At 48.2% G+C, this 72089-nt stretch overlaps 2 protein-coding genes and 1 pseudogene across 2 annotated transcripts; 1 reads left to right on the top strand and 2 right to left on the bottom strand.

Annotated features, from left to right (window-relative positions):
- Positions 1-28259: 28259 nt before the first annotated feature.
- Positions 28260-30817, bottom strand: LOC146754720 (uncharacterized). The gene has a single exon (XM_085527451.1). The coding sequence runs from the start codon at positions 29179-29181 to the stop codon at positions 28261-28263; it is 921 nt and encodes a 306-aa protein (XP_085383577.1). The 5' UTR covers positions 29182-30817; the 3' UTR covers position 28260.
- A 4454-nt stretch (positions 30818-35271) lies between these two features.
- LOC146754719 (uncharacterized) lies at positions 35272-38063 on the top strand. The gene has a single exon (XM_085527686.1). The coding sequence runs from the start codon at positions 37142-37144 to the stop codon at positions 38060-38062; it is 921 nt and encodes a 306-aa protein (XP_085383812.1). The 5' UTR covers positions 35272-37141; the 3' UTR covers position 38063.
- Positions 38064-70003: 31940 nt separating this feature from the next.
- LOC146754718 (olfactory receptor 14J1-like) lies at positions 70004-70624 on the bottom strand (annotated as a pseudogene).
- Positions 70625-72089: the final 1465 nt, after the last annotated feature.

The following is a 72089-nucleotide window of genomic DNA, read 5'->3' as shown; positions in this document are numbered from 1 at the left end:
GCGTGCTTGATCTCCCTATTCCTCATGCTGTAGATAATAGGGTTCAGTGCTGGAGGAACCACTGAGTACAGAAGTGCCACTGTCAGATCCAGGAGTGGTGAGGAAATGGAGGGGGGCTTCAGGTAGACAAAAGCGCCAGTGCTGACAAATAGAGAGATCATGGCCAGGTGAGTGAGGCACGTGGAGAAGGCTTTGTGCTGTCCCTCCTGAGAGGGCATCATCAGCACGACAAGGAAGATCTGCACATAGGACACAACTATGAAAACATAGCAGCCAAAGGCTAAACTGGTACTAAAAATGAGAAACAGAACTTCCTTAAGGTAGGAGGCTGAGCAGGAGAGCTTGAGGATCTGGGGGACTTCACAGAAAAACTGGTTCACATGGCAGAGAGGCAGTGAACACGTACTGGCAGTGTGCAGCAGGGAACTGAGAACCCCAGCACCCCAGACAGCTGCTGCCATGGTGGCACAAGCTCTGCGATCCATCAAGGTCCCGTAGTGCAGGGGCTTGCAGATGGCAACGTAGCGGTCATAGGACATGATGGTGAGAAGGGAATACTCTGCTGAGAGGAAGAAGAGAAAGAAAAAGACCTGTGCAGCACATCCTGCGTAGGAGATGGCCCTTCTGTCCCAGAGGGCGTTTGTTGTCGAACGGCGGGAGAAAAGCAGACGACCACACCTGTCATTGACATATGATCAGCTATTCTCCTTTATTGCTTGGCTGCGTGTACATTTATAATACAGATAATTAGCTCATACATATTGCAAAAGTGGAGCTCATCATTGGTTCCCAATTCCATACCATCCCCAATTATCTTTGCAGCTTCTTGTTAACATCCTGAAAGTTACTCCCTTGCTGAGCTCACAAAACCATGGCTAGTTTCTCACCATCCCAAGGCATCTTGTTGTTCTCACTGTCCTTGCAGGTGGCATGGCTGCTTGATTAACTGCACCGTGTTTACAACCCCTCTCAGCTAACTATCTGTAAAAAACACACTCTACAGACTCCAAAATCCTAGGGGTCGGCCTCGGGTCTCTCCCGAAGCTCTTTGCCACAAACTCCAGGTGGGACCTTTCTCTCCAGCAGCAGTGTAGAGGATGTTCTTCACATCCTGTCCCGTCCGTACTGGCCCCAAGGCTACGGCACGGGCTATCTCTTGTTTTATCTGCTCAAAAGCCTGCTGCTGCTCAGGACCCCATGAGAAATTATTCTTCTTCCGTGTTACCTGATAGAGGGGGCTCACTATGTGGCTGTAGTTTGGGACATGCATTCTCCAAAAGCCCACTACTCCCAGAAAAGATTGGGTCTCTGTTTTATTTGTGGGTGGAGACATAGCAGTGATTTTGTCAATCACATCTGCTGGGATGTGACGACGTCCATCTTGCCATTTTATACCTAAGAACTGGATTTCCTGGGCAGGCCCCTTCACCTTGCTGCGCTTAATGGCAAAACCAGCTTGCAAAAGAATTTGGATTATTTGTTTTCCTTTCTTGAAAACCTCTGCTGCTGTATGGCCCCACACTACAGTATCATCAATATACTGCAAGTGCTCAGGAGCATTACCCTGTTCCAAGACGGCTTGGATCAACCCATGGCAAATGGTTGGGCTGTGCTTCCACCCATGAGGTAAATGTTTCCAGGTATTCTGAATACCTCTCCAGGTAAAAGCAAACTGTGGACAACATTTTGCAGCCAATGGGATGGAAAAGAAGGCATTAGCAATGTCAATGGTGGCATACCACCTAGCTTCTTTTGACTCCAATTCATACTGGAGTTCTAGCATTTCTGGTACAGCAGCACTTAATGGAGGTGTGACTTCATTCAGGCCACGGTAATCCACGGTCAGCCTCCATTCCCCACTGCTTTTACGCACTGGCCATATGGGGCTGTTAAAAGGCGAGTGAGTTTTGCTAATCACTCCCTGATTCTCTAATTGGCGAATTAGCTTGTGAATGGGGAGTAATGAGTCCCTATTGGTGCGGTACTGCCATCTGTGAACCACTTTGGTGGCAATTGGTACCTCTTGGTCTTTTACCTGGAGTAACCCCACAGCAGAAGGATTATCTGACAAACCAGGTAAAGCTGACAGCTGCTTAACACCGTTTGTGTTAACAGCAGCTATCCCAAAGGCCCATCGATACCCCTTGGGATCCTGAAAATATCCCATCCTAAGGTAATCGATTCCCAGTATACATGGAGCCACTGGACCAGTCACAATAGGGTGTTTTGCCAATTTTTACCAGTGAGGCTTATTTCGGCCTCCAACATAGTCAATTCTTGGGAACCCCCAGTCACTCCATGGATATATATTGGTTGTGTCCCTTGGTGACTTGAGGGCATTAGGGTGCATTGTGCACCAGTGTCCACCAAGGCTTTATATTTCTGTGGTTGAGATGTGCCAGGCCACTTAATCCACACAGTCCAGTATACTCTATTGTCCCTTTCCCTCCCCTGGCTGGGGGCAGGGCCCCTCTATTGTTTACCTCGGTGGCTTGCAGCAACTGGAACTTTCCCCTTCTTGGAAGAGTTCACCTTGGTGGTTGTTTCACACTGTAATTCTTTTACTCGTGCCTGAAGTGCAGAAGTGGATGAATTACACCACTTCCTCATGTCCTCCCCATGACTACAGAGGAAAAACAACAAGGCAAGACGTGTAGTCTTATCGTTGTCATTTGCTTGAATACGAGGACGTCTCTTTTTTATGGTTGAGATTTTCGATAATACGGGTTGAGAGGAACTGATGTTGTTTAGCTTTCTCAATAGGCGATCGTGGAAATCCTGGTTTCCATCATCTGGTACCACCATGGATTCATCTACATCAGGCACGTTAGCCAATTTGTCAATAATATCACTTTGTGTTCCCTCCATTTTGTTTAATCTTTCCACTATTTTGACAATGGCTGAAGTATACAGATTAACTTCTTTAGCGCTGATAAATAATTCAAGTTCCTGAAGCCTGCTAATTAGTTCATTCACAAGGGGTTTCCTTTCCCCTTTGCCATATAATAATGCAAGTGCACTGGCATGCTTTTCTGGAGCTGCCTTTGTAAAGTCACGCCACATTTGTCGTGGAACACAGACTGTTTCCGGATCATGTAATTGGTTTGGATCGTTACGATTCAAGTGGGGGCTGTACAGCATTTCCACCAGAGCACTCTCTCTCAAAAATTGGATACCTTTCTCTATATCAGTCCATTTCTTTTTCTCAGGCTCCAAGTCCCTTTAAAGGGGAATCTATCTCTTACCGCTATCAACATCCGCTTCCAGAGGGTGTAGGACTGATTTTGGCATGTGCCAATACCTCTGTTCACACGTGAGTCCTTGGAAATGCTACCCAGTTGAAGAGCTTCACGGCCATCGAGCCACACACTGTTGGCACCATTGTCCCAGCAGTGAAGTAACCAAGTGACCATATGTTCTTTTGACTGACGTGTGAAATCCTTTCTTAGATCTCGAATTTTACTCATTTTAAAAGATCGATCAATAATGGTTGTAATACTTTGCTCGCCTTTTGCTCTATCAAGAGTCCCAAGTGTTGATGGTGGCAACTGTGTTGATGAGGCTGCCCCATCTAGAAGTTTGGATTCAAGAAATTCTCGTAAAGAAAATCAAGCTTTTGGCTCCTCTTCTTCTTCTGACTCTGACTCTTGTATTATTTCCTCCAGGTAACCCTCCTTTTTTTTCCTCTCTCCTAACTTCCTCTGCTCATCTAACTTCTTCTTATGCTCCTCTAACATCATCTGCTCCTCAAACTTCCTCTGGTCTTCTTACTTCCCTTGCTCTTCTGACTCCCCCTGCTCTCCTGAGTCTCCCTGCTCTTCTAACTCCCTCCGCTCTTCTAACTCCTTCTGCATTTTCTCTAACTGAGTCGAAACACGTTTTGTCTTTCGCCCTCTTACAGGGGCAACCAATATTGTATCTGGTGTCCCCGATGGTTGGTCCAATTGGACTACATGTGCCCCCGGTGGCTGGTCAGATTGGACTACATGTGCCCCCGGTGGCTGGTCAAATTGGACTACATGCGCCCCCGGTGGCTGGCCAAATTGGACTACATGTGCCCCCGGTGGCTGGTCAAATTGGACTACATGTGCCCCTGGTAGTTGGTTAAATACATTCAGTTCACCCCGGAGGGCACATAGCTGGTTTCGGAGAGTGTTCCGCTCGAACTGGACGGCACCGAACTCAGTCTGGAGGCTGTCGTACTTCCACTGGAGGGTATCGCGCTCGGATCGGAGGGTTTTACACTCGAACTGGAGGGTGTTATTCTTAGACTGGAGGGTGTTATGCTCAGTCTGGAGAGTGTTGTGTTTTTACCGGAGGGCATTGTGCTCTGACTGGAGAGTGTCATACTTGGACTTGAAGGTGTCACTCTCGGATTGGAAGGCGTTGTGCTTAGGCTGGAGGGTGTCACGCTCAGACTGGAGGGCGTCGTACTTGGACTGGAGAGTGTTGTACCCAGACCGGAGGGTGCTATGCTCGGACCGGAGGGCATTATGCTCAGTCTGGAGAGTGTTGTGCTCAGTCCAGAGTGCATTGTGCTCAGTCTGGAGAGTGTTGTGCTCAGTCCGGAGGGCATTGTGCTCAGTCTGGAGAGTGTTGTGCTCGGTCCGGAGGGCATTGTGCTCAGTCTGAAGAGTGTTGTGCTTGGACCGGAGGGCGTTATGCTCAGTCTGAAGAGTGTTATGCTCGGACTGGAGGGTGCCGCACTTGGGTTGCGAGGCATCGTGCTTGGGCTGGAAAGTGCCGTGCTTAGTCTGGAGGGCGTCGTACTTGGACTGGAGAGTGTTGTACCCGGACCGGAGGGCATTGTGCTCAGTCTGGAGAGTGTTGTGCTCGGTCTGGAGGGCATTACGCTCAGTCTGGAGACTATTGTGCTCAGTCTGGAGAGTGTTGTTCTCAGACCGGAGGGTGCTCTGCTCGGACTGAAGAGTATTGTGCTCTGACCGGAGGGCGTTATGCTCGGACTGAAGGGTGTCTAGTTTGGATTGCATACTCACATTCTCGGCCCTGAGACTCTCTCTCTCAACCTCAAAATCTTCCCTCTCAGGAATGGTATTGAATAAGGCCCGATAAGCATTAGCTAGGCCCCAAGTCATTTGTGCCTCCTTAGATCTGCCTGAGCCACAACATTCCTGTCTCAAATATGCGGTCAAACTCTCTGGATTCTATAATTGTTCAGGAGTAAAGCTCCATGACACTAAAGATGTCTGTCTTCTAAAAGTCTCTCCAAAGTCTCTCCACACTCCCTGCCACTCAGTATTCTCTGGTTCTGGGGAAGACTTCCTCCTCAGGTTATAAATCCAGATACTGAGTGAGATTATTACAATAACCGGCAATAAGTTCAGGGAGATTAACACAATTGACAGTGTGGTCCACTGGGCCAACTGGTCATTTGAAGACTGCTTAAAGGATGCAAAAAAAAAAGGAAGAGCACGCTCAAAAACCACCCTTTCTGTAATATCAGTTGCATCAGTTGCTCCCTCTGGAGCTGCATGCAGATACCAAGTAAGCGTTGCTAACCTTGCTTTCAATCCATTATACATTCCTATAACTTCATAGGAAAAAATGGCTAGCTTAAACATGGTCCAATATGTTTGGAGCATCATAAAAGAGGAACTGATGACATGCAGTCCATTGTAAAACAAGTTTACTGGAGAAAACATTTTTTTTTCTTTTTTTTTTCTTCAATAGAGAGGAAAAAAAGTAAGAAAGCAAGTGTTTACAGAATATCCCGGAGTATTGGCAGTCCGCCTGGACTTTCAAGGTCAAGCTCGCAGGTGCAGAATCGCAAACCTAAGATAGATCCTTAACAGAAAAAAAATCTTGTAGCTCTGTTAAAAGCTAAAAGAGCAACAGAAGAAAACACAGAAAAACAGCAACTCAATCTGCCCGCATCCTCCACCATAATCTGTCATGGTTTAAACTAAAAATCACCTGCGTCCGTGACAGGGGCAGTTGGCCCCACAGGGGCCCTAGGCCGAAAGGAAAAAGTTAATTAGGAAAAGAAAACAGCGGCAACGATCTAAGGAGGCACACTTATTTCCTAAATTACTATATCGAAATACAGGATAACACAATATAATGCAGTATAATTGAAAATTGAGCTAACGAATCAAGCAAAATAGGAGAGAGAATTAGTCCCGAAACCGAGAGGCCTACTTTAAATCTAGGCGAAACGGTGAAGGCTCCCACAAACTCCCCTGAATGCCAGAACTCGAAAGACGTCAGTCTAGCCTGCGACCGAGTTAATATAGTGTCCAGGTCCCGTGACCCATCTCTCTCTGACCGCGTTGCTCTCGGATTAGATGTAGTCTTCTTCTGTAAGTTGCAGATTCAGTAAAATTATTCATGCTTTATATGATGTTATGACGTGGAATACTGATAGCAAAATTACAAAATTATTAAACCATGCCAGGCCTGTATGTGGTTGTGGGGCCTATATGAAGTCTATGGGGCCAATATCAGGTTATGGGGCCTGTATGTGGTCTATGGGGCCAATATCGGGTTGTGGGGCCTGTATGGGGACTATGGGTCCTATATGAAGTTGTGGAGCCTGTATGGGGTTGTAGGGCCTTTATGGGGTCTATGGGGCCCATATGGGGTTGTGGGGCCTGTATGGGGTCTATGGGGATTATATGGGGTTGTGGGGCCTGTATGGGATCTATGGGGCCCATATGGGGTTGTGGGGCCTGTATGAGGTCTATGGAGCCTGTATGGGGTCAATGGGGCCCGTATGGGGTTGTGGGTCCCATCTGTAATTGTGGGGCCTGTATGGGGTCCATGGGGCCCATATGGGGTTGTGGAGCCTGTATAGGGACTATGGGCCCATATGGGGTTGTGGGGCCTGTAAGGGATTTATGGGGCCCATATGGGGTTGTGGGGCCTGTATGGGATCTATGGGGCCCATATGGGGTTGTGGGGCCTGTATGGGGTCCATGGGGCCCATATGGGGTTGTGAGGCCTGTATGGGATCTATGCGGCCCATATGGGGTTGTGGGGCCTGTATGGGGTCTATATGGCCTGTATGGGGTTGTGAGGCACATATGGGGTTGTGGGGCCAGTATGGGGCTTATGAAGCCCAAATGGGTTTGTGGGGCCTGTATGGTGTCTGTGGGGCTTATATGGGGTTGTGGAGCCAGTATGGGGTCTTTATGGCCCATATGGGGTTGTGGGGCCTGTATGTGGTTTTGGGGCCCATGTGGGGTCTATGGGTCCTGTATGGGGTTGTGGGGCCTGTATGTGGTTGTGGGGCCTATATGAAGTCTATGGGTCCTTTATGAAGTCTATAGGGCCTATATGGGGTTTTGGTGCCTGTATGGGGTCTATGGGGCCCATGTGGGGTCTATGGGTCCTGTATGGGGTTGTGGGTCCTGTATGGAGTTGTGGGGCCTGTATGTGGTTGTGGGGCCTGTATGAAGTCTATGGGTCCTTTATGTAGTCTATAGGGCCTATATGGGGTTTTGGTGCCTGTATGGGGTCTGTGGGGCCTATATGTTGTTTTGGGGCTTGTTTGGGGTCTATGGGGTTTGTATGGCGTTAATGGGGCACATATGGGGTCTATGGGGCTCATATGGGTTTTTGGGCCTGTATGGGGTTTTGGGGCATGTATGTGGTTGTGGGGCCTATATGAAGTCTATGGGGCTTATATGAAGTCAATGGGTCCTGTATGGCGTTGTGGGGCCTGTATGGGGTCTATGGGGCCCATATGGGGTTGTGGGGCCTGTGAGGGGACTATGGGTCCTATGTGAAGTTGTGGAGCCTTTATGGTGTTGTGGGGCTTGTATGGGGTTTGTGAGGCCAATATGGGGTTGTGGGATTTGTTTGGGTTCCATGGGGCCCATATGGGGTGTTGCGGCCTGTATGGGGTCTATGGGGCCCATATGGGGTTGTGAAGCCTGTATGGGGTTGTGGGGCCTGTATGGGGTCTACGAGGCCTATTCTGGGTTGTGGTTCCTATATGGGTTCTTTGGGCCTCTATGGGGTCTATGGGGCTTATATGGGGTTGTGGGGCCTGTATTCAGATGTGGGGCTGTCATGGTTTAATAATTTTGTAATTTTGCTATCAGTATTCCACATCATAACATCATATAAAGCATGAATAATTTACTGAATCTGCAACTTATAGAAGAAGACTACATCTCCCAGAGAACAACACGATAGGTCACGGGACCTGGACTCTATATTAACTCGGTCGCAGAATAGACTGACGTCTTTCAAGTTCTGGCGTTCAGGGGAGTGTGTGGGAGCCTTCACCGTCTCGCTTAGATTTCACAGTAGGCCTCTCGGTTACGGGACTCATTCTCTCTCCTATTTTGCTTGATTCGTTAGCTCAATTTTCAATTATATTGTATTATATTGTGTTATCCTGTATTTCGATATAGTAATTTAGGAAATAAGTGTGCCTCCTTAGATCGTTGCCGCTGTTTTCTTTTCCTAATTAACTTTTTCCTTTCGGCTTAGGGCCCCTGCGGGGCCCACGGCCCCCTGCCACGGACGCAGGTGGATTTTTCGTTCAAACCGTGACAGAGGCCTGTGTGGGGTTGCGGGGCCTGTATGGGGTGTTGGGGCCTGTATGTGGTCGATGGGGCCCATATGGGGTTGTAGAGCCTATATGGGGATGTGGGTCCTCTCTGGGGTTTTGTGGCCTGTATGGGGTTGTGGGGCCTGTATGGGGTCTATGGGGCCCATATGCGGTGTTGGGGCCAGAATGGTGTGTTGGGGCCTGTATGTGGTCTATGGGGCCCATATGGGGTTGTGGAGCCTATATGGGGATGTGAGTCCTCTATGGGGTTTCATGCCCTGTATTGGGTTGCGGGACCTGTATAGTATCTATGGGGCCCATATGGGGTTTAGGTTCCTGTATGGGTTTGTTGGGCCTGTGTGGGGTTTTTGGGGTTTATATGGGTTTGTGGGGCCGGTATGGGGTTATGTGGCCTGTATGGGGTCTATTGGGACTGTATGGGGTTGTGGGATCTGTATGGGGACTATGGGGCCGATATGGAGTTGTGGGGCCTGTATATGGTCTATGTGGCCCATACTAGGTTGGGGGCCTGTATGGGGTTGTGGGGCCTGTATGGGGTCTACGAAGCCTATTCTGGGTTGTGGTTCCTATATGGGTTTGTGGGGCCTCTATGGGGTCTTTGCGGCCCATATGGGGTGCTGGGGCCTATATGTGTTCTATGGGACTCATATGGGGTTTTGGTTCCTGTATGGGTTTTTTGGGCCTGTATGTGGATTTTGGGGCCTACATTGGTTTATGGGGCCTGTATGGGGTTGTGGGGCCTGTATGTTGTCTATAGGGCCCATATGGGGTCTATGGGGCCTGTATGGGTTCTATGGGGCCTGTATGGGGTTGTGGGGCCTATACGAAGTCTATGAGGCCTAAATGAAGATATGGGGCTGATATGGGGTTGTGGGGCCTGTATGGGGTCTATGGGGCTGTCACGGTTTTAAACTAAAAATCCACCTGTGTCCGTGATAGGGGACACGTGACAGGCAACTGTGTTGATGAGGCTGCCCCATCTAGAAGTTTGGATTTGAGAAATTCTTGTAAAGAAAATCTAACTTTTGGCTCCTCTTCTTCTTCTGACTCTGACTCTTGTATTATTTCCTTCAGGTAACCCTCCTTCTTTTTTCTCTCTCCTAACTTCCTCTGCTCCTCTAACTTCTTCTGCTCCTCTAACATCTTCTTATACTGCTCTAACATCCTCTGCTCCTCCAACTTCCTCTGGTCTTCTGAGTCCCCCTGCTCTCCTGAGTCCTGCTCTCCCAACTCCCTCTGCTCTTCCAATTCCTTCTGCATTTTCTCTGAGTTGAAACTCGTTTTGTTTTTCGCCCTCTTACAGGGGCAACCAACGTTGTATCTGGTGCCCCCAGTGGTTGGTTAAGTTGGAGTACATACGGTTCAGACTTGAGGGTGTTGCATTCTGCCCTGAGGACGTTATAACTAGACTGGAGGGCGTCGTGCTCAGACTGGAGAGCGTCGTGCTTGCACTGGTCATTTGTGCCTCCTGAGATCTGCCTGAGCCACAACATTCCTGCCTCAAATATGCAATCAAACTCTCGGGATTCTTCAAGTGTTCAGTAGTAAAGCTCCATGACACTGAAGATGTCTGTCCTTTGAGAATCTCTCCAAAGCCTCTCCACACTCCCTGCCACTCAGTATTCTCTGGTTGTAGGGAAGACTTCCTCCAGATGTTATAAATCCAGATACTGAGTGAGATTATTACAATAATCAACAGTAAGATCAGGGAGATTAAGAGTATGGCCCACTGATCATTCAAAAACTGCATAAAGGATGCATAGAAAGAAGGAGGAGCACGCTCAAAAATTACCATTTCTGTATAATTAGTTGCATTAGATGCTCCCTCTGGAGCTGTACGCAGATATGAAGTAAGCATTGCTAACCATGCTTTCAATCGATAATACGTTCCTATAGCTCCATAGGAAAAAGTGGCTAGCTTAAACATGTTCCAATGTGTTTGGAGCATATCAAAAAAGGAGCATATGGCACGTAGTCCCTTGTAAAACAAATTTACTAGGGAAAACATTTTTTTTCCTTTTTTTTTCTTCAATAGAGAGAAAAAAAGTAAAAGAAAACAAAGCTCAGCAGTGTTTATAAAATATACCAGAGTATTGGCAGTCCGCCTGGACTTTCAAGGTCAAACTCGCAGGTGCAGAATCGCAAACCTAAGATAGCTTTTTAACAGGAAAAAAAACTTGTAGCTCTGTTAAAAGCTAAAAGAGCAACAGAAGAAAACACAGAAAAACAGCAACTCAAAATGCCTGCATTCTCCACCAAAATCTGTCACGGTTTTAAACTAAAAATCCACCTGCGTCCGTGACAGGGGCCGTGGGCCCCAGAGGGGCCCTAGGCCGAAAGGAAAAAAAAAAAAAAAAATTAATTAGGAAAAGAAAACAGCGGCAACGATCTAAGGAGGCACACTTATTTCCTAAATTACTATATCGAAATACAGGATAACACAATATAATACAATATAATTGAAAATTGAGCTAACGAATCAAGCAAAATAGGAGAGAGAATGAGTCCCGTAACCGAGAGGCCTACTGTGAAATCTAGGCGAAACGGTGAAGGCTCCCACACACTCCCCTGAACGCCAGAGCTCGAAAGATGTCAGTCTATTCTGCGACCGAGTTAATATAGAGTCCAGGTCCCGTGACCTATCGTGTTGCTCTCTGGGAGATGTAGTCTTCTTCTATAAGTTGCAGATTCAATAAAATTATTCATGCTTTATATGATGTTATGATGTGGAATACTGATAGCAAAATTACAAAATTATTAAACCATGACAGGGGCCCATATGGGGTTGTGCGGCCTGTATGGGGTCTATGGGGTTTGTATGGGGTAGTGGGGCCTGTATGGGGTTTGGGGGCCTGTATGTGGTTGTGGGGCCTATATGAAGTCTATGGGGCCTACATGTGGTTCTGGGGCCTGTATGGGGTCTACGGGGCCAATATCTGGTTGTGGGGACTGTAATGGGACTATGGGTCCTGTATTAAGTTGTGGAGCCCATATGGGCTTGTGGGGTTTGTATGGGGACTATGAGGACCATATGTGTTTGTGGGGCCTGTATGGGGTCGATGGGGCCCATATGGCTTTGTGGGGCCTGTATGGCGTCTATTGGGACTGTATTGGGTTGTGGGATCTGTATGGGGTCTATTGGGACTGTATTGGGTTGTGGGATCTGTATGGGGTCTATGGGGCCCATATGCGGTTTTGGGGCGCATATAGGGTTCTGGAGCCTATATGGGGTTGTGGGACCTGTATGGGGTCTGTGCGGCCTATATGGGGTCTATAGGGCCTGTATGGGGTTGTGGGGCCTGTATGGGGTCTATGGGGCCTATATGGGGTTGTGGGGCCTGTATGGGGTTGTAGGGTTGATATGGGGTCTATGGGGTTGATATGGGGTTGTGGGGTCTGTATGGGGTCAATGGGGCCTATATGGGGTCTATGGGGCCAATATGGTGTCTATGGGGCCGATATGGGGTTGTGGGGCCTGTATGGGGTCAGTGGGGCCTATATGGGGTCTATGGGGCCGATATGGTGTCTATGGGGCCGATATGGGGTTGTGGGGTTTATATGGGGTCTATGGGGCCGGTATGGGGTTGTGGGGCCTGTATGGGGTCAATGGGGCCTATATGAGGTTTTGGCGCTTGTATGGGGTCTATGGGGCCCAAATGGGGTCTATGTGGCCCATATGGGGTTGTAGAGTCTGAATGGGGTATATGGGGCTTATATGTTGTTGTGAGGCCTGTGTAGGGTTGTGGCGCCTGTGTGGGGTTGTGAGGCATGTATGGGGTCTTTGGGGCTTGTATGGGATTGACGGGCTTGTATGGGGTCTATGGGGCCTGTATGGTGGTATGGGACCTGTATGGGGTTGTAGGGCCTGTATGGAGTCTATGGGGCCCATAGGGGGTCCTTGGGTCCTATATGCGGTTGTGGAGCCTGTATGGGGTCTATGGGGCACATATGGGGTTGTGGGGCCTTTATGGGGCATATGGGGACTGTATAAGGTCTCTGTGGCCTTTATGGAATTCTGGGGCATGTATAGGGTCTATGGGGCCCGTATGGGGTTATGGAGCCTGTATGGGTTATATGGGGCCCATAAGGGGTTGTGGGGCCGATTTGGGTTGTGTGGACTGTATGGGGTCTATGAGGCCCATATGGGGTTGTGGGGCCTGTATGGGGTCTATGGGATCCATATGGGGTTCTAGGGTCTGTATGTGGTTGTGGGGCCTGTATGGTGTCTATGGGGCCTATATGTGGTCTATGGAACCTGTATGGGGTTGTAGGGCCTGTATGGGGTCTATGGGGGACATATGGGGTTGTGTGGCCTGTATGTGGTTGTGGGGCCTATATGAGGTCTATGGGGCCTATATGGGGTTGTAGGGCCTGTATTCTGTCTATGGGGCCCATATGAGGTGCTGGGGACTGTATAGGGTCTATGGGGCCCTTATGGAGTTGTGGGGCCTTTATGGGGTCTATGGGGCCTATATGGGGTTGTGGAGCCTGTATGGTTTCTAAGGGGCCCATATGGGGTTGTACGGCCTGTGTTGGGCTATGGGGCCATTATGGTGTTCGGGGCCCATAAGGGGTTGTAGGGCCTGTATGGGTTCTAAGGGGACCATATGGGGTCTATGACACCTGTATGGGGTCTGTGGGTCCTGTGTGGGGTCAATGACAACTATAAGGGATTTTGGGGCCTACGTGACATTGTGGTTCCTGTACGGAGTCTATGAGGCCTATATGGGGTCGATGGGGCCTATATGTGGTTGTGGAGCCTGTATGGGGTTTTGGGGACTGTATGGGGTTTTGGGGACTGTATGGGGTCTATGGAGCCCCTATGGTGTTGTGGGACCTGTATGGGGTCTATAGGGCCGGTATGGAGTCGATGGGGCCTATATGTGGTTGTGGAGCCTGTATGGGGTTTTGGGGACTGTATGGGGTCTATAGGGCCCATATGGGGTTGTGGGGCCTGAATGGGGTCTATGGGGCCCATATTGGGTCTATGGGTATCGTATGGGTTCTATGGGACCTATATGGCGTCTATGGCGCCTATATGGGGTTGTGGGGCCTGTATGGGCTTGTGGGGCCTGTATGGGATTTTGCGGCCCATATGGTGTCAATGGGACTCATACGGGTTTCTGCGGCCTATATGGGGTTGTGGGGCCTGTATGGGGTCTGTGGGGCCCTTATGGGGTCCATGGGGCTTATATGGAGACTGTGGGGCCCAAATGGGTTTGTAGGGCCTGTATGGGGTTTATGGGGCCCATATGTGGTTGTGTTGTCTGTATGGGGTCTATGGGGCCCATATGTGGTTGTGTTGTCTGTATGGGGTCTATGGGGCCTGTATGGGGTCTATGGGTCCCGTATGGGGTTGTTGGGCCTGTATGACATCTATGGGTCCCATATGGGGTTGTGGGGCCTGTATGACATCTATGGGGCCCATATGGGTTTGTGGGGCCTGTATGGGGTCTTTGGGCATATATGGGGTTGTGGGGTCAGTATGGGGTGTATGGGGCCCATATGTGGTTGTGGGGTCTGTATGGGGTCTATGGGGCCCATATGTGGTTGTGCGGTCAGTATGGGGTTGTGGGTCATGTACAGGATCTATTGGGTCCCTATGGGGTTGCGGGGCCTATAAGTTTTTGTGGGACCTGTATGTTGTCTATGAGGTCTATATGGAGTTTGGGGGCTTGTATGGGGTTGTGGGGTCTGTATGGAGTCTATGGGGACCATAGGTGGTTTTGGCGTCTGTATGGGGTCTATGGGGCCCATATGGGGTTGTGGGGCCTGTATGGCATCTATGAGGCCCATATGGGGTCTATGGGGTTGTGGGGCCTGTATCGGGTCTATGGGCCTGAATGGCGCTGTGGGGCCTGTATGGGGTCTATATGGCCCATATAAGGTTTGGGGCATTTATGGGGTCTATGGGGCCCATATGGGTTTGTGGGGCCTGTATGGGGTCTATGGGACCCATATGGTGTTCTGGGGTCTGTATGGGGTTGTGTGGCCTGTGTGGGGTCTGTGGGACCTATATGGGTTTGTGGGGCCTGCATGGGGTCTATGGAGCCCATATAAGGTTGTAGTGCCTTCATGGGGTCTATGGTGCGGTTATGGGATTATGGGGCCTGTATGGGGTCTATGTTGCCTGTATGGGGGGGCTTGGGGATTGTATAAAGTCTATGGGGCCCATATGGGTTTGTGGGGCCTGTATGGGGTCTATATGGCCCATATAAGGTTTGGGGCATTTATGGGGTCTATGGGGCCCATATGGGTTTGTGGGGCCTGTATGGGGTCTATGGGACCCATATGGTGTTCTGGGGTCTGTATGGGGTCGTGTGGCCTGTGTGGGGTCTGTGGGACCTATGTGGGTTTGTGGGGCCTGCATGGGGTCTATGGAGCCCATATAAGGTTGTAGTGCCTTTATGGGTTCTATGGTGCGGTTATGGGGTTATGGAGCCTGTATGGGGTCTATGTTGCCTGTATGGGGGCTTGGGGATTGTATAAGGTCTATGGGGCCCATATGGGGTTGTGGGGCCTGTATGGGGTCTGTGGGACCTATGTGGGTTTGTGGGGCCGGCATGGGGTCTATGGAGCCCATATGGGGTTGTGGGGCCTGTATGGTGTCTGTGGGACCTATGTGGGTTTGTGGGGCCTGCATGGGGTCTATGGAGTGTAGTGCCTTTATGGGGTCTACGGGGCTCATATATGGTCTATGGGGCCTATATAGTGTTGTGGGGACTGTATGGGGTCTATGGTGCCCATATGGGGCTGCGGGGCCTGTATGGGGTCTATAGGGCCCATATGGGGTTTGGGGTATTTATGGGGTATATGAGGCCCATATGGGGTTGTGGGACCTGTATGAGGTCTATGGGGTTCATATGGGGTTGTGGGGCCTTTATTGTGTCTTTGGGGCCCGTATGGGGTTGTGGGGCCTGTATGGGGTTGTCGAGCCTGAATGGGGTCTATGGGGCCCATATGGGGTTGTGGGTCCTGTATGGGGTCTATGGGACCCATATGGGGTTATGGGGCCATTATTGGGGTTTGCAGGACCCATATGGTGTTGTGCTGCCTATATGGGGTCTATGGGGCTCATATGGTGTCTATGGGGCTCATATGGGATTTTGGGGTATGTATATGGGGTCTATGGGGCCCATATGGGGTTGTCGGAATTATATGGGGTTGTGGGGCCTGTGTGGAATCTATGGAACCCATATGGGGTTGTGGGGTCGGTTTGGGGTCTATGGGGCCCATATGGGGTTGTGGGGCCTGTATGGGGCCTATGGGGCCTGTATGGGGTCTATAGGGTTGATATGGGGTAGTGGGGCCTTGTATTGGTGGTAACTATACAGGTTTTAACAAAAATGGCAACTACAAGGATGGTAGTAGAAGTACAGAAGGTATAAGGAAAAAAGGGGAACTCACCAGTAATGACGCTAGGAGCTGAGGCGATCTTCACAAGCAAGCAATCTCCAAGAGATGCTGCCTCAGTGAGGGTCAGACCTTAAATGAGGTCTCAGAGGAGGTGGAGTCGAACTCCACCCCTCCCGGGAACACAGCTACATAACTTTCACCTGTGCTCCCACAGCTGACCCCACACTTTCCTCAGCTGATTAATCAGTGGTTCACGCTGTGATTACCAATCTCTTATACACTCCACCCCTTCGTAGCATGAACCAATGATTAGGTGAGTTCTCCCTTATTACAGAGACCCAACGTGACGCTGATACAATCTCCCGTCGCACTAAATGTTGATGTATTTCAGATGACGATGATTGGATGGGTATTCACAATCTTCCATGGGCCAGTGCTTGATAGATGTTACCGGAGACAAGCCATCTTAAGGTGCAGGTCCGTCTGCATTTCATCAGTCCAAAGTAATCGTTCTCTGATGGTCCTAGAGGCTTAGAATCAATCTTAAGGGGAATAATACAGATGCTTCAAAGGTACTAGGAGAGGAAGATCCGCCCTCCAGGGCAAGATACAGGCCATATACTTATCTTGAGTCAATACTTCCTCTTGTACTGGATTATGTCCCGGCCTCCGATACCATACCCTCTGTCACGGTTTGAACGAAAAGTCCACCTGCGTCCGTGACAAGGGCCGTGGGCCCCGGAGGGGCCCTAGGCCGAAAGGAAAAAGTTAATTAGGAAAAGAAAACAGCGGCAACGATCTAAGGAGGCACACTTATTTACTAAATACTATATCGAAATACAGGATAACACAATATAATACAATATAATTGAAAATTGAGCTAACGAATCAAGCAAAATAGGAGAGAGAATGAGTCCCGTAACCGAGAGGCCTACTGTGAATCTAGGCAAACGGCTGAAGGCTCCCACACACTCCCCTGAACGCCAGAACTCGAAAGACGTCAGTCTGTTCTGCGACCAAGTTAATATAGAGTCCAGGTCCCGTGACCTATCGTGTTGTTCTCGGGAAATGTAGTCTTCTTCTGTAAGTTGCAGATTCAGTAAAATTATTCATGCTTTATATGATGTTATGATGTGGAATACTGATAGCAAAATTACAAAATTATTAAACCATGACATTCCACCCCTTATTCTACGTCATTACATTATTTTTATACATACATACACACTCATACGTATAGTTGTGAATAATCAGTAACCTTATTTTCTCAACAATTTATATTTGTTCCATACAAACCTCTAAGTTGAGAACAAAACTCTATACCTTAACCTACTATTTATTAATTTTGAGAAAATGGCAAAACTGCCAGAAAAAAGAAAAACATGTCAGCGGTAGAGGAGAAAAGCAGCGCTAGTAGGGCGTCCCCCACATCAAGGTGCACTCATCCTTTCCCAGCCACCACAGCAGATTTCCTTTTTACTTATACTTCTTTCCATGTGTGCTCTACGCATGCATTGCCAGTGCACAATATAGAGTCCAGATGGAAAACTTGCTTACAGAATGCCTAATTAAGGTATATGGAAAAAAAAAGTGTTTCCTTAACATTAATCCACTCTATCTTAAGTCTGATATCTAATTGAAAATTCGTCAAATATTTTCTGAGACTCTACCTATATATCTACAAGAAAATCATTGGCTGCACTCCCCCAACATCAAATTCCCTTGTGGTACACATTGAACATTCCCATTTTTGTCCATCACCCACCACGTGCACCCAGGTCCCTGGGCAAAGACAGTACCCCGGAGAGGTTTGCCCTTTCCAGATGCTGGAAGGACCCAAACCGTCTTTCCCAACACGCTCTTCATGTGTACTACAGGAACCTTATCTCCCGCCACGGTACGTAGGGAGCTGGATTGGTTAGGACCATTACGATTACTAGATCCTCGAGTGTTGACTAACCAGGTGGCTTCTGCTAAATGGTTCTCCCAGTTTTTATATGTTCCGCCACCCATTGCTTTCAACATAGTTTTCAACAACCCATTGAATCGTTCAATCTCACCAGAAGCTGGTGCATGATAGGGAATATGGTAAATCCACTCAATGCCATGATTTTTGGCCCAAGTGGTTACAAGAGAATTTTTGAAATGGGTCCCATTATCTGATTCAATTCTTTCTGGAGTGCCATGCCGCCACAGGATTTGCTTTTCCAACCCTAATATGGTGTTTCGGGCGGTAGCATGGGGTACTGCGTATGTTTCGAGCCACCCAAAGGTTGCCTCCACCATGGTGAGTACATAACGCTTACCATTGCGAGATCGTGGCAAGGTGATATAATCAACCTGCCATGCCTCTCCATATTTATACTTTTGCCATCGCCCTTCTCCCCAAAAAGGTTTCATCCTCTTGGCTTGTTTAATTATGGCGCATGTTTCACAATCATGAATAACCTGAGCAATAGCGTCCATAGTTAAGTCCACCCCTCGGTCTCTGGCCACTTATATGTTGCATCCCTTCCTTGATGACCTGAAGTCTCATGGGCCCACCGAGCTAGGAATAATTCACCCTTGTTCTGCCAGTCCAAGTCTATTTGAGCCACCTCAATTTTGGCAGCTCGATCAACCTGATGGTTATTTTTATGTTCTTCAGTAGCCTTACTTTTAGGCACATGAGCATCTACATGGCGCACCTTTACAACAATGTTCCTTATTCGGGCAGAATGTCTTTCCACAGTTCAGCAGCCCAAACAGGTTTACCCTTTCGTTGCCAATTATCATCTTCCCACTGCTGCAACCACCCCCATAAGGCATTTGCCACCATCCATGAATCAGTATAAAGATGAAGCATTGGCCACCTCTCCCGTTCAGCCACATCTAAAGCCAGCTGAACAGCCTTTACCTCTGCGAATTTACTTGATTCTCCTTTACCATCAGTGGCCTCTGCAACTTGTCGTGTGGGGCTCCATACAGCAGCTTTCCATCTGCGATGTTTCCCTACAATACGACATGATCCGTCTGTGAATAGGGCAAATTTCTTTTCGTTTTCTGGTCGCTCATTGTATGGTGGTGCCTCTTTACCGCGTGATACCTCTTCTGTAGGTGGTGTTTCAATTTTTTTACGCTCAGGCCAATCCATGATCACTTCTAGAATTCCAGGACGGCTGAGTTTTCCCATTCGAGCTCGTTGAGTAATTAATGAAATCCACTTACTCCAAGTGGCATCAGTAGCATGATGGGTGGAGGGAACCTGTCCTTTAAACATCCAGTTTATTACTGGCAAGCGAGGTGCTAGAAGAAGCTGAACCTCTGTCCCAACTACTTCAGAAGCAGCCCGAACCCCCTCATACACGGCTAAGATCTCCTTCTCAGTCGGAGTGTAGCGCTCCTCAGACCCTTTATATGCTCGACTCCAAAATCCTAGGGGTCGGCCTCGGGTCTCTCCCGAAGCTCTTTGCCACAAACTCCAGGTGGGACCTTTCTCTCCAGCAGCAGTGTAGAGGATGTTCTTCACATCCTGTCCCGTCCGTACTGGCCCCAAGGCCACGGCACGGGCTATCTCTTGTTTTATCTGCTCAAAAGCCTGCTGCTGCTCAGGACCCCATGAGAAATTATTCTTCTTCCGTGTTACCTGATAGAGGGGGATCACTATGTGGCTGTAGTTTGGGACATGCATTCTCCAAAAGCCCACTACTCCCAGAAAAGATTGGGTCTCTGTTTTATTTGTGGGTGGAGACATAGCAGTGATTTTGTCAATCACATCTGCTGGGATGTGACGACGTCCATCTTGCCATTTTATACCTAAGAACTGGATTTCCTGGGCAGGCCCCTTCACCTTGCTGCGCTTAATGGCAAAACCAGCTTGCAAAAGAATTTGGATTATCTGTTTCCCTTTCTTGGAAACCTCTGCTGCTGTATGGCCCCACATTACAATGTCATCTATATACTGCAAGTGTTCAGGAGCATTACCCTGTTCCAAAACAGCTTGGATCAGTCCATGGCAAATTGTTGGGCTGTGCTTCCACCCCTGAGGTAAACGGTTCCAGGTATACCGAATACCTCTCCAGTTAAAAGCAAACTGTGGCCTACATTTTGCAGCCAATGGGATGGAAAAGAAGGCATTAGCAATGTCAATGGTGGCATACCACCTAGCTTCTTTTGAGTCCAGTTCATACTGGAGTTCTAGCATGTCTGGTACAGCAGCACTTAATGGAGGTGTAACTTCATTCAGGCCACGGTAATCTACCGTCAGCCTCCATTCCCCACTGGTTTTACGCACTGGCCATATGGGGCTGTTAAAAGGCGAGTGCGTTTTGCTAATCACTCCCTGATTCTCTAATTGGCGAATTAGCTTGTGAATGGGGAGCAATGAGTCCCTATTGGTGCGGTACTGCCGTCTGTGAACCACTTTGGTGGCAATTGGTACCTCTTGGTCTTTTACCTGGAGTAACCCCACAGCAGAAGGATCATCTGACAGACCAGGTAAAGCTGACAGCTGCTTAACACCGTTTGTGTTAACAGCAGCTATCCCAAAGGCCCATCGATACCCCTTGGGATCCTTAAAATATCCCATCCTAAGGTAATCGATTCCCAGTATACATGGAGCCTCTGGACCAGTCACAATAGGGTGTCTCTGCCAGTTTTTACCAGTGAGGCTTATTTCAGCCTCCAACATAGTCAATTCTTGGGAACCCCCAGTCACTCCATGGATATATATTGGTTGTGTCCCTTGGTGACTTGAGGGCATTAGGGTGCATTGTGCACCAGTGTCCACCAAGGCTTTATATTTCTGTGGTTGAGATGTGCCAGGCCACTTAATCCACACAGTCCAGTATACTCTGTTGTCCCTTTCCCCCCCCTGGCTGGGGGCAGGGCCCCTCTATTGTTTACCTCGTTGACTTGCAGCAACTGGAACTCTCCCCTTCTTGGAAGAGTTCACCATGGTAGTTGTTTCACCTTGTAATTCTTTCACTCGTGCCTGAAGTGCAGAAGTGGATGAATTACACCACTTCTTCATGTCCTCCCCATGACTACAGAGGAAAAGCAACAAGGCAAGACGTGTAGTCTCATCGTTGATTCGAGGTGACCTATCATCGTCATTTGCTTGAATACGAAGACGTCTCTTTTTAATGGTTGAGATTTTCGATGATACAGGTCGAGAGGAACTCATGTTGTTTAGCTTCCTCAATAGGCGATTGTGGAAATCCTGGTTTCCATCATCTTGTACCACCGTGGATTCATCTACATCAGGCACATTAGCCAATTTGTCAATAATATCATTTTGTGTTCCCTCCACTTCGTTTAACCTTTCCACAATTTTGACAATGGCTGAAGTATACAGATTAACTTCTGTGGCGCTTATAAATAATTCAAGTTCCTGAAGTCAGCCAATTAGTTCATTCACAAAGGGTTTCCTGTCCCCTTTGCCATATACTAATGCAAGTGCACTGGCATGCTTTTCTGGAGCTGCTTTTGTAAAGTCACGCCACACTTGTCGTGGAACGCGGACTGCTTCAGGATCATGTAATTGGTCTGGATCATTACGATTGAACTTGCGGCTGTACAGCATTTCCACCAGAGCACTCTCTCTCAAAAATTGGATACCTTTCTCAATATCAGTCCATTTCTTTCTCTCAGGCTCCAAGTCCCGTTTAAAGGGGAATCTATCTCTTACCGCTATCAACATCCGCTTCCAGAGGGTGTAGGACCGATTTTGGCATGTGCCAATACGTGGCATGTGTCCACACGTGAGTCCCTGGAAATGCTACCCAGTTGGCGAGCTTCACTGCCATCGAGCCACGCACTGTTGGCACCATTGTCCCAGCAGCGAAGTAACCAAGTGACCATATTTTCTTTTTGCTGACGTGTGTAATCCTTTCTTAGATCTCGAATTTCACTCACGTTAAAAGGTCGATCAATAATGGTTGTAATACTTTGCTCACCTTTTGCTCTATCAAGAGTCCCAGGTGTTGATGGTGGCAACTGTGTTGATGAGGCTGCCCCATCTATAAGTTTGGACTTGAGATATTCTCGTAAAGAAAAACTAGCTTTTGGCTCCTCTTCTGACTCTGACCCTGATTCTGACGCTTGTGTTATTTCCTCCAGGTAACCCTCCTTCTTTTTCCTCTCTCCTAACTTTCTCTGCTCCTCTAACTTTCTCTGCTCCTCTAACATCCTCTTATACTGCTCTAACTTCCTCTGCTCCTCCAACTTCATCTGCTCCTCAAACTTCTTCTGCTCCTCTATCATCTTCTTATACCCCTCTAACATCCTCTGCTCCTCCAACTTCTTCTGCTCTCCTGAGTCCCCCTGCTCTCCCGAGTCCCCTGAGTCTCCTGAGTCCTGCTCTACTAACTCCCTCCGCTCTTCTAACTCCTTCTGCATTTTCTCTAACTGAGTTGAAACTTGTTTTGTCTTTCGCCCTCTTACAGGGGCAACCAACATTGTATCTGGTGTCCCCGATGGTTGGTCCAATTGGACTACATGTGCCCCCGGTGGCTGGTCAGATTGAACTACATGTGCCCCCGGTGGCTGGTCAAATTGGACTACTTGTGCCCCTGGTAGTTGGTTAAATGCATTCAACTCACCCTGGAGGGCACATAGCTGGTCTCGGAGAGCGTTCCGCTCAAACTGGACGGCACCAAGCTCAGTCTGGAGGCTGTTGTAGTTGGACTGGAGAGTGTTGTACCCGAGCCGGAGGACGTTATGCTCGGCCTGGAGGGCAGTGTGCTCAGTCTGGAGAGTGTTGAGCTCGGTCCGGAGGGCATTGTGCTCGGTCTGAAGAGCGTTATGCTCGGACTGGAGGGCATTATACTCAGACTGAAGAGTGTTGTGCTCGGTCTGGAGAGTGTCACAATTGGGTTGAAGGGCATCGTGCTTAGGCTGGAGGGTGCCGCGCTCAGACTGGAGGGCGTCATACTTGGAGGAGAGTATTGTACCCGGACCGGAGAGCATTGTGCTCAGTCTGGAGAGTGTTGTGCTCGGTCCGGAGGGCATTGTGCTCAGTCTGAAGAGCGTTATGCTCGGACCGGAGGGCGTTATGCACAGACTGAAGAGTGTTGTGCTCGGACTGGAGGGTGTCGCAGTTGGGTTGGAAGGCATCGTACTTGGCCTGGAGGGTGCCGCACTCAGACTGGACGGCGTCATACTTGGACTGGAGAGTGTTGTGCTCGGTCTGGAGGGCATTGTGCTCGGTCCGGAGGGCATCGCGCTCAGTCTGGAGAGTGTTGTACTCGGACCGGAGGGCGCTGTGCTCGGACTGGAGAGTGTTGTACTCGGACCGGAGGGCGCTGTGCTCGGACTGGAGAGTGTCGTGCTCGGACCGGAGGGCGCTGTGCTCGGACTGGAGAGTGTCGTGCTCGGACCGGAGGGTGCTGTGCTCGGACTGGAGAGTGTCGTGCTCGGACCGGAGGGTGCTGTGCTCGGACTGGAGAGTGTTGAGTTGGGATTGCAGGGAGCTTTTCTCATCCCAAAGTTTTTCTGCGTCAGCTCTAAGATTCTCTTTCTCGTACCAGATTGAGTCTCGTTGGTACAGGAGATCTTTTCTCTCAGCTTCAAAAGCTTTTTCTCTCTCTACATTCTCATCCCAAAGTTTTTCTGCGTCAGCTCTAAGATTCTCTTTCTCGTACCAGATTGAGTCTCGTTGGTACAGGAGATCTTTTCTCTCAGCTTCAAAAGCTTTTTCTCTCTCTACCTTCTCAGTCCAAAGTTTTTCTGCCTCAGCTCTAAGACTCTCCTTCTCGGCCCTGAGACTCTCTCTCTCAGCTTCAAAAACTTCCCTCTCAGGAATGGTATTGAATAAGGCCCGATAAGCATTAGCTAGGCCCAAAATCATTTGTGCCTCCTGAGATCTGCCTGAGCCACAACATTCCTGCCTCAAATATGCAATCAAACTCTCAGGATTCTTCAAGTGTTCAGGAGTGAAGCTCCATAACACTGAAGATGTCTGTCCTTTGAGAATCTCTTCAAAGCCTCTCCACACTCCCTGCCACTCAGTATTCTCTGGTTCTAGGGAAGACTTCCTCCGGATGTTATAAATCCAGATACTGAGTGAGATTATTACAATAATCAACAGTAAGATCAGGGAGGTTAAGAGTGTGGCCCACTGATCATTCAAAAACTGCATAAAGGATTCATAGAAAGAAAGAGGAGCACGCTTAAAAATCACCATTTCTGTATAATTAGTTGCATTAGTTGCTCCCTCTGGAGCTGTATGCAGATACGAAGTGAGCATTGCTAACCATGCTTTCAATCCATTATAAAATTGTATAGCTCCATAAGAAAAAGTGGCTAGCTTAAACATGACCCAATATGTTCGGAGCGTCTCAAAAAAGGAACCAATGTCACACAGTCCCTGGTAAAACAAATTTAGTAGAGAAAACATTATTTTTTTTTTCCTTTTTTTTCTTCAATAGAGAGAAAAAAAGTAAAAGAAAACAAAGCTCAACAATGTTTATAAAATATACCGGAGTATTGGCAGTCTGCCTGGACTTTTCAAGGTCAAGCTCGCAGGTGCAGAATCGCAAACCTAAGATAGCTCCTTAACAGGGAAAAAAACTCGTAGCTCTGTTAAAAGCTAAAAGAGCAACAGAAGAAAACACAGAAAAACAGCAACTCAATTTGCCCGCATTCTCCACCAAAATCTGTCACGGTTTGAACGAAAAATCCACCTGCGTCCGTGACAGGGGCCGTGGGCCCCGGAGGGGCCCTAGGCCGAAAGGAAAAAGTTAATTAGGAAAAGAAAACAGCGGCAACGATCTAAGGAGGCACACTTATTTACTAAATACTATATCGAAATACAGGATAACACAATATAATACAATATAATTGAAAATTGAGCTAACGAATCAAGCAAAATAGGAGAGAGAATGAGTCCCGTAACCGAGAGGCCTACTGTGAATCTAGGCAAACGGCTGAAGGCTCCCACACACTCCCCTGAACGCCAGAACTCGAAAGACGTCAGTCTGTTCTGCGACCAAGTTAATATAGAGTCCAGGTCCTGTGACCTATCGTGTTGTTCTCTGGGAGATGTAGTCTTCTTCTGTAAGTTGCAGATTCAGTAAAATTATTCATGCTTTATATGATGTTATGATGTGGAATACTGATAGCAAAATTACAAAATTATTAAACCATGACATCCTCTGGCCAGATATCTGTGGCTGTATAACTATATCTGGCACCAGAGGAGGAGTCTTGATCTGCCATAGGGACATAATAGGTGTTCCTTTAGCAATAAAGACCGGAGTATTGACCACGATGTCAGTAGGCCATGTACCTATCACTGAGGGGGTGACTGAACCTCCCACCTCCAATAATCTCCCCCAAGGTGCAAGTAGGCCACACCACTTGGGTCCTACCTGCACCTTCCAGGGCCAATTTATCTTATGGATTCCCGGTTTTAAATTCTCAGGGGCAGGGAGCAGAAGATTATTTTTATTACCAATCTGTGGTTTTACCTCACTATCGGTACCTGTAATTTGGATCCTAAGAGGGGAGGCCCATATAGTTTGTAACATTTTAAGGGCACTGGGTCTGCCATCCCGAGGTCTTTCATTCAGGTCGCACAGGGTTTCATATAATCTTTTTGTCCACCCCTGCAGGGACTGAGAGTCTGTCTTCAGGGCAGCCTTAAGGATACCATTATAGCATTCAATAAGGCCTGCCCCTGTTGGGTTATATGGCAGGTGGAATCGCCATTCGATGTTGTTTTCTTCTGCCCAGCTCTGTATCATCGCTCCAGTAAAGTGAGCCCCTTGGTCACTCTCGATAACTTGAGGTGTCCCGTATGCAAACATCAGTTTAGTAAGCGCCTTAATTGTGTACGCTTGATTTGCCTTTGGTACAGGATAGGCTTGCAGCAGTCCACTTAACGTGTCAACGCAGGTCAGGGCATATCTCGCCCCCTCAGACCGAGGGAGGGGCCCAATGTAGTCAACCTGCCATCTCTGAAGAGGACTATATCCTCTAGGAATGTGGGATGTTGTTTCAGGCAACGGTCTCGGTCTCATCTTTGAGCAAGCGTCGCAATCCTGACATGCTTGGACGATATCAGATAGTTGTACAGGCAGCCCCCATGCTTTAGCGGCTGCCCACATTATCTTCTGTCCAGCATGCCGTAGCTTCTGATGTAACCAACGGGCAACATTTTCGGATTGTGAATTCTCAATCCATCGGATTTGGGCCAGTGTGTCAGCTTCATCGTTTCCTGGTGACTGCAGGGGTTGATGACCAGAGACATGGTAGACACATACCGTCCTATGTTTGACCATATTCCAAATGTCTACCCACATGTCTTTACCCCAAATCGGTCGGGCGTGGATAGTCCATTCCTGGGTAGCCCACTGCGTAATCCACAGAGTGAGCCCCCGGTACACAGCCCAACTATCTGTACAGATGTTCAGGACGCCGTCACCAGGTTCTTTAGTTATGACCATCCACACGGCTCGCAATTCTGCCCATTGGCTGCTCTGACCATCCCCCTCATCAAACCAGATGGTCTCAGTAGAGGGATGGTATGCTATTGCTCGCCACTTGCTCGGGTTGCCTCTGCTGAACCCATCCGTATACCAGGCATCTTCAGGAATAGGATATCTTCCTTCCTGAACGGGACTCTTCTCTGGTGGAGCAACCATCAGTTCTTTTGATGTATCACTGTGATACGTCACTGGGCCTAGGATCTTCTGTAATTCTTCTTTAAGTGGAGATGAAGACAGACTGCTTCTCTGGCTTAGATAGGCGACCCATCGTGCCACTGTTTGTGCTTGGGCCACCCCTGTCTTAGGAAGGTGAGTCAAATCTCTCACCCACCTCTGGATTGGTAATGAAGTTTTAACTATGACCTCTGCTGTTTGTGTTATCAGCTCTACTGCTTGTAACGCCGAATAGGCAGCCAATAACTGTTTCTCAGTCATGCTATATCTTTCTTCTGCTCCATGCCAAACCTGAGACCAGAATCCAATGGAGGTTTGAACAGAACTCTGGCGTTGCCACAGGCCCCAGCCAAAACCATCCTGGGTAACATGAACATCTAGTTCAGCTGGGAGGGTCGGATCAAATATACCCAATGCCTGAGCTTGTTTAACTGCCAATTTTGCCTGTTGGAAAGCATCCTGTTCTACCTTTCCCCAATTCCGTGATTGACGCTTCTTCGTAAGCTTATACAATGGCCTCAATAGCTGAGCTAAATGAGGTATAAAGGAGCGCCAATACCCCAATATAACCAAGAATTCTTGCAACTGTTTTGATGTTGTAGGGACTGGAAACACTTGGACTTTATCTACTACCGCACTGGGTAGTACTTTGGTTTTCCTGGACCAAATTACTCCCAGGAATTTTACAGATAACCCCGGACCTTGCACCTTCTGTGGGTTTATAGCCCACCCTCTTTTCTGCAGATAAGCTGTCAACAAATCTGCTGCTTGTCTCACCGCCTCTAATGAATCAGATGTTAACAGGAGGTCATCAATATAATGATATAAATTGACATTATTTGGCTTTTCCCACTTAGCCAGATCACGCGCCACTAAATTATGACAAAAAGTGGGTGAATGCACGTACCCTTGGGGTAGGACCTGGAAAGTCCATTGCCTCCCTTCCCATGTAAATGCAAACTGATTCTTCACTGATTGGAATACTGAAGAATGCATTCGCTAAATCTAAGACACAGTGATATATTTTGATTTCCCTGCTTAGTGTGTCCATTAGGGAGGCAATATTGAGTACGGCCACATGAACGGGTGGCGTGACCTTATTCAATTCCCTGTAGTCTACTGTCATCCTCCATGTTCCATCCGGCTTTTGTACTGGCCATATTGGGGAGCTGTATGGGCGATGTGCAGGCCTTATAATACCCACTTTTTCTAATTCCTGCACCGTTTTTGTTATTTCATCCTGCCCACCCGGGAGTCTGTACTGTTTTACATTAGTAATCCAGCGCGGCTTTGGCAGACAAATAGACTCATGTTTTGCATGGCCTCTCAGTATTGTCTGAATTGCCCGGATACTAATGCATCTCTGCCGCAGCCGGAACTCTCCCACTGTTGTATGGAGAGCCAGACCCCACAAGATATCAATTCCTAATATATACTCCGGAATTGGAGCAATGGATACCTTGTACTCTTGTGGTGGGAGGCGCCCGATCCCCAATTTTACCCAGGTTTGGGTGACTGGAATGGTCTGTCCCCCAAAACCTCCAATCATCACTCCATTATCTTTGAATTTGCTTGGGTCCCCATATATTATAGATGTCTCTGCCCCAGTATCAACTAGGGCCATAACCTACTGTACATTCTTTCGGGACCAGTATATCGTCAATTCTACATAGGGCCTCCGGTCCCGTCTAGAGGCCCTAGGGGGACTGACGTCCCTCGTCACGCCATGAACTGAGCCAGGTTCAAGTCTTTTACCTCTGATACCTCTGGTATCGTGACCCGAGGCACCTGAGGCGGCTTCTTTTTCCTATTCAGAACTACAAAGTCTTCTAAATTCCATGTTGTTGTTGGTCTCCACTCTATAAGTCTTATCCCTGGTCTTTTGGGGTTATTCTGAAATTTTTGTTCATTCTTCAGCTGCTTCCACAACTGAAGGAGAACGTGATTGGGCTGACCATCAATTTTTGAAAATTGAACGCCTGCCCGGAGCAGATAATTGAACATTTGTTTCCGGGATACTCTAACAGGTCCTGCCCGAGGGGTTCGCGGGGCCGATCTTCTGGCTCGCACTATTGGAAAAGCCTCGGCATCCTCAATCACCCTGATATTGCGCTTAGTTCGTAAGCGCTCAGTTTCCCCAAGGTCCGCCACCAATTGGGCAGCTTGTTGGACTGCTGCTTCTGCAGCTACAAATGGGTTGAGTATGGAAACCAGTGTTCCATACATATGCGAGGGAGCTTGTTGTAAAATTAGGTCCCTCATTCCTGCGGAGAATCTTACCATATCAGGGCTATCAAATGTATCTTCGTAGATAGCCTCTCGCATGCCTAATTCTCGTATATAATTTTGAAGGTCTTCCATAGAAGACCACATCCCTGAGTTTACTGGCATGTCAGTTTTATTTGGCCACACCATACGGCAAGCAGCCATTAGCCAGTCTACAATTGAATGATTTTCTTCAGGGAATTGAGTCCCAGCATACAGTCTCTGCCTAAGGGCAGGATGTATTGTTATTGTGGCCAACTTGGATACTTCGGGGCCACTAACCAGTACACTTTCTGGCCCCGAATCCCATAACCGTAATAACCAAGCTGGAACACTTTCCCTTGGCCTTTGCCTAAATCGTTGCACTAGGTCCATGAGTTCGGTGGGCGTGTATGGACAGGCTGTTACATGTAAATAAGATTCAGCTCGAACTCTCGAGTTGTAACGCGATAGGTCTTCCCCGCTCGGTAATGTATATGTATGAGACTGAAATACAAGCCCTATATAAGGGGCTCACGCGGTTGAATAAACGCCATTTTACAGCTCACCATATTGGTGTAATCAGCGTGTAACTTGGTCAGGGGGCCGTCAGAAGCACATTCTCAATGAGGGACATAGTTCTTAAGGTTACCTTGCACAAGGCAACAATTGGCGCCCCGTGTGAGGACGTTCTGAGAGTGAGTTTGCGACGGCTAACCGCGAGACGGACACGAATCCTATGGTTAGATCCCGTGGAAGCGCCTAGGGGGCGAAATTGAATGCAGCTGCTGTTTATCCTGCGGTGAGACCGTGGAAGACCATGGGACTTTGGGCCCGGGTATATACAAAGGGTGCGAGGACGTACGGTGTCGAGCACCAGAAAAAACATGGAATCAATCCATCATTAAGGTAGTATTGAACAGTGAAGCAGGAAACAGATGCTCTGCTGAAATTCATAATAAAGGGGGGCTAAAAGGGGGATAGTGAAAGGTAGTTTACAGAAAATGATTTAGTTAGTTAGAATAACAAGGAATGGAGACAGTGGGTCTGGGAGAGCAGGAAGGATGCAGATAAGGAGTGAGATCTCCCTGAGACACCCTGGCGAGGAGGGGATTAGATGTTTTAAATATCAGAAGAGGAGTTGCATCTCCCTGATAAGATGGGCGATAACAAGAGGGGGTCTGCATGATAAAGAATTATTGAATATGTATCAGGATTACGGGAAATCATTGACTATGTATGAGGTGTACCTATATCTGTATCACGGTTTTACAAGTCGGTGTGCAAGTTTAGAGGAGCTATCCCCCTTGCACCCGGCACTGCGCAACGCTGGAATAAACATACCTGCTTTATAACCCATCTCTGGATTATAGAGTTTGATTCCGCAAGTCAGTATTACGAGTTTGTAAAACTCATTGCGGTAGGAATGCTCCTAAGAAGGAGATTGCTGCCATTATTTCTTGTTTGCAGAAAGCTCAGCCTTCACCCTCCCCTAGTAATCTACTTGATTCGGAGCGGTGGGAATCTTTCACCGCTGCCCTGCTCCAAAGAGCAATGCACGAGTATAAAGCGGAGGAATTAAAAACCTGGGGTTTGGTCCTGGGTGCACTCGAAGCGGCTAAGGAGGAGAGTAAATCGTTTGCTCCAGGTAATGCTTTGCTGGGGCCGGGGAACCGAGGGTTGGAGTCAGGGAGCGCGCTTATTTGCAGACCCCCGGAGGGAGAACAATGGCTTAAGATGGCGACAGCCACCCTGACTGCCCCCCCAACTCCACATGTGCAGCAGTTAAGAGATAAGTGGGGTGTCATGGTTTAATAATTTTGTAATTTTGCTATCAGTATTCCACATCATAACATCATATAAAGCATGAATAATTTTACTGAATCTGCTACTTACAGAAGAAGACTACATCTCCCAGGGAACAACACGATAGGTCACGGGACCTGGACTCTATATTAACTCGGTTGCAGACTAGACTGATCTCTCTCTTTCGAGTTCTGGCGTTCAGGGGAGTGTGTGGGAGCCTTCAGCGTCTCGCCTAAATTTCACAGTAGGCCTCTCGGTTACGAGACTCATTCTCTCTCCTATTTTGTCTGATTCGTTAGCTCAATTTTCAATTATATTATATTATATTTTATTATCCTGTATTTCGATATAGTATTTAGTAAATAAGTGTGCCTCCTTAGATCGTTGACGCTGTTTTCTTTTCCTAATTAACTTTTTCCTTTTGGCCTAGGGCCCCCGCGGGGCCCACGGCCCCTGTCACGGGTGCAAGTGGATTTTTTCGTTCAAACCGTGACAGATTTTGGTGGAGAATGCGGGCAATTTGAGTTGCTGTTTTTCTGTGTTTTCTTCTGTTGCTCTTTTAGCTTTTAACAGGGCTACAAGTTGTTTTTCTTTGTTAAGGAGCTATCTTAGGTTTGCGATTCTGCGCCTGCGAGCTTGACCTTGAAAGTCCAGGCGGACTGCCAATACTCCGGTTTATTTTATAAACACTACTGAGCTTTGCGTTTTTAACTTTTTTTTTCTCTCTATTAAAAAAAATAATAATAATAAAAATGTTCTCTCTACTAAGTTGGCTTTATAAGGTACTGCATTTCATTAGTTCCTCTTTTATGATGCTCCAAACATATTGGACCATGTTTAAGCTAGCCCATTTTACCTATGAAGTTATAGGAATGTATTATAGATTGAAAGCACGGTTAGCAACGCTTACTTGGTATTTGCATGCAGCTCCAGAGGGAGCAACTAATGCAGCTAATGCAACCAATAGTACGGAAATGGTGGTTTTTGAGCGTGCTCTTCCTTTTTTCTTTGCATCCTTCAAGCAGTCTTCGACTGACCAGTTGTCCCAGTGGACCACACTGTCAATCGTATTAATCTCCCTTAATTTACTGTTGGTTATTGTAGTGATCTCACTCAGTATCTGGATTTATAACCTCAGGAGGAAGTCTTCCCTAGAATTAGAGAATACTGAGTGGCAGGGAGTGTGGAGAGACTTTGGAGAGACTTTTAGAAGACAGACATCTTTAGTGTCATGGAGCTTTACTCCTGAACACTTAAAGAATCCCAAGAGTTTGACCGCATATTTCAGACAGGAATGTTGTGGCTCAGGCAGATCTCAGGAGGCACAAATGACTTGGGGCCTAGCTCATGCTTATCGGGCCTTATTTAATACCATTTCTGAGAGGGAAGTTTTTGATGCTGAGAGAGGGATTCTCAGGGCTGAGAATGAGAGTCTCCTTGATGAGAGAAATAACCTCCTACAACAACGAGATTCATTCTGGTATGAGAAAGAGAGTCTCAGAGCTGAGAGAGAAGACCTCCTATATCAACGAGACACATATTGGTATGAGAAAGAATCCCTGCAATCCAAACTCAACACTCTCCAGTCCGAGCACAACGCTCTCCGGTTCGAGCACAGCACTCTCCAGTCCGAGCACAACGCTCTCCAGTCCGAGCACGGCACTCTCCAGTCCGAGCACAACGCTCTCCAGTCCGAGCACGACACTCTCCAGTCCGAGCACAACGCTCTCCGGTCTGAGCACAACGCTCTCCAGTCCGAGCACAACGCTCTCCAGTCCGAGCACAACGCTCTCCGGTCCAAGCACGACACTCTCCAGTCCGAGCACAACGCTCTCCAGTCCGAGCACAACACTCTCCAGTCCGAGCACAACGCTCTCCAGTCCGAGCACAACGCTCTCCGGTCCGAGCACAACGCTCTCCAGTCCGAGCACAACGCTCTCCGGTCCAAGCACGACACTCTCCGGTCCGAGCACAACGCTTTCCAGTCCGAGCACAACGCTCTCCGGTCCGAGTACGGCACTCTCCAGTCCGAGCACAACGCCCTCCAGACTGAGAATAGCTGCCCCCAGTCTGAGCGCGACATTCTCCCGTCGGAGCGTGACACCCTCCAGACTGATTACAACGCCCTCCAGTCTGAGCACAACATCCTCCAGTCCGAGAGTAACACCGTCCGATCTGAGCGAGATGTCCTCCGGTCCATGTACAGCGACCTCAAGGTTCAATTCGATGCTATCAAGATCGATCGTAACAACCTCCAGACCATGTACGATGCCATCCAATCTGAGCGCAACACTCTCCAGTTCAAACACGACGCGCTTCAGTCCGGGCTCGACACAATTCAGTCCATGTACAATGCCCTCAGGGCTGAGTTCGACACCCTGGAGTTTGAGCGCGATCTCCTCCGATCCAAGCTATGCACCCTCCAGTCCAAGGGGAACATCCCCAAGTCTGAACCGTATGTACCACACCTTGACCAACTACCAGGGGCACCAGATACAATGTTGGTTGCCCCTGTAAGAGGGCGAAAAATAAAACAATTTTCAACTCAGTTATAGAAAATGCAGAAGGAGTTAGAAGAGCGGAGGGAGTTAGGAGAGCAGGACTCAGGAGAGCAGGGGGACTCAGGAGAGCAGGGGGAGTCAGAAGACCAGAAGAAGTTGGAGGAGCAGAGGATGTTAGGAGAGAAAAAAGAAGGAGGGTTACCTGGAGGAAATAATACAAGAGTCAGAGTCAGATGAAGAAGAGGAGCCAAAAGTTAGATTTTCTTTACGAGAATTTCTCGAGTACAAACTTCTAGATGGGGAAGCCTCATCAACACAGTTGCCACCATCAACACCTGGGACTCTTGATAGAGCAAAAGGTGAGCAAAGTATTACGACCATTATTGATAGATCTTTAAAACTGAGTGAAATTCGGTATCTAAGAAAGGATTACACACATCAACCAAAAGAACATATGGTCACTTGGTTACTTCGATGCTGGGACAATGGTGCCAGCAGTGTGTGGCTTGATGGCAATGAAGCTCGCCAACTGGGTAGCATTTCCAGAGATGCACGTGTGGACAGAGGTATTGGCACATGCCAAGATCAGTCCTACACCCTCTGGAAGCGGATGTTGATAGCGGTAAGAGATAGATTCCCCTTTAAACGGGACTTGGAGCCTGAGAAAAGGAAATGGACTGATATAGAGAAAGGCATCCAAACCTCGGTTTGGAAATGCTATACAGCTGTGTCATGGGCTGTGTAGCATTTCCACCAGAGCATTTTATCTCAAAGTTTGGATGCCTTTCCGTTGTGCTCGGACTGGAGAGTGTTGTGCTCGGACTGGAGAGCGTTGTGCTCGGACTGGAGAGTGTCGTGCTTGGACCGGAGAGCGTTGTGCTCGGACTGGAGAGCGTTGTGCTCAGACCGGAGAGCGTTGTGCTCGGACTGGAGAGTGTCGTGCTCGGACTGGAGAGCGTTGTGCTCGGACTGGAGAGTGCCGTGCTCGGACTGGAGAGCGTTGTGCTCGGACTGGAGAGTGCTGTGCTCGAACCGGAGAGCGTTGTGCTCGGACTGGAGAGTGTTGAGTTTGGATTGCAGGGATTCTTTCTCATACCAATATGTGTCTCGTTGATATAGGAGGTCTTCTCTCTCAGCTCTGAGACTCTCTTTCTCATACCAGAATGAATCTCGTTGTTGTAGGAGGTTATTTCTCTCATCAAGGAGACTCTCATTCTCAGCCCTGAGAATCCCTCTCTCAGCATCAAAAACTTCCCTCTCAGAAATGGTATTAAATAAGGCCCGATAAGCATGAGCTAGGCCCCAAGTCATTTGTGCCTCCTGAGATCTGCCTGAGCCACAACATTCCTGTCTGAAATATGCAGTCAAACTCTTGGGATTCTTTAAGTGTTCAGGAGTAAAGCTCCATGACACTAAAGATGTCTGTCTTCTAAAAGTCTCTCCAAAGTCTCTCCACACTCCCTGCCACTCAGTATTCTCTAATTCTAGGGAAGACTTCCTCCTGAGGTTATAAATCCAGATACTGAGTGAGATCACTACAATAACCAACAGTAAATTAAGGGAGATTAATACGATTGACAGTGTGGTCCACTGGGACAACTGGTCAGTCGAAGACTGCTTGAAGGATGCAAAGAAAAAAGGAAGAGCACGCTCAAAAACCACCATTTCCGTACTATTGGTTGCATTAGCTGCATTAGTTGCTCCCTCTGGAGCTGCATGCAAATACCAAGTAAGCGTTGCTAACCGTGCTTTCAATCTATAATACATTCCTATAACTTCATAGGTAAAATGGGCTAGCTTAAACATGGTCCAATATGTTTGGAGCATCATAAAAGAGGAACTAATGAAATGCAGTACCTTATAAAGCCAACTTAGTAGAGAGAACATTTTTATTATTATTATTTTTTTTAATAGAGAGAAAAAAAAAGTTAAAAACGCAAAGCTCAGTAGTGTTTATAAAATAAACCGGAGTATTGGCAGTCCGCCTGGACTTTCAAGGTCAAGCTCGCAGGCGCAGAATCGCAAACCTAAGATAGCTCCTTAACAAAGAAAAACAACTTGTAGCCCTGTTAAAAGCTAAAAGAGCAACAGAAGAAAACACAGAAAAACAGCAACTCAAATTGCCCGCATTCTCCACCAAAATCTGTCACGGTTTGAACGAAAAAATCCACTTGCACCCGTGACAGGGGCCGTGGGCCCCGCGGGGGCCCTAGGCCAAAAGGAAAAAGTTAATTAGGAAAAGAAAACAGCGTCAACGATCTAAGGAGGCACACTTATTTACTAAATACTATATCGAAATACAGGATAATAAAATATAATATAATATAATTGAAAATTGAGCTAACGAATCAGACAAAATAGGAGAGAGAATGAGTCTCGTAACCGAGAGGCCTACTGTGAAATTTAGGCGAGACGCTGAAGGCTCCCACACACTCCCCTGAACGCCAGAACTCGAAAGAGAGAGATCAGTCTAGTCTGCAACCGAGTTAATATAGAGTCCAGGTCCCGTGACCTATCGTGTTGTTCCCTGGGAGATGTAGTCTTCTTCTGTAAGTAGCAGATTCAGTAAAATTATTCATGCTTTATATGATGTTATGATGTGGAATACTGATAGCAAAATTACAAAATTATTAAACCATGACACCCCACTTATCTCTTAACTGCTGCACATGTGGAGTTGGGGGGGCAGTCAGGGTGGCTGTCGCCATCTTAAGCCATTGTTCTCCCTCCGGGGGTCTGCAAATAAGCGCGCTCCCTGACTCCAACCCTCGGTTCCCCGGCCCCAGCAAAGCATTACCTGGAGCAAACGATTTACTCTCCTCCTTAGCCGCTTCGAGTGCACCCAGGACCAAACCCCAGGTTTTTAATTCCTCCGCTTTATACTCGTGCATTGCTCTTTGGAGCAGGGCAGCGGTGAAAGATTCCCACCGCTCCGAATCAAGTAGATTACTAGGGGAGGGTGAAGGCTGAGCTTTCTGCAAACAAGAAATAACGGCAGCAATCTCCTTCTTAGGAGCATTCCTACCGCAATGAGTTTTACAAACTCGTAATACTGACTTGCGGAATCAAACTCTATAATCCAGAGATGGGTTATAAAGCAGGTATGTTTATTCCAGCGTTGCGCAGCGCCGGGTGCAAGGGGGATAGCTCCTCTAAACTTGCACACCGACTTGTAAAACCGTGATACAGATATAGGTACACCTCATACATAGTCAATGATTTCCCGTAATCCTGATACATATTCAATAATTCTTTATCATGCAGACCCCCTCTTGTTATCGCCCATCTTATCAGGGAGATGCAACTCCTCTTTTGATATTTAAAACATCTAATCCCCTCCTCGCCAGGGTGTCTCAGGGAGATCTCACTCCTTATCTGCATCCTTCCTGCTCTCCCAGACCCACTGTCTCCATTCCTTGTTATTCTAACTAACTAAATCATTTTCTGTAAACTACCTTTCACTATCCCCCTTTTAGCCCCCCTTTATTATGAATTTCAGCAGAGCATCTGTTTCCTGCTTCACTGTTCAATACTACCTTAATGATGGATTGATTCCATGTTTTTTCTGGTGCTCGACACCGTACGTCCTCGCACCCTTTGTATATACCCGGGCCCAAAGTCCCATGGTCTTCCACGGTCTCACCGCAGGATAAACAGCAGCTGCATTCAATTTCGCCCCCTAGGCGCTTCCACGGGATCTAACCATAGGATTCGTGTCCGTCTCGCGGTTAGCCGTCGCAAACTCACTCTCAGAACGTCCTCACACGGGGCGCCAATTGTTGCCTTGTGCAAGGTAACCTTAAGAACTATGTCCCTCATTGAGAATGTGCTTCTGACGGCCCCCTGACCAAGTTACACGCTGATTACACCAATATGGTGAGCTGTAAAATGGCGTTTATTCAACCGCGTGAGCCCCTTATATAGGGCTTGTATTTCAGTCTCATACATATACATTACCGAGCGGGGAAGACCTATCGCGTTACAACTCGAGAGTTCGAGCTGAATCTTATTTACATGTAACAGCCTGTCCATACACGCCCACCGAACTCATGGACCTAGTGCAACGATTTAGGCAAAGGCCAAGGGAAAGTGTTCCAGCTTGGTTATTACGGTTATGGGATTCGGGGCCAGAAAGTGTACTGGTTAGTGGCCCCGAAGTATCCAAGTTGGCCACAATAACAATACATCCTGCCCTTAGGCAGAGACTGTATGCTGGGACTCAATTCCCTGAAGAAAATCATTCAATTGTAGACTGGCTAATGGCTGCTTGCCGTATGGTGTGGCCAAATAAAACTGACATGCCAGTAAACTCAGGGATGTGGTCTTCTATGGAAGACCTTCAAAATTATATACGAGAATTAGGCATGCGAGAGGCTATCTACGAAGATACATTTGATAGCCCTGATATGGTAAGATTCTCCGCAGGAATGAGGGACCTAATTTTACAACAAGCTCCCTCGCATATGTATGGAACACTGGTTTCCATACTCAACCCATTTGTAGCTGCAGAAGCAGCAGTCCAACAAGCTGCCCAATTGGTGGCGGACCTTGGGGAAACTGAGCGCTTACGAACTAAGCGCAATATCAGGGTGATTGAGGATGCCGAGGCTTTTCCAATAGTGCGAGCCAGAAGATCGGCCCCGCGAACCCCTCGGGCAGGACCTGTTAGAGTATCCCGGAAACAAATGTTCAATTATCTGCTCCGGGCAGGCGTTCAATTTTCAAAAATTGATGGTCAGCCCAATCACGTTCTCCTTCAGTTGTGGAAGCAGCTGAAGAATGAACAAAAATTTCAGAATAACCCCAAAAGACCAGGGATAAGACTTATAGAGTGGAGACCAACAACAACATGGAATTTAGAAGACTTTGTAGTTCTGAATAGGAAAAAGAAGCCGCCTCAGGTGCCTCGGGTCACGATACCAGAGGTATCAGAGGTAAAAGACTTGAACCTGGCTCAGTTCATGGCGTGACGAGGGACGTCAGTCCCCCTAGGGCCTCTAGACGGGACCGGAGGCCCTATGTAGAATTGACGATATACTGGTCCCGAAAGAATGTACAGTAGGTTATGGCCCTAGTTGATACTGGGGCAGAGACATCTATAATATATGGGGACCCAAGCAAATTCAAAGATAATGGAGTGATGATTGGAGGTTTTGGGAGACAGACCATTCCAGTCACCCAAACCTGGGTAAAATTGGGGATCGGGCGCCTCCCACCACAAGAGTACAAGGTATCCATTGCTCCAATTCCGGAGTATATATTAGGAATTGATATCTTGTGGGGTCTGGCTCTCCATACAACAGTGGGAGAGTTCCGGCTGCGGCAGAGATGCATTAGTATCCGGGCAATTCAGACAATACTGAGAGGCCATGCAAAACATGAGTCTATTTGTCTGCCAAAGCCGCGCCGGATTACTAATGTAAAACAGTACAGACTCCCGGGTGGGCAGGATGAAATAACAAAAACGGTGCAGGAATTAGAAAAAGTGGGTATTATAAGGCCTGCACATCGCCCATACAGCTCCCCAATATGGCCAGTACAAAAGCCAGATGGAACATGGAGGATGACAGTAGACTACAGGGAATTGAATAAGGTCACGCCACCCGTTCATGCGGCCGTACTCAATATTGCCTCCCTAATGGACACACTAAGCAGGGAAATCAAAATATATCACTGTGTCTTAGATTTAGCGAATGCATTCTTCAGTATTCCAATCAGTGAAGAATCAGTTTGCATTTACATGGGAAGGGAGGCAATGGACTTTCCAGGTCCTACCCCAAGGGTACGTGCATTCACCCACTTTTTGTCATAATTTAGTGGCGCGTGATCTGGCTAAGTGGGAAAAGCCAAATAATGTCAATTTATATCATTATATTGATGACCTCCTGTTAACATCTGATTCATTAGAGGCGGTGAGACAAGCAGCAGATTTGTTGACAGCTTATCTGCAGAAAAGAGGGTGGGCTATAAACCCACAGAAGGTGCAAGGTCCGGGGTTATCTGTAAAATTCCTGGGAGTAATTTGGTCCAGGAAAACCAAAGTACTACCCAGTGCGGTAGTAGATAAAGTCCAAGTGTTTCCAGTCCCTACAACATCAAAACAGTTGCAAGAATTCTTGGTTATATTGGGGTATTGGCGCTCCTTTATACCTCATTTAGCTCAGCTATTGAGGCCATTGTATAAGCTTACGAAGAAGCGTCAATCACGGAATTGGGGAAAGGTAGAACAGGATGCTTTCCAACAGGCAAAATTGGCAGTTAAACAAGCTCAGGCATTGGGTATATTTGATCCGACCCTCCCAGCTGAACTAGATGTTCATGTTACCCAGGATGGTTTTGGCTGGGGCCTGTGGCAACGCCAGAGTTCTGTTCAAACCTCCATTGGATTCTGGTCTCAGGTTTGGCATGGAGCAGAAGAAAGATATAGCATGACTGAGAAACAGTTATTGGCTGCCTATTCGGCGTTACAAGCAGTAGAGCTGATAACACAAACAGCAGAGGTCATAGTTAAAACTTCATTACCAATCCAGAGGTGGGTGAGAGATTTGACTCACCTTCCTAAGACAGGGGTGGCCCAAGCACAAACAGTGGCACGATGGGTCGCCTATCTAAGCCAGAGAAGCAGTCTGTCTTCATCTCCACTTAAAGAAGAATTACAGAAGATCCTAGGCCCAGTGACGTATCACAGTGATACATCAAAAGAACTGATGGTTGCTCCACCAGAGAAGAGTCCCGTTCAGGAAGGAAGATATCCTATTCCTGAAGATGCCTGGTATACGGATGGGTTCAGCAGAGGCAACCCGAGCAAGTGGCGAGCAATAGCATACCATCCCTCTACTGAGACCATCTGGTTTGATGAGGGGGATGGTCAGAGCAGCCAATGGGCAGAATTGCGAGCCGTGTGGATGGTCATAACTAAAGAACCTGGTGACGGCGTCCTGAACATCTGTACAGATAGTTGGGCTGTGTACCGGGGGCTCACTCTGTGGATTACGCAGTGGGCTACCCAGGAATGGACTATCCACGCCCGACCGATTTGGGGTAAAGACATGTGGGTAGACATTTGGAATATGGTCAAACATAGGACGGTATGTGTCTACCATGTCTCTGGTCATCAACCCCTGCAGTCACCAGGAAACGATGAAGCTGACACACTGGCCCAAATCCGATGGATTGAGAATTCACAATCCGAAAATGTTGCCCGTTGGTTACATCAGAAGCTACGGCATGCTGGACAGAAGATAATGTGGGCAGCCGCTAAAGCATGGGGGCTGCCTGTACAACTATCTGATATCGTCCAAGCATGTCAGGATTGCGACGCTTGCTCAAAGATGAGACCGAGACCGTTGCCTGAAACAACATCCCACATTCCTAGAGGATATAGTCCTCTTCAGAGATGGCAGGTTGACTACATTGGGCCCCTCCCTCGGTCTGAGGGGGCGAGATATGCCCTGACCTGCGTTGACACGTTAAGTGGACTGCTGCAAGCCTATCCTGTACCAAAGGCAAATCAAGCGTACACAATTAAGGCGCTTACTAAACTGATGTTTGCATACGGGACACCTCAAGTTATCGAGAGTGACCAAGGGGCTCACTTTACTGGAGCGATGATACAGAGCTGGGCAGAAGAAAACAACATCGAATGGCGATTCCACCTGCCATATAACCCAACAGGGGCAGGCCTTATTGAATGCTATAATGGTATCCTTAAGGCTGCCCTGAAGACAGACTCTCAGTCCCTGCAGGGGTGGACAAAAAGATTATATGAAACCCTGTGGGACCTGAATGAAAGACCTCGGGATGGCAGACCCAGTGCCCTGAAAATGTTACAAACTATATGGGCCTCCCCTCTTAGGATCCAAATTACAGGTACCGATAGTGAGGTAAAACCACAGATTGGTAATAAAAATAATCTTCTGCTCCCTGCCCCTGAGAATTTAAAACCGGGAATCCATAAGATAAATTGGCCCTGGAAGGTGCAGGTAGGACCCAAGTGGTGTGGCCTACTTGCACCTTGGGGGAGATTATTGGAGGTGGGAGGTTCAGTCACCCCCTCAGTGATAGGTACATGGCCTACTGACATCGTGGTCAATACTCTGGTCTTTATTGCTAAAGGAACACCTATTATGTCCCTATGGCAGATCAAGACTCCTCCTCTGGTGCCAGATATAGTTATACAGCCACAGATATCTGGCCAGAGGGTGTCATGGTTTAATAATTTTGTAATTTTGCTATCAGTATTCCACATCATAACATCATATAAAGCATGAATAATTTTACTGAATCTGCAACTTACAGAAGAAGACTACATCTCCCAGAGAACAACACGATAGGTCACAGGACCTGGACTCTATATTAACTTGGTCGCAGAACAGACTGACGTCTTTCGAGTTCTGGCGTTCAGGGGAGTGTGTGGGAGCCTTCAGCCGTTTGCCTAGATTCACAGTAGGCCTCTCGGTTACGGGACTCATTCTCTCTCCTATTTTGCTTGATTCGTTAGCTCAATTTTCAATTATATTGTATTATATTGTGTCATCCTGTATTTCGATATAGTATTTAGTAAATAAGTGTGCCTCCTTAGATCGTTGCCTCTGTTTTCTTTTCTTAATTAACTTTTTCCTTTCGGCCTAGGGCCCCTCCGGGGCCCACGGCCCCTGTCACGGACGCAGGTGGATTTTTCGTTCAAACCGTGACAGATTTTGGTGGAGAATGCGGGCAAATTGAGTTGCTGTTTTTCTGTGTTTTCTTCTGTTGCTCTTTTAGCTTTTAACAGAGCTACAAGTTTTTTCCCTGTTAAGGAGCTATCTTAGGTTTGCGATTCTGCACCTGCGAGCTTGACCTTGAAAAGTCCAGGCGGACTGCCAATACTCCGGTATATTTTATAAACATTGTTGAGCTTTGTTTTCTTTTACTTTTTTTCTCTCTATTGAAGGAAAAAAAGGAAAAAAAAAATAATGTTTTCTCTACTAAATTTGCTTTACCAGGGACTGTGTGCCATTGGTTCCTTTTTTGAGACGCTCCGAACATATTGGGTCATGTTTAAGCTAGCCACTTTTTCCTATGGAGCTATACAATTTTATAATGGATTGAAAGCATGGTTAGCAATGCTCACTTCGTATCTGCATACAGCTCCAGAGGGAGCAACTAATGCAACTAATTATACAGAAATGGTGATTTTTAAGCGTGCTCCTCTTTCTTTCTATGAATCCTTTATGCAGTTTTTGAATGATCAGTGGGCCACACTCTTAACCTCCCTGATCTTACTGTTGATTATTGTAATAATCTCACTCAGTATCTGGATTTATAACATCCGGAGGAAGTCTTCCCTAGAACCAGAGAATATTGAGTGGCAGGGAGTGTGGAGAGGCTTTGAAGAGATTCTCAAAGGACAGACATCTTCAGTGTTATGGAGCTTCACTCCTGAACACTTGAAGAATCCTGAGAGTTTGATTGCATATTTGAGGCAGGAATGTTGTGGCTCAGGCAGATCTCAGGAGGCACAAATGATTTTGGGCCTAGCTAATGCTTATCGGGCCTTATTCAATACCATTCCTGAGAGGGAAGTTTTTGAAGCTGAGAGAGAGAGTCTCAGGGCCGAGAAGGAGAGTCTTAGAGCTGAGGCAGAAAAACTTTGGACTGACAAGGTAGAGAGAGAAAAAGCTTTTGAAGCTGAGAGAAAAGATCTCCTGTACCAACGAGACTCAATCTGGTACGAGAAAGAGAATCTTAGAGCTGACGCAGAAAAACTTTGGGATGAGAAAAGCTCCCTGCAATCCCAACTCAACACTCTCCAGTCCGAGCACAGCACCCTCCGGTCCGAGCACGACACTCTCCAGTCCGAGCACAGCACCCTCCGGTCCGAGCATGACACTCTCCAGTCCGAGCACAGCGCCCTCCGGTCCGAGCACGGCACTCTCCAGTCCGAGCACAGCGCCCTCCGGTCCGAGTACAACACTCTCCAGTCCGAGCACAGCGCCCTCCGGTCCGAGTACAACACTCTCCAGACTGAGCGCGATGCCCTCCGGACCGAGCACAATGCCCTCCAGACCGAGCACAACACTCTCCAGTCCAAGTATGACGCCGTCCAGTCTGAGTGCGGCACCCTCCAGGCCAAGTACGATGCCTTCCAACCCAACTGCGACACCCTCCAGTCCGAGCACAACACTCTTCAGTCTGTGCATAACGCCCTCCGGTCCGAGCATAACGCTCTTCAGACTGAGCACAATGCCCTCCGGACCGAGCACAACACTCTCCAGACTGAGCACAACGCTCTCCGGTCCGGGTACAATACTCTCCTCCAAGTATGACGCCCTCCAGTCTGAGCGCGGCACCCTCCAGCCTAAGCACGATGCCCTTCAACCCAATTGTGACACTCTCCAGACCGAGCACAACACTCTTCAGTCTGAGTATAATGCCCTCCAGTCCGAGCATAACGCTCTTCAGACCGAGCACAATGCCCTCCGGACCGAGCTCAACACTCTCCAGACTGAGCACACTGCCCTCCAGGCCGAGCATAACGTCCTCCGGCTCGGGTACAACACTCTCCAGTCCAACTACAACAGCCTCCAGACTGAGCTTGGTGCCGTCCAGTTTGAGCGGAACGCTCTCCGAGACCAGCTATGTGCCCTCCAGGGTGAGTTGAATGCATTTAACCAACTACCAGGGGCACAAGTAGTCCAATTTGACCAGCCACCGGGGGCACATGTAGTTCAATCTGACCAGCCAACGGGGGCACATGTAGTCCAATTGGACCAACCATCGGGGACACCAGATACAATGTTGGTTGCCCCTGTAAGAGAGCGAAAGACAAAACAAGTTTCAACTCAGTTAGAGAAAATGCAGAAGGAGTTAGAAGAGCGGAGGGAGTTAGTAGAGCAGGACTCAGGAGACTCAGGGGACTCGGGAGAGCAGGGGGACTCAGGAGAGCAGAAGAAGTTGGAGGAGCAGAGGATGTTAGAGGGGTATAAAAAGATGATAGAGGAGCAGAAGAAGTTTGAGGAGCAGATGAAGTTGGAGGAGCAGAGGAAGTTAGAGCAGTATAAGAGGATGTTAGAGGAGCAGAGAAAGTTAGAGGAGCAGAGAAAGTTAGGAGAGAGGAAAAAGAAGGAGGGTTACCTGGAGGAAATAACACAAGCGTCAGGGTCAGGGTCAGAGTCAGAAGAGGAGCCAAAAGCTAGTTTTTCTTTACGAGAATTTCTCAAGTCCAAACTTATAGATGGGGCAGCCTCATCAACACAGTTGCCACCATCAACGCCTGGGACTCTTGATAGAGCAAAAGGCGAGCAAAGTATTACGACCATTATTGATCGATCTTTTAAAGTGAGTGAAATTCGAGATCTAAGAAAGGATTACACACGTCAGCCAAAAGAAAATATGGTCACTTGGTTACTTCGATGCTGGGACAATGGTGCCAGCAGTGTGTGGCTTGATGGCAATGAAGCTCGCCAACTGGGTAGCATTTCCAGAGATGCACGTGTGGACACATGCCACGTATTGGCACATGCCAAAATCGGTCCTACACCCTCTGGAAGCGGATGTTGATAGCGGTAAGAGATAGATTCCCCTTTAAACGGGACTTGGAGCCTGAGAGAAAGAAATGGACTGATATTGAGAAAGGTATCCAATTTTTGAGAGAGAGTGCTCTGGTGGAAATGCTGTACAGCCGCAAGTTCAATCGTAATGATCCAGACCAATTACATGATCCTGAAGCAGTCCGCGTTCCACGACAAGTGTGGCGTGACTTTACAAAAGCAGCTCCAGAAAAGCATGCCAGTGCACTTGCATTAGTATATGGCAAAGGGGACAGGAAACCCTTTGTGAATGAACTAATTGGCTGACTTCAGGAACTTGAATTATTTATAAGCGCCACAGAAGTTAATCTGTATACTTCAGCCATTGTCAAAATTGTGGAAAGGTTAAACGAAGTGGAGGGAACACAAAATGATATTATTGACAAATTGGCTAATGTGCCTGATGTAGATGAATCCACGGTGGTACAAGATGATGGAAACCAGGATTTCCACAATCGCCTATTGAGGAAGCTAAACAACATGAGTTCCTCTCGACCTGTATCATCGAAAATCTCAGCCATTAAAAAGAGACGTCTTCGTATTCAAGCAAATGACGATGATAGGTCACCTCGAATCAACGATGAGACTACACGTCTTGCCTTGTTGCTTTTCCTCTGTAGTCATGGGGAGGACATGAAGAAGTGGTGTAATTCATCCACTTCTGCACTTCAGGCACGAGTGAAAGAATTACAAGGTGAAACAACTACCATGGTGAACTCTTCCAAGAAGGGGAGAGTTCCAGTTGCTGCAAGTCAACGAGGTAAACAATAGAGGGGCCCTGCCCCCAGCCAGGGGGGGGAAAGGGACAACAGAGTATACTGGACTGTGTGGATTAAGTGGCCTGGCACATCTCAACCACAGAAATATAAAGCCTTGGTGGACACTGGTGCACAATGCACCCTAATGCCCTCAAGTCACCAAGGGACACAACCAATATATATCCATGGAGTGACTGGGGGTTCCCAAGAATTGACTATGTTGGAGGCTGAAATAAGCCTCACTGGTAAAAACTGGCAGAGACACCCTATTGTGACTGGTCCAGAGGCTCCATGTATACTGGGAATCGATTACCTTAGGATGGGATATTTTAAGGATCCCAAGGGGTATCGATGGGCCTTTGGGATAGCTGCTGTTAACACAAACGGTGTTAAGCAGCTGTCAGCTTTACCTGGTCTGTCAGATGATCCTTCTGCTGTGGGGTTACTCCAGGTAAAAGACCAAGAGGTACCAATTGCCACCAAAGTGGTTCACAGACGGCAGTACCGCACCAATAGGGACTCATTGCTCCCCATTCACAAGCTAATTCGCCAATTAGAGAATCAGGGAGTGATTAGCAAAACGCACTCGCCTTTTAACAGCCCCATATGGCCAGTGCGTAAAACCAGTGGGGAATGGAGGCTGACGGTAGATTACCGTGGCCTGAATGAAGTTACACCTCCATTAAGTGCTGCTGTACCAGACATGCTAGAACTCCAGTATGAACTGGACTCAAAAGAAGCTAGGTGGTATGCCACCATTGACATTGCTAATGCCTTCTTTTCCATCCCATTGGCTGCAAAATGTAGGCCACAGTTTGCTTTTACCTGGAGAGGTATTCGGTATACCTGGAACCGTTTACCTCAGGGGTGGAAGCACAGCCCAACAATTTGCCATGGATTGATCCAAGCTGTTTTGGAACAGGGTAATGCTCCTGAACACTTGCAGTATATAGATGACATTGTAATGTGGGGCCATACAGCAGCAGAGGTTTCCAAGAAAGGGAAACAGATAATCCAAATTCTTTTGCAAGCTGGTTTTGCCATTAAGCGCAGCAAGGTGAAGGGGCCTGCCCAGGAAATCCAGTTCTTAGGTATAAAATGGCAAGATGGACGTCGTCACATCCCAGCAGATGTGATTGACAAAATCACTGCTATGTCTCCACCCACAAATAAAACAGAGACCCAATCTTTTCTGGGAGTAGTGGGCTTTTGGAGAATGCATGTCCCAAACTACAGCCACATAGTGATCCCCCTCTATCAGGTAACACGGAAGAAGAATAATTTCTCATGGGGTCCTGAGCAGCAGCAGGCTTTTGAGCAGGTAAAACAAGAGATAGCCCGTGCCGTGGCCTTGGGGCCAGTACGGACGGGACAGGATGTGAAGAACATCCTCTACACTGCTGCTGGAGAGAAAGGTCCCACCTGGAGTTTGTGGCAAAGAGCCTCAGGAGAGACCCGAGGCCGACCCCTAGGATTTTGGAGTCGAGCATATAAAGGGTCTGAGGAGCGCTACACTCCGACTGAGAAGGAGATCTTAGCCGTGTATGAGGGGGTTCGGGCTGCTTCTGAAGTAGTTGGGACAGAGGTTCAGCTTCTTCTAGCACCTCGCTTGCCAGTAATAAACTGGATGTTTAAAGGACAGGTTCCCTCCACCCATCATGCTACTGATGCCACTTGGAGTAAGTGGATTTCATTAATTACTCAACGAGCTCGAATGGGAAAACTCAGCCGTCCTGGAATTCTAGAAGTGATCATGGATTGGCCTGAGCGTAAAAAAATTGAAATACCACCTACAGAAGAGGTATCACGCGGTAAAGAGGCACCACCATACAATGAGCGACCAGAAAACGAAAAGAAATTTGCCCTATTCACAGACGGATCATGTCGTATTGTAGGGAAACATCGCAGATGGAAAGCTGCTGTATGGAGCCCCACACGACAAGTTGCAGAGGCCACTGAAGGTAAAGGAGAATCAAGTAAATTCGCAGAGGTAAAGGCTGTTCAGCTGGCTTTAGATGTGGCTGAACGGGAGAGGTGGCCAATGCTTCATCTTTATACTGATTCATGGATGGTGGCAAATGCCTTATGGGGGTGGTTGCAACAGTGGGAAGATGATAATTGGCAACGAAAGGGTAAACCTGTTTGGGCTGCTGAACTGTGGAAAGACATTGCTGCCCGAATAAGGAACATTGTTGTAAAGGTGCGCCATGTAGATGCTCATGTGCCTAAAAGTAAGGCTACTGAAGAACATAAAAATAACCATCAGGTTGATCGAGCTGCCAAAATTGAGGTGGCTCAAATAGACTTGGACTGGCAGAACAAGGGTGAATTATTCCTAGCTCGGTGGGCCCATGAGACTTCAGGTCATCAAGGAAGGGATGCAACATATAAGTGGCCAGAGACCGAGGGGTGGACTTAACTATGGACGCTATTGCTCAGGTTATTCATGATTGTGAAACATGCGCCATAATTAAACAAGCCAAGAGGATGAAACCTTTTTGGGGAGAAGGGCGATGGCAAAAGTATAAATATGGAGAGGCATGGCAGGTTGATTATATCACCTTGCCACGATCTCGCAATGGTAAGCGTTATGTACTCACCATGGTGGAGGCAACCACTGGGTGGCTCGAAACATACGCAGTACCCCATGCTACCGCCCGAAACACCATATTAGGGTTGGAAAAGCAAATCTTGTGGCGGCATGGCACTCCAGAAAGAATTGAATCAGATAATGGGACCCATTTCAAAAATTCTCTTGTAACCACTTGGGCCAAAAATCATGGCATTGAGTGGATTTACCATATTCCCTATCATGCACCAGCTTCTGGTGAGATTGAACGATTCAATGGGTTGTTGAAAACTATGTTGAAAGCAATGGGTGGCGGAACATATAAAAACTGGGAGAACCATTTAGCAGAAGCCACCTGGTTAGTCAACACTCGAGGATCTAGTAATCGTAATGGTCCTAACCAATCCAGCTCCCTACGTACCGTGGCGGGAGATAAGGTTCCTGTAGTACACATGAAGAGCGTGTTGGGAAAGACGGTTTGGGTCCTTCCAGCATCTGGAAAGGGCAAACCTCTCCGGGGTACTGTCTTTGCCCAGGGACCTGGGTGCACGTGGTGGGTGATGGACAAAAATGGGAATGTTCAATGTGTACCACAAGGGAATTTGATGTTGGGGGAGTGCAGCCAATGATTTTCTTGTAGATATATAGGTAGAGTCTCAGAAAATATTTGACGAATTTTCAATTAGATATCAGACTTAAGATAGAGTGGATTAATGTTAAGGAAACACTTTTTTTTTCCATATACCTTAATTAGGCATTCTGTAAGCAAGTTTTCCATCTGGACTCTATATCGTGCACTGGCAATGCATGCGTAGAGCACACATGGAAAGAAGTATAAGTAAAAAGGAAATCTGCTGTGGTGGCTGGGAAAGGATGAGTGCACCTTGATGTGGGGGACGCCCTACTAGCGCTGCTTTTCTCCTCTACCGCTGACATGTTTTTCTTTTTTCTGGCAGTTTTGCCATTTTCTCAAAATTAATAAATAGTAGGTTAAGGTATAGAGTTTTGTTCTCAACTTAGAGGTTTGTATGGAACAAATATAAATTGTTGCGAAAATAAGGTTACTGATTATTCACAACTATACGTATGAGTGTGTATGTATGTATAAACATAATGTAATGATGTAGAATAAGGGGTGGAATGTCATGGTTTAATAATTTTGTAATTTTGCTATCAGTATTCCACATCATAACATCATATAAAGCATGAATAATTTTACTGAATCTGCAACTTACAGAAGAAGACTACATCTCCCAGAGAACAACACGATAGGTCATGGGACCTGGACTCTATATTAACTTGGTCGCAGAACAGACTGACGTCTTTCGAGTTCTGGCGTTCAGGGGAGTGTGTGGGAGCCTTCAGCCGTTTGCCTAGATTCACAGTAGGCCTCTCGGTTACGGGACTCATTCTCTCTCCTATTTTGCTTGATTCGTTAGCTCAATTTTCAATTATATTGTATTATATTGTGTTATCCTGTATTTCGATATAGTATTTAGTAAATAAGTGTGCCTCCTGAGATCGTTGCCGCTGTTTTCTTTTCCTAATTAACTTTTTCCTTTCGGCCTAGGGCCCCTCCGGGGCCCACGGCCCCTGTCACGGACGCAGGTGGATTTTTCGTTCAAACCGTGACAGAGGGTATGGTATCGGAGGCCGGGACATAATCCAGTACAAGAGGAAGTATTGACTCAAGATAAGTATATGGCCTGTATCTTGCCCTGGAGGGCGGATCTTCCTCTCCTAGTACCTTTGAAGCATCTGTATTATTCCCCTTAAGATTGATTCTAAGCCTCTAGGACCATCAGAGAACGATTACTTTGGACTGATGAAATGCAGACGGACCTGCACTTTAAGATGGCTTGTCTCCGGTAACATCTATCAAGCACTGGCCCATGGAAGATTGTGAATACCCATCCAATCATCGTCATCTGAAATACATCAACATTTAGTGCGACGGGAGATTGTATCAGCGTCACGTTGGGTCTCTGTAATAAGGGAGAACTCACCTAATCATTGGTTCATGCTACGAAGGGGTGGAGTGTATAAGAGATTGGTAATCACAGCGTGAACCACTGATTAATCAGCTGAGGAAAGTGTGGGGTCAGCTGTGGGAGCACAGGTGAAAGTTATGTAGCTGTGTTCCCGGGAGGGGTGGAGTTCGACTCCACCTCCTCTGAGACCTCATTTAAGGGCTGACCCTCACTGAGGCAGCATCTCTTGGAGATTGCTTGCTTGTGAAGATCGCCTCAGCTCCTAGTGTCATCACTGGTGAGTTCCCCTTTTTTCCTTATACCTTTTGTACTTCTACTACCATCCTTGTAGTTGCCATTCTTGTTAAAACCTGTATAGTTACCACCAATACAAGGCCCCACTACCCCATATCAACCCTATAGACCCCATACAGGCCCCATAGGCCCCATACAGGCCCCACAACCCCATATGGGCCCCATAGGCCCCATACAGGCCCCACAACCCCATATGGGTTCCATAGATTCCACACAGGCCCCACAACCCCATATAATTCCGACAACCCCATATGGGCCCCATAGACCCCATATACATACCCCAAAATCCCATATGAGCCCCATAGACACCATATGAGCCCCATAGACCCCATATAGGCAGCACAACACCATATGGGTCCTGCAAACCCCAATAATGGCCCCATAACCCCATATGGGTCCCATAGACCCCATACAGGCCCCACAACCCCATATGGGCCCCATAGACCCCATTCAGGCTCGACAACCCCATACAGGCCCCACAACCCCATACGGGCCCCAAAGACACAATAAAGGCCCCACAACCCCATATGGACCCCATAGACCTCATACAGGTCCCACAACCCCATATGGGCCTCATATACCCCATAAATACCCCAAACCCCATATGGGCCCTATAGACCCCATACAGGCCCCGCAGCCCCATATGGGCACCATAGACCCCATACAGTCCCCACAACACTATATAGGCCCCATAGACCATATATGAGCCCCGTAGACCCCATAAAGGCACTACACTCCATAGACCCCATGCAGGCCCCACAAACCCACATAGGTCCCACAGACACCATACAGGCCCCACAACCCCATATGGGCTCCATAGACCCCATGCCGGCCCCACAAACCCACATAGGTCCCACAGACCCCATACAGGCCCCACAACCCCATATGGGCCCCATAGACCTTATACAATCCCCAAGCCCCCATACAGGCAACATAGACCCCATACAGGCTCCATAACCCCATAACCGCACCATAGAACCCATAAAGGCACTACAACCTTATATGGGCTCCATAGACCCCATGCAGGCCCCACAAACCCACATAGGTCCCACAGACCCCACACAGGCCCCAAAACCCCATACAGACCCCAGAACATCATATGGGCCCCATAGACCCCATAAATGCCCCAAACCTTATATGGGCCATATAGACCCCATACAGGCCCCACAGCGCCATTCAGGCCCATAGACCCGATGCAGGCCCCACAACCCCATAGACCCCATATGGGCCTCATAGATGCCATACAGGCCCCACAACCCCATATGGGCCCCATAGACCCCATACAGACTCCAAAACCACCTATGGTCCCCATAGACTCCATACAGACCCCACAAACCCATACAAGCCCCCAAACTCCATATAGACCTCATAGACAACATACAGGTCCCGCAAAAGCTTATAGGCCCCTCAACCCCATAGGGACCCGATAGATCCCATACATGACCCACAACCCCATACTGACCGCACAACCACATATGGGCCCCATAGACCCCATACAGACCCCACAACCCCATATGGGCCCAAAGACCCCATGCAGGCCCCACAAAACCATATAGGTCCCTCAGACGCCATACAGGCCCCACAACCCCATACCGGCCCCAAATCCCAACACAGGCCCCCCAACCCCATACAGACCGCAGAACACCATATGGGCCCCATAGACCCCATACAGGCCCCACAAACCCATATGGGCCCCATAGACTTTATACAATCCCCAAGCCCCCCCATACAGGCAACATAGACCCCATACAGGCCCCATAATCCCATAACCGCACCATAGACCCCATGAAGGCACTACAACCTTATATGGGCTCCATAGACCCCATGCAGGCCCCACAAACCCACATAGGTCCCACAGACCCCACACAAGCCACACGACCCCATACAGACCCCAGAACACCATATGGGTCCCATAGACCCCATACAGGCCCCACAAACCCATATGGGCCCCATAGACCCCATAAATGCCCCAAACATTATATGGGCCATATAGACCCCATACAGGCCCCACAGCGCCATTCAGGCCCATAGACCCGATACAGGCCCCACAACCCCATAGACCCCATATGGGCCTCATAGATGCCATACAGGCCCCACAACCCCATATGGGCCCCATATGGGCCCCATAGACCCCATACAGACTCCAAAACCACCTATGGTCCCCATAGACTCTATACAGACCCCACAACCCCATACAAGCCCCCAAACTCCATATAGACCTCATAGACAACATACAGGTCCCACAAAAACTTATAGGCCCCGCAACCCCATAGGGACCCAATAGATCCTGTACATGACCCACAACCCCATACTGACCGCACAACCACATATGGGCCCCATAGACCCCATACAGACCCCACAACCACATATGGGCCCCATACACCCCATACTGACCCCACAACCCCATATATGCCCAAAGACCCCATACAGGCCCCACAAACCCATATGGGACCCATAGATGTCATACAGGCCCAACAACCCCATACGGGACCCATAGACCCCATACAGGCCCCATAGACCCCATACAGACAACACAACCACATATGGGCCCCATAGACCCCATACAGACAACACAACCACATATGGGCCCCATAAACCCCATACAGGCCCTACAAACCCATTTGGGCCCCACAGTCTCCATATAAGCCCCATGGACCCCATAAGGGCCCCACAGACCCCATACAGGCCCCACAACCCCATATAGGCCGCAGAAACCCGTATGAGTCCCATTGACACCATATGGGCCGCAAAATCCCATACAGGCCCCACAAGCCCATACAGGCCCCACAACCCCATATAGGCGCCATAGACGCCATATAGGTCCCATAGAACCCATACGATACCCATAGACCCAATATGGGCCCCATAGACCCCATTCAGGCCCCACAACCCCATATGGGCCCTATAGACCCCATACAGTCCCCAAAACCCCATACAGGCTCCACAACCACATATAGGCCCCATCGACTCCATACCGGCCCTATAGACCCCATACAGGTCCCACAACACCATAGGGGCTCCATAGACCCCATACAGTCCCCAAAACCCCATACAGTCCCCAAAACCCCATACAGGCTCCACAACCACATATAGGCCCCATCGACCCCATATAGGCCTCATAGACTCTGTACAGGAACCACAATGTCACGTAGGCCCCAAAATCCCTTATAGTTGTCATTGACCCCACACAGGACCCACAGACCCCATACAGGTGTCATAGACCCCATATGGTCCCCTTAGAACCCATACAGGCCCTACAACCCCTTATGGGCCCCGAACACCATAATGGCCCCATAGCCCAACACAGGCCGTACAACCCCATATGGGCCCCTTAGAAACCATACAGGCTCCACAACCCCATATAGGCCCCATAGACCCCATAAAGGCCCCACAACTCCATAAGGGCCCCATAGACCCTATACAGTCCCCAGCACCTCATATGGGCCCCATAGACAGAATACAGGCCCTACAACCCCATATAGGCCCCACAACCACATACAGGCCACACAACCCCATATGTCCCCCATAGACCCCATACAGGCCCTACAACCCCATACAGGTTCCATAGACCACATATAGGCCCCATAGACACCATACAGGCCCCACAACCCCATATGGGCCCCATAGACCCCATACAGTCCACACAACCCAAATCGGCCCCACAACCCCTTATGGGCCCCATATAACCCATACAGGCCCCATAACCCCATACGGGCCCCGTAGACCCTATACATGCCCCAGAATTCCATAAAGGCCACAGAGACCTTATACAGTCCCCATATGCCCCATAAAGGCCCCACAACCCCATATGTGCCCCAAAGACCCCATACAGGCTCCACAACCGCATATAGGACCCAAGGACCCCCTATGGGCCCCATAGACTCCATACAGGCCCTACAACCCCATACAGGTCCCATACCACCATACAGGCCCCATAGACCCCATACAAGCCCGTCAATCCCATACAAGCCCCAAAGACCCCATACATGCCTCACAACCCCACACAGGCGCCACAACCCTACACAGGCCTCACAACAACATATAAGCCCCATATACCCCATTCAGACTCTACAACCCCATATGGGCCACATAGACCCCATTTGGGCCCCATAGACCCCATACAAGCGCCAAAACCTCATATAGGCCCCATTGACCTCATACAGGCCCCACAACCCCATACCGGCCCCATAGACCCCATATAAACCCCACAACCCCATATCGGCCCCATAGACACCATATCGGCCCCATAGACCCCATATAGGCCCCATTGACCCCATACAGGCCCCACAACCCAATATCAACCCCATAGACCCCATGTCAACCCTACAACCCCATACAGGCCCCAGAACCCCATATAGGCCCCATAGACCCCATACAGGCCCCACAACCCCATATCGGCCCCATAGACACCATATCGGCCCCATTGACCCCATATAGGCCCCATTGACCCCATACAGACCCCACAACCCCATATCAACCCCATAGACCCCATATCAACCCTACAACCCCATACAGGCCCCACAACCCCATATAGGCCCCATAGACCCCATACAGGCCCCACAACCCCATACAGGCCCTATAGACCCCATATAGGCCGCACAGACCCCATACAGGTCCCACAACCCTATATAGGCTCCAGAACCCTATATGCGCCCCAAAACCGCATATGGGCCCCATAGACCCCATACAGATCCCACAACCCAATACAGTCCCAATAGACCCCATACAGATCCCACAACCCAATACAGTCCCAATAGACCCCATACAGATCCCACAACCCAATACAGTCCCAATAGCCCCCATACAGGCCCCACAAAGCCATATGGGCCCCATCGACCCCATACAGGCCCCACAAACACATATGGTCCCCATAGTCCCCATACAAACCCCACAAGCCCATATGGGCTCCACAACTTAATACAGGACCCATAGTCCCATTACAGTCCCCACAACCAGATATTGGCCCCGTAGACCCCATACAGGCCCCAGAACCACATGTAGGCCCCATAGACTTCATATAGGCCCCACAACCACATACAGGCCCCCAAACCCCATACAGGCCCCACTACCCCATACAAACCCCATAGACCCCATACAGGCCGCACAACCCCATATGGGCCCCTGTCATGGTTTAATAATTTTGTAATTTTGCTATCAGTATTCCACATCATAACATCATATAAAGCATGAATAATTTTATTGAATCTGCAACTTATAGAAGAAGACTACATCTCCCAGAGAGCAACACGATAGGTCACGGGACCTGGACTCTATATTAACTCGGTCGCAGAATAGACTGACATCTTTCGAGCTCTGGCGTTCAGGGGAGTGTGTGGGAGCCTTCACCGTTTCGCCTAGATTTCACAGTAGGCCTCTCGGTTACGGGACTCATTCTCTCTCCTATTTTGCTTGATTCGTTAGCTCAATTTTCAATTATATTGTATTATATTGTGTTATCCTGTATTTCGATATAGTAATTTAGGAAATAAGTGTGCCTCCTTAGATCGTTGCCGCTGTTTTCTTTTCCTAATTAACTTTTTCCTTTCGGCCTAGGGCCCCTGTGGGGCCAACTGCCCCTGTCACGGACACAGGTGATTTTTAGTTTAAACCGTGACAGATTTTGGTGGAGGACGCGGGCAGATTGAGTTGCTGTTTTTCTGTGTTTTTTTCTGTTGCTCTTTTAGCTTTTAACAGAGCTACAAGATTTTTTTTTCTGTTAAGGATCTATCTTAGGTTTGCGATTCTGCACCTGCGAGCTTGACCTTGAATGTCCAGGCGGACTGCCAATACTCCGGGATATTCTGTAAACACTTGCTTTCTTACTTTTTTTCCTCTCTATTGAAGAAAAAAAAAGAAAAAAAAATGTTTTCTCCAGTAAACTTGTTTTACAATGGACTGCATGTCATCAGTTCCTCTTTTATGATGCTCCAAACATATTGGACCATGTTTAAGCTAGCCATTTTTTCCTATGAAGTTATAGGAATGTATAATGGATTGAAAGCAAGGTTAGCAACGCTTACTTGGTATCTGCATGCAGCTCCAGTAGGAGCAACTGATGAAACTGATATTACAGAAAGGGTGGTTTTTGAGCGTGCTCTTCCTTTTTTTTTGCATCCTTTAAGCAGTCTTCGAATGACCAGTTGGCCCAGTGGACCACACTGTCAATTGTGTTAATCTCCCTGAACTTATTGCCGGTTATTGTAATAATCTCACTCAGTATCTGGATTTATAACCTGAGGAGGAAGTCTTCCCCAGAACCAGAGAATACTGAGTGGCAGGGAGTGTGGAGAGACTTTGGAGAGACTTTTAGAAGACAGACATCTTTAGTGTCATGGAGCTTTACTCCTGAACAATTATAGAATCCAGAGAGTTTGACCGCATATTTGAGACAGGAATGTTGTGGCTCAGGCAGATCTAAGGAGGCACAAATGACTTGGGGCCTAGCTAATGCTTATCGGGCCTTATTCAATACCAATCCTGAGAGGGAAGATTTTGAGGTTGAGAGAGAGTCTCAGGGCCGAGAATGAGAGTATGCAATCTGTTGCCTTGTGTAAGGTAACCTAAAGAACTACGTCCATCATTGAGAATGTGCATCTGACGGCCCCATGACCAAGTTACACGCTGATCACACCAATATGGTGAGCTGTAAAATGGCATTTAATGAACCGTGTGAGACCCTTATATAGGGCTCCAATTTCAGCCTCATACATATACATTACCGAGCACGGGGAGGCCTATCGCGTTACATCCCGTGAGTTCGTGCCGCCTAATACATCATTTCCCCCTCTCCATGCTCGATAAAGTATGCCCCGTTACATCCCGAACGCTAATCCTTAATCCTAATATAAAAATGTTAGTCTCTATAATTTAAACTTAATAAGTTATCTAAAAAGTGAGGTAGACAAGCTACAGAGGTAGGTAGTGCAATATCTAATAACATCAGTAGTTTTCTAATGATTATATCCAAGGCATCTTGGGTTTATACAGTTCCTTCTTCTTCTCAAAGTTTATCATATACCCGTTGGTACTCCATTTTTTCGTTAAACATTCTTTCTATCATATGCTGTAAACAACCCTGGACACACTGAAACAAACAAGGTAAGCAAATCATTAAAGCTAAAAAGAATAAAATACCTATGATTAATACTTTGAGAAACTGCTTAAGCCATGGGCCCAGATTACCAAACAGTCCCTCCAACCAGCTTCCGAATGCATCATCTATTGCGATCTTCTTCGTGTGTTCTTGCATCCATTCCAACTTCCTATGTATCGAATCGCTGTGGTCGCTCAGATTGAAACAACACATCCCTTCAAAGTCCTTGCACCCGTGCCCTTGAGCAAGCAGCAGAAAGTCAATTGCAGCTCTATTTTGAAGAACAGCGTGTCTGATGTTGTTAACGTCCATCAGGAGTTCCGACAGGACTGCTGTGGTGACATTAGCTTGCTTCACGGACCAGCATGCCAGTCTCTCAATTTCTCTTAGGGCCTGGGCTGAAGCTACTCCCGGAGCTAAGACGGATGCAAAGATTCTAGCTGTGGGACCCCACAGCTGAACCTCATCACTACAATCCTGGTCCAATGTTTTTATTGACCTTTTCTGGCGTCGAGCTCGATCGATCTTTTTCATAACACTTATCATTGCAGTGTGATTGGGAGCCAACAATGTCAGCTTTCCCAAATAACACGGCCCCCCAACTGGATTCTTTGGTATCCCTTGCCAAGCTCTATCCCCACATATCAAAAATATGTCCTTAGGAAGGGCCTTGGCTGTACCATTGCAGTTTATTCCTTCCCCAGCTAAAGGTTCCTTTCGAGAACAACAACCAGAACATGCCAAATCGTCAGGGCCCCAGTAGCATGAGAGATTATAGCTGGACCCGTTAGGATGACGTACCACATACTTCTGATTGTAAGAGAGCCACCTCCCACCCTGCTTTATGCATTGGTCTGCAAATCCATTCTTGGAGCCATCCCCGGAGCAGGGACGGGAGAATCCCTCCACCCTTTCAGCTGAGAAACCACAATATGCCCCTGACAAGCTATATGTGTCAAATTGAATGGGGTTAAGTAAAGTAAAGGGTTCCGACCCAGTTGTTCCCGAGAATGGTGCCCCATTCCCAAGTAGGCCTTCCCATACCCTGCGATTGGACAGTTGACCCGGTGTCCTAAAACCCGAAAAATACAAACATCTAACCGGGCGTTCCCACTTTTGAGAGTTCTTATTCCATGTTACGTTACCAACTGATTGGGATCCAAGAAGCTGCAACTCTGGTGGATCCCAGGGCAAGGAGGTGTTCAAGGATCTAATAAAACATGCAGACATTCTGGCCCAGTCAGTGAATTTAGACTCAAATGCTTTCATAAAGAAAACTTTGTCCACTGCATCTCTCTTGCAGTTGTTCTTATGCACATATCCGTTGAACTCCTTTGGGTCCCACCTGGGTACACCTATAAGGCATGTTCTAAACGGTGATGTGGCTGACTGCAGGCTAAGGCAGAAATCTTTCTGCCCAGTTCGATTAGACCATGTAACCCAAATATTTTCTGGTTGTGATGTTAAGTGAGTACCCTCTCCCCCGGTAATGAATGCAATTACACAAAGACACACAGCAAGTGATACAACAGATGTCCTTCTCGTTGGTACTAGCAGCAGTTCTTTATCTGTTCTTTTTCCTTTTTCTGAAGAGTCACTTCGCGGTTGCGGCTGGCGGGTTCCCATCAACAGTAAAACCCGCCGTGGTGAGAGCTTCAACCACCCGCCTTTCCAAGTCGTGTAATCCTTTATAACAGAAGTCAGCGCTTCCTTAGGCAGTTCCGATCCTTCTACTGCCCGTATCAATCGATTGGCAAACTCAGAGAATGACTCTGAGGGACCCTGCATAATCTCTGACCACGGGGCTACAGGCTCTGCTTTTCTTATAAAGTGTATAAAAGCAGAGGTAGCCGCCCCCGTGGTGGCAAGCAGCTCTCCTGGGCGGAGGTCCCTAAGCTGCCTCTCTGCAGATCCAGCCAAATCCGCAGATGAACCTGAAAGCCTCATTAAATCAGTTTTTGGATCTCCCTCCTTCCCATTTGCTGGATGCTGTGGATCGCGCGCAGCCTGTGCTAAAACAGCTTTGAGTTGTATTATCCACTCCTCCTTCCACACAGTAAACTGTACTGGTTCGAGGGCTACTCTCATAAGGCTTTCAATATCATATGGGAGTAGGGGACCTGGGGCTACGAGAGCCTCAAAGGCACTCATTGTCATCGGGGATCTCAATCCCTTTTTGTCAATCGCCTCTATAAACCGAGCAACTGCTTTTGCTTCCAAAGGTACCCAAACCGGTCCCTCCTGTTTGACTACAATTGGGAACACCGCCCAGTCCCGCTCCTTGAGCCCCACCTCTCGCATTGTATCGCAAATGTCAGTCCAATCAGTGGGCTTACGCGATATCTCTCGCTCCTCCCACTTCTCCCCCCTCCTCCGGGGAACCACGACCGACTGGGTGGGGACAGGCAATTCCTTCCGTTCCTCCCCTTTCTCCTCCCCCTTCGCGGGAGACGAAACCGACGGGGTGAAGGCAGACAGTACCTTTTGTTCCTCCCCTTTCTCCTCCCCCTCCTCGGGAGGCGAAACCAAAGGGGTAGGGGCAGGCAGTACCTTTCGTTCCTCCCCTTTCGCGGGATGAGGTCCCTCCTCCGGGGGCGGGTCTAGGGGTGGCTTAACGCCTCCACGGCGCGCCTCCCCCCATGACTCTCCCTCCCTCGGACAGGACCCACCCCCCTCAGGTGAACGAAAGCTCTGCAAACAGGGGTATAGGCGGGGATAATATGGCGGCGCCTCCCCAGATGAGGCAACTTCCGCCATCCCTTCCGGAGTTGTTTCGGGCGCCGCCATGGCCATTGTGAAAACGGCCGGCGTGGTCGGCGCCATCTTGGGTACGGAGTCGCCGCAAGGGAGCGGTTCCTCCGCACCCTCCGGGACCCCAGACGTCCCGGAACCCACCCCAAAAACCCCATTCGCGACTGCCTGGATCTTTTTCTCCTCCTTAGCCGCTTTAAGCGCACCCAGGACCAAAACCCAGGTTTTTAACTCCTCCGCCTTATAATCGTTTGTTGCTCTTAGGAGCAGGGCAGCGGTGAAAGATTCCCACCGCTCCGAATCGAGCAAATTACAAGGGGAGGGTGAAAGCTCCGCTTCCTGCAAAAAAGTAATAACGGCAACAATCTCCTTCTTAGAAGGAGCATTCCTACCGCAGTGGGTTTTACAAACCCGTAATAGTACCTTTGTGACGGAATCCATGTTTTTTCTGGTGCTCGACACTGTACGTCCTCGCACCCTTTGTATATATACCCGGGCCCAAAGTCCCACGGTCTTCCACGGTCTCACCGCAGGATAATCAGTAGCTGCAGTCAATATATCGCCCCTCCGGCGCTTCCACGGGATCTAACCGTAGGATTCGCGTCCGTCTCGCGGTTAGCCGTCGCACACTCACTCTCAGGACTTCCTCACACAGGGCACCAATTGTTGCCTTGTGTAAGGTAACCTAAAGAACTACGTCCATCATTGAGAATGTGCATCTGACGGCCCCATGACCAAGTTACACGCTGATCACACCAATATGGTGAGCTGTAAAATGGCATTTAATGAACCGTGTGAGACCCTTATATAGGGCTCCAATTTCAGCCTCATACATATACATTACCGAGCACGGGGAGGCCTATCGCGTTACATCCCGTGAGTTCGTGCCGCCTAATACATCAGCAATCCAAACTAGACACCATTCAGTCCGAGCATAACGCCCTCCGGTCAGAGCACAATACTCTTCAGTCCGAGCAGAGCACCCTCCGGTCTGAGAACAACACTCTCCAGACTGAGCACAATAGTCTCCAGACTGAGCGTAATGCCCTCCAGACCGAGCACAACACTCTCCAGACTGAGCACAATGCCCTCCGGTCCGGGTACAACACTCTCCAGTCCAAGTACAACGCCTTCCAGACTAAGCACGGCACTTTCCAGCCCAAGCACGATGCCTTGCAACCCAAGTGCAACACCCTCCAGTCCGAGCATAACACTCTTCAGACTGAGCATAACGCCCTCCGGACTGAGCACAACACTCTCCAGACTGAGCACAATGCCCTCTGGACTGAGCACAACACTCTCCAGACTGAGCATAATGCCCTCCGGTCCGAGCATAGCACCCTCCGGTCTGGGTACAACATTCTCCAGTCCAATACGACGCCCTCCAGTCTGAGCATGACACCCTCCAGCCCAAGCACAACGCCTTCCAATCCGAGAGTGACACCTTCAAGTCCAAGTATGACACTCTCCAGTCAGAGCACAATGCCCTCCGGTAAAAACACAACACTCTCCAGACTGAGCATAACACCCTCCAGTCTAAGAATAACACCCTCCAGTTCGAGTGTAAAACCCTCCGATCCGAGCGCGATACCCTCCAGTGGAAGTACGACAGCCTCCAGACTGAGTTCGGTGCCGTCCAGTTCGAGCGGAACACTCTCCGAAACCAGCTATGTGCCCTCCGGGGTGAACTGAATGTATTTAACCAACTACCAGGGGCACATGTAGTCCAATTTGACCAGCCACCGGGGGCACATGTAGTCCAATCTGACCAGCCACCGGGGGCACATGTAGTCCAATTGGACCAACCATCGGGGACACCAGATACAATATTGGTTGCCCCTGTAAGAGGGCGAAAGACAAAACGTGTTTCGACTCAGTTAGAGAAAATGCAGAAGGAGTTAGAAGAGCGGAGGGAGGTAGGAGAGCAGGGAGACTCAGGAGAGCAGGGGGAGTCAGAAGAGCAAGGGAAGTAAGAAGACCAGAGGAAGTTTGAGGAGCAGATGATGTTAGAGGAGCATAAGAAGAAGTTAGATGAGCAGAGGAAGTTAGGAGAGAGGAAAAAAAAGGAGGGTTACCTGGAGGAAATAATACAAGAGTCAGAGTCAGAAGAAGAAGAGGAGCCAAAAGCTTGATTTTCTTTACGAGAATTTCTCGAATCCAAACTTCTAGATGGGGCAGCCTCATCAACACAGTTGCCACCATCAACACCTGGGACTCTTGATAGAGCAAAAGGCGAGCAAAGTATTACAACCATTATTGATCGATCTTTTAAAATGAGTAAAATTCGAGATCTAAGAAAGGATTTCACACGTCAGTCAAAAGAACATATGGTCACTTGGTTACTTCGCTGCTGGGACAATGGTGCCAACAGTGTGAGGCTCGATGGCCGTAAAACTCGCCAATTGGGTAGCATTTCCAGGGACTCACGTGTGGGCAGAGGTATTGGCACATGCCAAAATCAGTCCTACACCCTCTGGAAGCGGATGTTGATAGCGGTAAGAGATAGATTCCCCTTTAAAGGGACTTGGAGCCTGAGAAAAAGAAATGGACTGATATAGAGAAAGGTATCCAATTTTTGAGAGAGAGTGCTCTGGTGGAAATGCTGTACAGCCCCCACTTGAATCGTAACGATCCAAACCAATTACATGATCCGGAAACAGTCTGTGTTCCACGACAAATGTGGCGTGACTTTACAAAGGCAGCTCCAGAAAAGCATGCCAGTGCACTTGCATTATTATATGGCAAAGGGGAAAGGAAACCCCTTGTGAATGAACTAATTAGCAGGCTTCAGGAACTTGAATTATTTATCAGCGCTAAAGAAGTTAATCTGTATACTTCAGCCATTGTCAAAATAGTGGAAAGATTAAACAAAATGGAGGGAACACAAAGTGATATTATTGACAAATTGGCTAACGTGCCTGATGTAGATGAATCCATGGTGGTACCAGATGATGGAAACCAGGATTTCCACGATCGCCTATTGAGAAAGCTAAACAACATCAGTTCCTCTCAACCCATATTATCGAAAATCTCAACCATAAAAAAGAGACGTCCTCGTATTCAAGCAAATGACAACGATAAGACTACATGTCTTGCCTTGTTGTTTTTCCTCTGTAGTCATGGGGAGGACATGAGGAAGTGGTGTAATTCATCCACTTCTGCACTTCAGGCACGAGTAAAAGAATTACAGTGTGAAACAACCACCAAGGTGAACTCTTCCAAGAAGGGGAAAGTTCCAGTTGCTGCAAGCCACCGAGGTAAACAATAGAGGGGCCCTGCCCCCAGCCAGGGGAGGGAAAGGGACAATAGAGTATACTGGACTGTGTGGATTAAGTGGCCTGGCGCATCTCGACCACAGAAATATAAAGCCTTGGTGGACACTGGTGCACAATGCACCCTAATGCCCTCAAGTCACCAAGGGACACAACCAATATATATCCATGGAGTGACTGGGGGTTCCCAAGAATTGACTATGTTGGAGGCCGAAATAAGCCTCACTGGTAAAAATTGGCAAAACACCCTATTGTGACTGGTCCAGTGGCTCCATGTATATTGGGTATCGATTACCTTAGGATGGGATATTTTAAGGATCCCAAGGGGTATCGATGGGCCTTTGGGATAGCTGCTGTTAACACAAACGGTGTTAAGCAGCTGTCAGCTTTACCTGGTCTGTCAGATGATCCTTCTGCTGTGGGGTTGCTCCAGGTAAAAGACCAAGAGGTACCAATTGCCACCAAAGTGGTTCACAGACGGCAGTACCGCACCAATAGGGACTCATTGCTCCCCATTCACAAGCTAATTCGCCAATTAGAGAATCAGGGAGTGATTAGCAAAACTCACTCGCCTTTTAACAGCCCCATATGGCCAGTGCGTAAAAGCAGTGGGGAATGGAGGCTGACCGTGGATTACCGTGGCCTGAATGAAGTCACACCTCCATTAAGTGCTGCTGTACCAGAAATGCTAGAACTCCAGTATGAATTGGAGTCAAAAGAAGCTAGGTGGTATGCCACCATTAACATTGCTAATGCCTTCTTTTCCATCCCATTGGCTGCAAAATGTTGGCCACAGTTTGCTTTTACCTGGAGAGGTATTCAGTATACCTGGAAACATTTACCTCAAGGGTGGAAGCACAGCCCAACCATTTGCCATGGGTTGATCCAAGCCGTTTTGGAACAGGGTAATGCTCCTGAGCACTTGCAGTATATTGATGATACTGTAGTGTGGGGCCATACAGCAGCAGAGGTTTTCAAGAAAGGAAAACAAATAATCCAAATTCTTTTGCAAGCTGGTTTTGCCATTAAGCGCAGCAAGGTGAAGGGGCCTGCCCAGGAAATCCAGTTCTTAGGTATAAAATGGCAAGATGGACGTCGTCACATCCCAGCAGATGTGATTGACAAAATCACTGCTATGTCTCCGCCCACAAATAAAATAGAGACCCAATCTTTTCTGGGAGTAGTGGGCTTTTGGAGAATGCATGTCCCAAACTACAGCCACATAGTGAGCCCCCTCTATCAGGTAACACGGAAGAAGAATAATTTCTCATGGGGTCCTGAGCAGCAGCAGGCTTTTGAGCAGATAAAACAAGAGATAGCCCGTGCCGTGGCCTTGGGGCCAGTACGGACGGGACAGGATGTGAAGAACATCCTCTACACTGCTGCTGGAGAGAAAGGTCCCACCTGGAGTTTGTGGCAAAGAGCTTCGGGAGAGACCCGAGGCCGACCCCTAGGATTTTGGAGTCTGTAGAGTGTGTTTTTTACAGATAGTTAGCTGAGAGGGGTTGTAAACACGGTGCAGTTAATCAAGCAGCCATGCCACCTGCAAGGACAGTGAGAACAACAGGATGCCTTGGGATGGTGAGAAACTAGCCATGGTTTTGTGAGCTCAGCAAGGGAGTAACTTTCAGGATGTTAACAAGAAGCTGCAAAGATAATTGGGGATGGTATGGAATTGGGAACCAATGATGAGCTCCACTTTTGCAATATGTATGAGCTAATTATCCGTATTATAAATGTACACGCAGCCAAGCAATAAAGGAGAATAGCTGATCATATGTCAATGACAGGTGTGGTCGTCTGCTTTTCTCCCGCCGTTCGACAACAAACGCCCTCTGGGACAGAAGGGCCATCTCCTACGCAGGATGTGCTGCACAGGTCTTTTTCTTTCTCTTCTTCCTCTCAGCAGAGTATTCCCTTCTCACCATCATGTCCTATGACCGCTACGTTGCCATCTGCAAGCCCCTGCACTACGGGACCTTGATGGATCGCAGAGCTTGTGCCACCATGGCAGCAGCTGTCTGGGGTGCTGGGGTTCTCAGTTCCCTGCTGCACACTGCCAGTACGTGTTCACTGCCTCTCTGCCATGTGAACCAGTTTTTCTGTGAAGTCCCCCAGATCCTCAAGCTCTCCTGCTCAGCCTCCTACCTTAAGGAAGTTCTGTTTCTCATTTTTAGTACCAGTTTAGCCTTTGGCTGCTATGTTTTCATAGTTGTGTCCTATGTGCAGATCTTCCTTGTCGTGCTGATGATGCCCTCTCAGGAGGGACAGCACAAAGCCTTCTCCACGTGCCTCACTCACCTGGCCATGATCTCTCTATTTGTCAGCACTGGCGCTTTTGTCTACCTGAAGCCCCCCTCCATTTCCTCACCACTCCTGGATCTGACAGTGGCACTTCTGTACTCAGTGGTTCCTCCAGCACTGAACCCTATTATCTACAGCATGAGGAATAGGGAGATCAAGCACGCTCTTAGGAAGGTGTTGCAATATACACTATTCCAACTTCCATAAAGTGCACATCTTCATCACAGGATTCCCATTGATGGCTATTTATGTTTTATTCTTGTTTGTCTTTTTGATTTTGTGTAATACCGTAATCTGCAAATAAGTTGCAATTTATTTCACTACTTCTTTCCTACCTACTTTCCATTTTATTATACCAAGAGCTTGTGAAAACATGAAACCAGATTCCCTGAATAGGTTAAGAGACAAATAAGAAAAGTTTTCAAAATAGACTTTTCCTTATCTCTTCTTTCTTCCTCCCTTGTCTGGGTCTGGGAGAGCTACATCCATGGACAGCAGCACAACAAGCTCTTTTCCATCCTGCCACAGTGCTCTCAAGTCCTTGTATTTGTGCAGGCCTGAAGGTCTTGTGTGTTTCACAACAGTCCTGTTGTCTCTACAGTAGCACTCCGGGGCAGCAGTCAGTAGCCAGCAATATGAACGGTTGTGTCAGAGCTGGTCTCCTTTTTGACACTGTCATGGAGTTATCCAGATCAGTGTATGACCCTGACAGGGGGGGCAGTAGGCCCGCAGGCCCCCTGGCCCAAACAAATAGGAAGGGAAAAAGGAACAGGGTAGAGAGACTGGAGCTGGGCTCAAGGAAACAAACAGAGAATCAGAAAAGACCTAAGAAGGAAAACTTGTTTTACTAACTATGATATGTGGAATACCAATGGGAAAAATTACAAAACCATTACATTCCACCCCTTATTCTACATCACTACATCATGCTTAGAAAACATATCTATATACAAATAATCAACAATTAAAATGCATTAGACACACAGGAATTTATACATATATATACATGGAATTACTGACTGCACTCCCCCAACATCAAATTCCCTTATCGTACATATTGAACATACACATCCTTCTGCATCACCACCACGTGCACCCAGGTCCCTGGGCAAAAACAGTTCCATGGAGAGGTTTGCCCTTTAGAGAGACTAGAAGGACCCAAACAGCTTTTCCCAACATGAATAATCTGCGCAATAGTGTCCATAGTTAAGTCCACCCCTCGGTCTCTGGCCCTTTCCTATGTTGCGTCTCTTCCTTGATGGCTTGAGGTCTCATGGGCCCATCGAGATAGAAATAATTCACCCTTGTTCTGCCAGTCCACATCTATTTGAGCTACCTCAATTCTGGCAGCTCGATCTACCCAGTGGTTGTTTTGCAGTTCTTCAGTAGACCTACTCTTGGGCATGTGATGTACCTTTACAACCATATCTTTTGTTCGGGCAGCAGTGTCTTTCCACAGTTCAGCAGCCCAAATAGGTTTATCCCTCCGTTGCCAGTTATTTTGTTCCCACTGCTGTAACCACCCCCATAAGGCATTTGCCACCATCCATGAGTAAGGCCTCGGGTCTCTCCTGAGGCTTTTGGCCACAAACTCCAAGTGGGACCTTTCTCTCCAGCAGCAATGTAGAGGATGTTCTTTACATCCTGTCCCATCTGTACTGGCCCAAGGGCCACGGCACAGGCTGTCTCCTATTAAGTCTGTTCAAAAGCCTGCTGCTGCTTGGGGCCTCATGTATAATTCTTCTTCTACAGCACCTGAAAAAGGGGGCTCACTATGGGGCTGTAGTTTGGAACATGCATTCTCCAAAAGCCCACTACGCCCAGGAAAGATCCTGCCTCTTTCTTGTAAATGTGTGGAGACATGGCAGTGATTTTGTCGATCACATCTGTTGTGATGTGACGATGTCCATCTTGCCACTTTATAGCTAGGAACTGAAATTCCTGTCAGGTTATTTCACTTTGCTTTGCTTTATGGCAAAACAAGCTTGTAGAAGAATTTGGATTATTTGCTCTTCTTTTGTGAAAGCTTCTTCTGCTGTATCGCCCCACACAACGCTATCATCAATGCACTGCAGGTGCTCAGGAGCACCACCCTGTTCCAGTACAGTTTGGACCAGCCCATGGCAAATGGTTGGGCTGTGTTTTCACCCACAAGCAAGAAATAGACACAAAAGCACAGTGGAAGGCTCCACTGATTGTCAGAGATGTTCAGTAACCATCAGAAGACTTCACTGATCAAGAGAGGGTGTCACTGGTCATCATAGGGCTTCATTGGTCATCGGGAGATTGGAGGTGTCCATGGGAGGGGATATGCAGACCTTGTTCTGGGTGATGGGGTAGTGGGTAGGGGCAGTCGCGCAAGGGGACTAAAGAAGACCCAAAGGAGGGACAAGTGGCTTCAAGAAGAGAGGGGCCAAAAGGATGGTGAAGTGGTCACACTGTGTCCATGCAGATGTAGATCAAAGGGTGAAGGGTTTGGGAGGAATTGTATGGAGGAGCTGAGAGAGAGCAGAGGGATTGTAGTGGGGCTGATGGCCGCATGAGGAGCTCCATCCTATAGGACTTTGGAGCAGGTGATGAGAGAGGGTGGGGAAGCCCACAGGGGTGCAGGACATGGTGTGCGCAGCATGGAGCTGGGGAACCCTCCAGATAATTTGAGGTGGGAACAGCCAGGCAGGGAGAGACCCCACCTGCTCCTGCATGACTCCCTGCAAAGCCGCCCTTGGGAACAATCTGAGTGGCTGTGCAGGCACTCACCACAGCAACTTCCGAGTTTGGCACTTGCATAAGTGACTGTGGAGAGAGGAGCAGGAGAGAGTGAGAGAGACATGCAGTGGGTACCCCCATGGCCAATCACCTCCAGCCCCAGCCCACATCCCCCACGGATGCTTCACCTGAGCATCCACTGTGCAGCACAGGGCAGCAAGGAGCATCATGAGGCTGAGCACAGCTGCCTTCATCTTCCTCTGTGCTCCGGGAGCTGATGAGGCTGAAGGAAGCAAGGTCTGCATTTATCCTCCCAGAACCTCTCCCACTCCCCAAGTGTCCGTGGGCTTGGCAGGCTTCCCTGGCATGGACTGAGCACAGCCAGACCTCTCAGGGAGAGAAATGACCTCTCAGGCCATCCAGCTGTTAACTCAGATAAGATCTGCTTCAATAGTAATGACCCCTCTTGTATTACCTGGGCCGTAAGATCAGAGGCAGATTTAGGAGATGGGGCTGTAGAGGTTGAACCTTCCCACCAACATCCCATTACGTGTTGCTGCCGTGTAAAAGATGACAGCAGAGGGGTAGCCTGACAGAATGGCATCTGACATTGAAGTGCACATGAAGCGATGGTGTGCCATTGAATGCCTCCAAGTGGATAAAATGACACTCATTGATATTCACCAATTTTTGCTGAATGTTTCCGGAGACCAAACAGTAGATGTGAGCAGAATGAGGCAATGGGAGGTGTGTTTCAGCAGTGGTAACAGTGCGTCGCCATTGCTGGTGAAGATGGCAATGAGCATGGCACATAGGCTCCTCTTCCCTCAGTCTCCCATCTCTGTTATCCAGGCTGCTCCCAACCTCCTCATGTCAGTCATCTCATTAGGAGCAGCTTTCTACCTACCAGCCTATGCTCCAAGAATGGCTCCTGTAGGTGTTGGGTAACTTTTATCAGACCTTTGTGCAGAATTCCTTTACCACAAACCATCCTGGAGGCAGCACCGACCTCTGTGTACAAAATGGAAGAAGCCCAAAAGGAAGCTTGGAAACTTCTGACCTGACAACCCATATCCAAGAACTTGTCCTGTGCAGGGTCTCACAGGGAAAGAGGAAGAGAGACCTGGCAGCCAACATGCAAACCGGTTGCTGCTGCTGGCTTCTCAGAGGCACTGACAAATGTGAGCCTTGAAGAACAGACCCCAGCCAGGAGCCCAGGGATGGCCTGTCAGCTGTTGCAGTCGGAAGTCAGCGCACAGTTTGATGATCAGCCATGTGCTTCCTGCTGGATTGTAGGTTTCTGAGAACATATGACCCCAACTGCTCCAGAAACGTCTCACAAGAAGGAGGACAGACAGAGGCACTGCACGTCCTTTATTCTGTTAAGTTTCACAGAGATCCTGGTTCATTATGTACAGTGTGTCTGGGCTACAATATAAAGGTAAAAGCTGAAGAGGAATTGATTTGAATAATACCATTTCAGTGAAAAAAATTACAGTGTTTTAAAACAACAATAAAATTTAATACAATACACTTATGAAAACGGATCAAAACAAAACAAACAAAAAAAATAACAAAGAGTTTGTATCAGTAAAAAGCTGCATTACATGTCATGAATTCCAAAAGATGGGCAGTTCACTGCTTTTGAAACACATCTGGTCATCACTTTCCTCACTGCATCCTTGACTTCCTGTTTCCTCATGCTGTAGATGAGGGGGTTCACTGCTGGAGGCACCACCGAGTACAGAAGTGCCACCATCAGGTCCATGGATAAGGAGGAAACAGAGGGGGGCTTCAGATAGGCAAAAAAGGCAGTACTGAGAAAGAGGGAGACCACGGCCAGGTGAGGGAGGCATGTGGAGAAGGCTTTGTGCTGTCCCTCCTGAGAGGGCATCCTCAGCACTGCCATGAATATCTGCACATACTATATAACAATGAAAACAAAGCACCCAAAGCCTAAACATATACTAAAAATGAAAAACAGAACTTCCTTAAGGTAGGAGGCTGAGCAGGAGAGCTTGAGGATCTGGGGGATTTCACAGAAAAACTGGTTGACCACATTCCCTTGGCAGAGAGGCAGTGAAAACGTACTGGCAGTGTGCACCAGGGAATTCAGAACACCAGTGCCCCAGACAGCTGCTGCCATGGTGGCACAAGCTCTGCTGTCCATCAAGGTCCCGTAGCGCAGGGACTTGCAGATGGAAACGTAGCGGTCATAGGACATGATGGTGAGAAGGGACAGCTCTGCTGACATGAAGAAGAGAAGGAAAAAGAACTGTGCAGCACATTCTGTGTAGGAGATGGCCCTGGTGTCCCAGAGGGCATTGGCCATGGCTTTGGGGAGAGTGGTGGAGATGCAGCCCAGGTCGAGGAGGGCCAGGTTGAGGAGGAAGAAGTACATGGGGGTGTGCAGGCGGCGGTCGCACACTACGGCTGTGCTGATGAGGCCGTTGCCCAGGAGGGCAGCCAGGTAGATGCCCAGGAAGAGCCAGAAGTGCAAGAGCTGCAGTTGCCGCGTCTGCCAATGGCAGCAGGAGGAACTCGCTGATGGAGCTGTGTAGAGAGTGTTTTTTACAGCTAGTTAGCTGAGAAGGGTCGTAAACATGGTGCAGCTAAGCAAGCAGCCATAACACCTGCAAGGACAGCAAGAACAACAGGATGCCCTGGGATGGTGAGAAACTAGCCATGGTTCTGGGAACTCAGCAAGGGAGTAGCTTTCAGTTGATAACAACAAGCTGTTAAGATACTCGGGGATGGTATGTAATTGGGAACCAATGATGAGCTCTACTTTTGCAATATGTATGAGCTAATTATCCGTATTATAAAGGTACACGCAGCCAAGGAATAAACGAGAATAGCTGATCATATGTCAATGACAGGTGTGGTCGTCTGCTTTTCTCCCGCCGTTCTGCAACAATTGGTGACCCCGACATGGCCTACCAGGAAGGATCGTAGCGGCGAAGGTGTTCGAATCCTTAAGCAGCAGGGATAGCATGCGCCAGGAAAAGAAGGTGCAGGTGCTCTACGTGACCTTATTGAAGGGCCTAGCCGATACGGGCCGCCGACATCCTTTAAGGCTGCAACAGCGCGCTGACAAATAGGTATGCCAAGGCAAGCGGTTTATGAATTATTTTCTTGCTTTTTTAAAAAAAAGTGTCAGGTATTTTCTTGCTTTTTGAAAAAAAAAAGAGTCAGGTTAAGGGGACAGACTTGCAAAAGGAACTCCCCGAGTTATTAGCGTATGGGTATGCTAAAGGGTTATTTCAGAATCCGCATTTAGTGTATGATCTTGCTGAGTGGCGTAAATTTGGAGATGCAATTTTACAGGGAATATTAGATGGGGATAAAACAGCTAAAAAATGCGGGAAGTGGTGGCGTGTGGTTTATAATGATTTGTTGCTACATCAGGCAGAAAAGGAAGCGGCAGAACAAGCTAGTGCTGTGCAGGGGAGGAATAAGAATTATAATGAATGGTCAGATTGCACGGTGCCCCCTGCTTTGTCCACCGTAAAGTTGCCACCGGCCTCCGAGCCTCCATTGCCGGTGGCTCCGGAGCCGAGTGCCCCGTCTCCGTCTCCCGGCACGTCTGTATCAGACGAGCCGCCTGCATCGACCATGGTGCTACAGCCGGCCCCCTCGACCCCCCTTTGCAATGAGCCGCTCCCTGGGGCACAGAGTGACCTGGCGGA

This window comes from Coturnix japonica, chromosome W (genome assembly GCF_054131305.1).
Source record: "Coturnix japonica strain WE chromosome W, WE-NBRP24, whole genome shotgun sequence".
Taxonomy (NCBI): domain Eukaryota; kingdom Metazoa; phylum Chordata; class Aves; order Galliformes; family Phasianidae; genus Coturnix; species Coturnix japonica.
This window is presented reverse-complemented; position numbering and strand designations above follow the sequence as displayed.

Bases quoted from the DNA above. Each gene is read 5' to 3' on its own strand.
- LOC146754720 (XM_085527451.1), bottom strand. From the start codon at position 29,181: ATGGACCTAGTGCAACGATTTAGGCAAAGGCCAAGGGAAAGTGTTCCA.
- LOC146754719 (XM_085527686.1), top strand. From the start codon at position 37,142: ATGGACCTAGTGCAACGATTTAGGCAAAGGCCAAGGGAAAGTGTTCCA.